Source organism: Nicotiana tomentosiformis, chromosome 2, assembly GCF_000390325.3.
Source record: "Nicotiana tomentosiformis chromosome 2, ASM39032v3, whole genome shotgun sequence".
NCBI lineage: Eukaryota > Viridiplantae > Streptophyta > Magnoliopsida > Solanales > Solanaceae > Nicotiana > Nicotiana tomentosiformis.
This window is the reverse complement of record NC_090813.1, coordinates 69,106,577-69,178,665: the sequence shown is the minus strand read 5'-3', so window position 1 is coordinate 69,178,665 and position 72,089 is coordinate 69,106,577. Positions and strand designations below refer to the sequence as shown.

Below are 72,089 nucleotides of genomic sequence, written 5' to 3'. Positions count from 1 at the left end.
CTACATACTATTGAATAGCGAGGATGGTCAATGCAGTTTTACCCAACAAGGTCAGGATCGAATCCACAGGGAGTTAATTCATTTGGAATTAGGTTTATATCTAAGTCTAGATGCGTGTTTTGTTCCTAATTGCACTTCCAAACATGAAGGTGTTGATTCTACTTCTTTTTTTATTTCTATTGTATGCTAAGATTAAAGTTAAGTACAATATTTTTAATGTTGGTTTTCAAGTGTTTAAAAGTACTAGGGTAGTGAATTTCGCCTAGGTGGACATCTAACGGGTAGTAAAAATCTAGGGCAAACTTGATTAATTTGGGATCGTAATATAGCTATCACACCCAAGTCCTCACTCTATACATCTCGATAGTTTGAGTGATTTTGCCCAAGTTGGCTTTCTCAAGTCCAAATGGGTAGTCATGCAAGTCATGTGATATTAGCTCAAGTCGGGTATTACTATCTCGAGGTTTAACCCTTTAATTGGGGCTATCAATTTCTTGAGTTCACCCCAATTCCTTGTTAGCCTAGTTTTCCCAGACTTAATCTCTCTTTCTCAAGAAGAGACCAAATTATAAAGGCATGAATCAGTGTTTGTAACCACTAATTCTATAATTCTAGCAAAAATTAGGCTAAATATCACTAACCCTTAAATATTCAAGCCCTAAAATTCAAGACCAATTAAATACCCACACTAGGGTTGAGTCACAACCCTAGCTATGGGTCTAGCTACTCATAATAATAGCAGAAATCAATGATAAAGAGAAGATATAATCCATAATACTAAATTAAAAGATGAAAATCTAATGTTTTAAGCTAAATCTTATACAAAATTGCCCAAAAAGGAAAACCTAGCCATCTCACGTACTCATCAAAAACATAACATAACCTAAAATTGACAACAAGATCTATTTATACTAAGCTAAAATTTCTGGACAAAAATACCCCTGCGGAAGTTACGCGGCCGCGTAATTCTGACCGCGGCCGTGTAATTCTGATCGCGGTCTGCGCTTCTTCACATCTGGACCTGGGTTGAACCTTGTTTCGTGGACCGCGTAATTTCCACCGCGTCCGCGTGAGAGACTTCTGTGGCCGCGTAACTTTGACACTGGCCGCCCTTCTCATTTTTGCTTAAATTATGCACTCTCTGAACCTTAGCAACCGCGGTCCGCGGAATTCCCATCACGGCCGTGATGGTACTTTCGCGGCCGCATCTTCTTGTCGCGGTCCGCGTTCATCTTTGTGCCCAAAATATCATCTCTCTGATTCTTCATATCGCGGACCGCAAAATAATGGCCGCGTCCGTGTTGATACTTTCACGGCCGCACATTTTTGTTACGGTTTGTGTTCCACACCTCTTGGCCCAGTCTTGGTTTTATTTCAAGTTTTGACTCCTTTATGAGTTGATTATGGCTCCTTTGGCTCATTTTGAACAATCCCTGCAAGCAAGCATATTAAGTTAGTTTCCGGGAACACCTTCACACATTTTTGGCCCAAAACACAAGTAAAAGAGAGAAATTAATAGGCTAAAATCCCTACTTATCAACTCCCCCAAACTTAAGCTTTTGCTTGTCCTCAAGCAAATAAGGTAATTCCCACCTCCACAAGAAAAAAATGATATTTCAGCTGGCCTAAGGTGACTTCATCAAGCATCAATTGGGACTAACAATTACCCTCAACACAAATGAATTATCAACAACGTCATGTTATGCCCATTTGAGTTCCATAGTTCTAATGTGACTCTAGAGCATCAAGAGTTGACTCAATTCATCAAGGAAGCTTGCTCTCTTACGTAGGTCATTGTGTATCCCAAACTCCTCCTCCTCTACTCTCCATTAGCAAATCTCGCTTTTTAGAATGTAACCCTCAAAACAAGGATTGTGAAGAAGTGCGCTCATCACTCTCAAAAGAATGCCACAAGTCCGGCTCTAAGTACCATAAGCTTGACCCTTATGTAAATCACCACTAATGTAAGCTCACTCAACTTGAAATCATATAGGGCTATAGCAGGGATGTAATGAAGGCTTTTGGATTAAGGTAGGACATAATGAACTATGATGGTTTCATCTTTCCTTAAGCACTCCATTTTCTCATTTCGGCTCATACTTTCTTGACTCTTTGAGTCATTTTTCTTCTTCCTTAGGGGAACTAGAGAGACAAACCGTCACTCTTTCTTACTCATGACAATCTTTTTTCTCCTTTTCTCGTCATTCCTTGCCTTTTATCATTATGTTCTTTGAATCCTTTTAACCTTCTCTTTCTTTTTGACGTATTTCTTTTTGGATTTTCTTCCTTTTCTTTGCCTTTCCTTTTCAACAATTATATTTCTTCTTTGAACTTTTTATCACTTTCAAATTACTCATCTCTCCCCCAAACTTATGCTTTTGCCAATTGTTCATCATGAATGCTAAGGAAAGATTGGGTGCCAAGAGAAGGTCATTATAAAACGGATAAAGGCTTGTAATATGGCTATTGAATGAAAAATGCTTAGGCTCAAAGGAGTTGACTAGGGAGATCATATTTGTAGGCTACCGAAGCTTTTAAAGTTCAACTTGGACCAAGGAGAGCCTACAATCATTTCTCAAGTCGAGCTACACTTAGAATTTCGCCTAGACAAATATTTAGGACAAGTTCTAGACTTATTGGTACGGGACTTGGACTTGCAATTCAATTTCTCACCTCTCAAGCCGCTGGATTATTAAAAAGACTAGAGTTGAGGGCTCACAACAACCCTAGCTAAGATTGAAAATAACAAATGGCTCAAGAAAATCACTCGATGATTGTTTTAGCCAACACAAGAGTCTAAAGGTCACAACTAGAGCCAATCTTTGCCAATCAACTTGTCTCTAACCATGAGGTAGAAGGTAAATATATTAGTACCAAGTGAAGCCTTCTTGAGACACTTTTATTCATTACTACTACTATATACACCAAAACAAAAATAAAACGGATTCGATCCTTTAAGAAGGTTGTCACGCCATCCATCGATCGGAAGAGCCACCCGGTTTACACAACATCCACCTTTAGAAAGAACCGTGGAATTAAGAAAACCAATGGCTTATTGATCACGCAGAATGTAAAAAGAAGCTAAAAACTCAAAAATAAGCTACTAAAGGAAATAAAAGGCTAAGCTATTAAGGAAAAATACGAAAGAAGTTATGAAGTAAACTACGAAAAGTAAAATGAATATGTACAATAATGGAGTGAAATGAATATATACAAAATGGAGATGAATATATACATTGAATGGTAAAGTTATATACATACCAAAAGTAAAAAATAATGAAAGTGAAAAATAGTATCATAATTATTACATACCAATGTCATCAAATCATAACCAAATCAAAATGGACCACCCCCCAAATAAAATATAGCATTGTCCTTAATGCTAATATCAAAATAAGATCAGGGAAGGGTTAGAGAGTAAAGAAAACTCCTGATGTGGTCTCTGTCTGCATGGGGTCAGGCACATGAGTGGGGTCCTCGGACTGCATAGGATCATCAGCTCCCTTCGGGTCCTCTAACTGGATCTCCAAATCCTCTATCTGAGGGACCACAAATCCTCTAACTGGAGCTATGTCTGCCTCATGCTCTGCTATATGTGTTGTTGGGGAAGTCTCCTCTATAAGCAAGCCAAGTGGGATATCTCCAGTAGAAGTAAACTTCTCTACCTCCTTCTTCAGCTTCTCCACTAACTCCTTTGAGGCCTGAGTCTTTCTCATCTTCTTTACCTGCTTGCCCAGATCCTTGATCACCTTGCCATGAGTATCCAAAGTCTCCAGGATCTTCTTTTGGTTGTCCAGGAGCTTCTTCTGGTTGTCCAGAATCTCCTCAATGAATCCTCCACTGATGGAGCTACCTGAAGCTGTGTTGGGGCTGACTGTGTTGCTAATGCACTGGATAAGACAAACAGCTTTGATGTAGCTGCGCGAAATTTTGGGCATGGTCAGCGAACTTCCAACACTTAGTTAAATATTTCCCTGTCAAAATCCTGCACTGCACAACCAGTTCCTAGATACACTTCACAACCAGTTAATCTAAAACAATGCCTAATCTAAGAAGAAAATCGAAAGAAAGAAAAACATATGGGTTGCCTTCCAAGAAGTGCCTGATTTAACGTCGCGGCACGACGCATGTTACCATCATCATTTGAAATGGATCAAGGCCACTATGTGGCTATCATCAATCTTGCCAAGGTAATGCTTCACTCGGTGCCCATTGACTCTAAAGATTTCACCATTTTTGTTTTTCAAATCGAAAGCACCAAACGGAGTTACATGCACCACTTCAAAATGGCCACTCCACTTTGACTTGAGATTTCCCGGAAACATCCGTAACCGAGAGTTGAATAGAAGAACCAAGTCATCCTCCTTGAATTCTTTGTTCAAGATATATTTGTCATGTAAGTACTTCATCTTGTCCTTATACAAGGACGAGCTGGAATAAGCATGGAACTAGAACTCATCGAGTTCATTTAGTTGCTCTACCCGGAGATTGGCAGCTACATCCCATTCAAGGTTCAACTTCTTCAGCGCCCACATGGCCTTGTGCTCTAATTCAACTGGAAGATGGAATGCTTTCCCAAATACCAACCAGTCCGGAGACATACCAATTGGAGTCTTGTAAGATGTACGATAGGCCCATAAAGCATCGTCAAGTTTCCTTGACCAATCAGTCTGGTTTACATTGACAGTCTTGGATAATATGCTCTTGATATCCCTGTTGGAAACCTCAACTTGTCCACTAGCCTATGGGTGATAAGGAGTTGATACCTTATGATTGACACCATACTTAGAAAGTAAAGTGTCGAAGGCTTTGTTGCAAAAATGAGAACCCCCATCACTAATGATAGCCCTTGGGGTGCTGAACCTTGTGAAGATATTTTTCTTTAAGAAAGCCACCATACTCTGTGCCTCATTGTTGGGCAAAGACACAACTTCAAACCATTTGGAAACATATTCAACATCAACCAGAATATAAGTGTTTCCACATGAACTCACAAATGGCTCCATAAAGTCGATGCCCCACACATCAAAAATATCAATCTCAAGAATAGTGGTGAGGGGCATTTCATTCTTCTTGGAAATTCCACCAGCTCTTTGGCACTCATCACAATGCCTAACAAGCTCGCTAGCGTCTTTGTACAAGGTAGGCCAATAGAATCCACAGTTTAGACCTTTGTAGTAGTTCTCGCCCCACCATGGTGACCACCATAGGGCGAGGAATGGCAAGCTTCAAGAATACTCAATTGCTCTTCTTCCGGAACACATCTCCGGATAACACCATCATTGCAAATTTTGAAAAGATATGGCTCGTCCCAATAATAATCCAAGCAGTCCTATTTGAGCTTCTTCCTTTGGTTTGAAGAGAGCTCATTCGGGACAATGCCGGTCACTAGTAAGTTAGCCACATTAGCGAACCAAGGTATCCCAGTCACAGACACAGAGAGGAGTTGTTCATCCGGAAATGAATCATTAATATCGAGGCCATCATGTGGCCGTCCCTCCTCTTCCAAGTGGGACAAATGGTCCGCCACTTGATTTTCACTCCCTTTTCGGTCTATGATTTCAAGGCCAAACTCTTGTAGAAGAAGAACCCATCTCGTCAACCTAGCCTTAGAGTCTTTTTTACTCATCAAATAACGAAGTGCCACGTGATCAATGTGCACAATCACTTTGGTACCCATTGAGGTACGGGCGAAATTTTCCATGGTGAAGACAATGGCTAATAGCTCTTTCTCGGTCACCATATAGTTGACTTGGGCATCGTTCATTGTTTTTCTTGCATAATAGACCGGATAATTAATTCTTTTCCCCAATACCACTCCTACCGCAACGCCGTTAGCATCGCACATGAGCTCAAATGGTAAGCTCCAATTGGGTGCGGTAATGATAGGAGTGGTAGTCAACCTATACTTGAGTAACTCAAAAGCTTTCATATAATTATCATTGAACACAAACTTGGCATCTTTTTCCAACAACTTGCACAAGGGGTTCACCACTTTTGAGAAATCCTTGATGAACCTTCGGTAAAACCCTGCGTGACCAAGAAAGCTCCTCACTCCCTTGACGTAAGTCAGAGGAGGGAGTTTTGATATCACTTCAATTTTTGCTTTGTCCACTTCAATACCGTTCTTGGAGATCTTATGGCAAAGGACAATACCCTCATCGACCATAAAGTGGCACTTCTCCCAATTAAGCACTAAGTTGGTCTCCTCACATCGGGCCAACACTTTATCAAGATTATCCAAACATTCTTCAAAGAAATCCCCCACAACACTGAAATCATCCATGAATACCTCAAGGGAGTCCTCCCCCATATCCGTAAATATTTCCATCATACACCGCTGAAAGGTAACCGGTGCATTACACAAATCAAACGGCATCCGTGAGAATGCAAATGTGCCACACGGACAAGTGAAGGTGGTTTTCTCTTGGTCTTCGTGTGCAATGAGAATCTAGTTGTACCTGGAGTACCCACCCAAAAAGCAATAATAAGCACGCCCGACAAGTCTATCCAACATTTGGCCAAGAAATGGCAATAGAAAATGGTCTTTGCGGGTCACTTTGTTCAGCTTTCTATAATCCATGCATACCTTCCAACTGGTGACAGTTTTTGTAGGGATCAATTAATTTCTATCATTTGTGATCATAGTCATGCCCCCTTCTTTGGGACACATTGTACCGGCAAAGTCCATGAACTATCAGATATGGGGTACACAACCCCTGCATCTAGCCACTTGATGAGTTCTTTCTTGACTACCTCTTGCATGGTCTCGTTCAATCTCCTTTGATGTTCCAAGGAGGGTTTGGCATCTTCCTCCAATATGATTTTGTACATACAGAAGGCGGGGCTTATACCCCGAATATCCGCCAATGTCCATTCTATTGCCTTCTTTATTGTTTCAAGCACCGCAAGGGTAGAATCTACCTGCATGTTAGTTAAGCACGAAAAAAGAATAACAGGTAATGTGGAACAGGGGCCTAAGAAATCATACCTGAGGTGTGAAGGCAAGGGCTTCAACTCCAATGTTGGTGGCTCCTTGATTGAGGGCTTTGTTGGCGGAGTCTTCCGGTTCTCAAGGTCCAAGGAAAGTTTACGGGGTCCATATGTGAAGGATCCCATTCCTTGCAAAGCATTTGCATATTCTATCAAGTCAGCCTTCTCATCATCCTCATGATTTAACAACACAGCTTCCAGAGGGTCTTCCACATTGATCATAACACTTGTGTCATCAACAATCACCTCTATCACAATATCCACAAAAGAGCATACTCCGTTGCTATTAGGTTGCCTCATTGACTTGCACACGTAGAACACAACTTTTTCATCACCCACCCGGAAGGTGAGCTCCCCAGCTTCCACATCAACCAATGCCTTCCTTGTTGCTAGGAAAGGTCTCCCCAATATTATTGGCACCTCATAGTCAATTTCGCAGTCGAGAATCACAAAATCTGCGGGAACAATGAACTTGTCGACCCGAACTACAACATCATGAATAATCCCCAGCGGCCACTTCATTGTCCGGTTCGTCATTTGCAACCTCATGGAAGTAGGTTTTGGTTGCCCAATCCCCAATATCTTGAACACAGAATATGGCATCAAATTAACGCTCGCTCCCAAATCGCACAAGGCTTTGGCAAACTTGGCACTACCGATAGTGCATGGAATTATAAAGGCACCGGGATCTTCTAGCTTTGTATCCATGGAATGCACAATGGCACTCACTTGATGTATCATTTTGATCTTCTCACAGTTCACTACCGATAGTGCATGGAATTATAACCTCTTCTTTGTTACCAAGTCCTTCATGAACTTGGCATATCCCGACATTTGTTCTAGAGCTTCAACCAAAGGTACATTTATGGACAAACTTTTCATCATATCAATGAATTTCTTGAATTGGTTCTCGTTGTTTTGCTTTGCGAGTCTTTGAGGATATGGTGGAGGAGGCCTTGGCAAAGGTGCCTTGGATTTGTGCACTACCATTTCCGGTATGTCTATCACGGGTTCACATCATTTTGTGTCTCCTCCACGGTGTCATCAATGTCTATCCTTACTTCATCATTCACATTCTCATCATTGGCTTGGATTTCATCATCTTCTTGCACAACCAAATCATCATTCACAAAATGATCTTCTTGCACAACCAAAATGATCTTCTCACAGTTCATTGACCTCTTCTTTGTTACCAAGTCCTTCATGAACTTGGCATATCCCGGCATTTGTTCTAGAGCTTCAACCAAAGGTACATTTATGGACAAACTTTTCATCATATCAATGAATTTCTTGAATTGGTTCTCGTTGTTTTGCTTTGCGAGTCTTTGAGGATATGGTGGAGGAGGCCTTGGCAAAGGTGCCTTGGATTTGTACACTACCATTTCCGGTATGTCTATCACGGGTTCACATCATTTTGTGTCTCCTCCACAGTGTCATCAATGTCTATACTTACTTCATCATTCACATTCTCATCATTGGCTTGGATTTCATCATCTTCTTGCACAACCAAATCATCATTCACAATCTTTCTTGGATTGGAGGTATATGCATCTCCACCTCTACCGCTTCTTGTGGTCACCACCATAACATAGCCTGTATTGTTCCCATCCTTTGGGTTTACTACTGTATCACTTGGTAGTTCCCCCTTAGGGTGAGTATTCAATGCTTGAGAAATTTGACCCATTTGTATTTCCAAGTTGCGGATAGAAGTATTGTGGGAGGCTATTTGGGCGTTAGAGTCGAAGTTTCTTTCCATTATTTGCTTGAACATACTTTCTATCTGTCTCATCTCACTGTTGGAAGAACTTTGCCCTTGTGACGGATATGGAGGCGGGTTGTTGATACATCGGGGGACTTTGAGGGCCCGACCCCCGGTTCCCTTGATTATGGTAGTTCCAACCCCCTTGGTTTCTATTGCCTCCCCAATTACTATTATTGTTGCCACCCCAATTGCCTTGGTTATTTCTTTGATTCCCCCAATTTTGATTGTTGTTCCCCCAATTGTTCGGATTGTTATTGTTGCCATTATTCCAATTCCTTTGGCCTTGGTTGCCCCAATTTTGATTGGTTCCCTGTGATCTCCACCGTTGTTGATTTGGAACATTGCTCCGTTGACTTTGGTTATTGTTCACATATTGAACCTCTTCACTTTGATCATCATAAGAGTTATCTTGGTTGTACCCACTACCACTTTGCTCAAATTGATCCTGATTGTGTTGAACTTGTTGACCTCTTTGTCTCATCTTGTTAGCCATTACATTCACTCCTTCCATGGCATTTACTTGCCTTTTCCCCGGAACCTGCTGAAGTTGTGCCTTGGCTAACTGATTCATGGTAGTTGTCAGCTCTGTTATGGCTTGTCCGTGATCATGGAGTTCCTTGTGAAGGTGGATAACATTAGGGTCACTCTGAGGAACATTGGACTGACTTTGCCAAGCTGAAGAGGTGTCCGCCATCTCATCTAATATTTCACACACTTCTAAATATGGCGTGTTCATGAAGTTATCCCCTGCGAGCTGATTCACCATACACTGGTTGGTTGTGTTGATACCCCTATAAAAGGTTTGCTGGATCACTGCTTCAGTCATATCATTGTTGGGGTACTCTTTGACCATTGTCCGGTACCGTTCCCAAATCTCATGTAATAGTTCAATTGGCTCTTATTTAAAAGAAAGGATTTTGTCTCTCAATGTTTCCATATCTCCCGGAGAAAAGAACTTCGCTATGAACTTCTCGGCAAACTCATCCCAAGTGGAGATGGAATGGTTGGGTAGCCTCTCAAGCCAATCTAAAGCCTTCCCTGTAAGTGAGAAAGGGAAAAGCCTTAACCTCAAAGTGTTTTCAGATACATTCATCTGCTTGCTCAAACAACATATGTCTACAAAACCTTTGAGATACTTATATGCGTTCTGATGTGGAGCTTCGGTGAAAAAACCCTTTTGTTCCAATAGAGTAAGTATGACATTGGTTATTTGAAAATTGTCCGCCCGAATTCGGGGTGGGACAATTGCACTAGCGTAGCCTTCATTGGGCAACCTCAGTGTGTTGCCCTTGGAGGAGGTGGGGGAGGGTTTGGAACGTTGTCATGAGGCGGGCGGCCTCTTCTTTGTACTTGAGGTTCAAGATGAACCTCATCCACTTCATTTTCATCTACCTCCTCCCCCTGAGGAATATGTCTGAGGACCTCGTTAAGAGCCATTTGGTACCCAAAAGCAATTGACACACAAAAATTAGAAAAACGGAAGGAAAGAAAAACAAAACACACAAATAGTTAGATATATAGCTAAGACCATCTAACTTCCCGGCAACGGCGCCAAAAATTGATCGGGTCCAAGCCTACATACTATTGAATAGCGAGGATGGTCAATGCAGTTTTACCCAACAAGGTCAGGATCGAATCCACAGGGAGTTAATTCATTTGGAATTAGATTTATATCTAAGTCTAGAGGCGTGTTTTGTTCCTAATTGCACTTCCAAACATGAAGGTGTTGATTCTACTTCTTTTTTTATTTCTATTGTATGCTAAGATTAAAGTTAAGTACAATATTTTTAATGTTGGTTTTCAAGTGTTTAAAAGGACTAGGGTAGTGAATTTCGCCTAGGTGGACATCTAACGGGTAGTAAGAATCTAGGGCAAACTTGATTAATATGGGATCGTAATATAGCTATCATACCCAAGTACTCACTCTATACATCTCGATAGTTTGAGTGATTTTGCCCAAGTTGGCTTTCTCAAGTCCAAATGGGTATTCATGCAAGTCATGTGATATTAGCTCAAGTCGGGTATTACTATCTCTAGGTTTAACCCTTTAATTAGGGCTATCAATTTCTTGAGTTCACCCCAATTCCTTGTTAGCCTAGTTTTCCCAGACTTAATCTCTCTTTCTCAAGAAGAGACCAAATTATAAAGGCATGAATCAGTGTTTGCAACCAATAATTCTTGCAAGAACTAGGCTAAATATCACTAACTCATAAACATTCAAGCCCTAAAATTCAAGACCAATTAAATACACACACTAGGGTTGAGTCACAACCCTAGCTATGGGTCTAGCTACTCATAATAATAGCAAAAATCAAAGATAAAGAGAAGATATAATCCATAATACTAAATTAAAAGATGAAAATCTAATGTTATAAGCTAAATCTTATACAAAATTTCCCAAAAAGGAAAATCTAGCCATCTCACGTACTCAGCAAAAACATAACATAACCTAAAATAGACAACAAGATCTATTTATACTAAGCTGAAATTCCGGACAAAAATACCCCTGCGGAAGTTTCGCGGTCACGTAATCCTGACCGCGGCTGCACACTTGCTTTCGCGACCGCGTAATTCTGATCGTGGTCCGCGTTTCTTCACATCTGGACCTGTGTTGAACCTTGTTTTGCGTACCGCATAATTTCCACCGTGTGAGAGACTTTTGTGGCCGCGTAACTTTGACGCGGGCCGCCCTTCTCATTTTTTCTTAAATTATGCACTCTCTGAACCTTAGAAAATGCGGTCCGCAGAATTCCCATCGCGGTCGTGCTGGTAGTTTCGCGGCCGCATCTTCTTGTCACGGTTCGCGTTCATGTTTGTGCCCAAAAAACCATCTCTCCGATTCTTCATATCGCGGACCGCGAAATAATGGCCGCGTTCATGTTGATACTTTCGTGGCTGCACTTTTTTGTCGCGGTCGGCGGTCCACACCTCTTGGCCCAGTCTTGTTTTTTGTTCAAGTTTTGACTCCTTTATGAGTTGATTATGGCTCCTTTGGATCATTTTGAACAATCCCTACAAGCAAGCATATTAAGTTAGTTTCCGGGAATACCTTCACGAATTTTTGGCCCAAAACACAAGTAAAAGAGAGCAATTAATAGGCTAAAATCCCTACTTATCATTGCCTCGGTTGATGTGCAGACTGTGGTACGGTACCCCAATAAGGTAAATGGTAACTTCTCATGTCATTGCTTATGGTTGTCTACCATCTTCCTTAGTGTTTTCTTGATATTCTTGTTTGCGGCCTCCACGGCTCCATTTATTTGAGGCTTGTATGCTGTAGAATTCTTGTGCTTGATTTTGAAGGTCTCACACATAGCTTTCATTAGGTCACTATTGAGATTGGTGGCGTTGTCGGTGATGATGGACTCTAGAACCCCGAATCGGAAAACAATACGATCTCTAACAAAATCTGCAATGACTTTCTTGGTTACAACATTGTAGGATGCAGCTTCGACCTATTTTATGAAGTATTCTATGGTCACTAAAATGAACATGTGCCCGTTTGAAGCGGCGGGCTCGATTGGTCCAATGATGTCCATTCCCCAAGCGGCAAAAGGCCAAGGTGCACTCGTTGCATTGAGTTCATTTGGTGGCACCCATATCATATCTGCGTGTATTTGGCACTAATGACATTTCTGGACATACCTGATGCAGTCTGTTTCCATAGTCATCCAAAAATAACCCGCCCTCAGTATCTTCTTGGCTAAAACGAAACCATTCATGTATGGTCCGCAAGTTCCAGAGCGTATCTCTTCGAGCAGTTTGGAAGCTTCTTTGGCGTCAACACACCGTAATAACACTAGGTCTGGAGTCCTTCAGTACAAAATTCCTCCACTTTGGAAGAAATGGTTGGACAATCTTCGGAGCGTTTGTTTTTTAGTATGATTTGCATGCTCCGAGTACTCTTTTTTTGCCAAGTACTCCTTGATATCATGGAACCATGGATTCCCGTCTGCTTCTTCTTCAACATGAGCATAGTAAGCTGGCTGATTATGAATCCTTACCAGAATGGGGTCGATGAAATTCTTGTCTGGATGCTGTATCTTGGAGGACAAAGTGGCCAATGCGTCTGCAAACTCATTATGGATTCTCGGGACATATCTAAACTCTATCTTCGTAAACCTCTTCATCATCTGTTGCACATGATATAGATATGGTAATATCTTGGTATTCTTTGTAGCCTGATCTCCCTGCACCTGATGTACCAGAAGATCTGAATCACCAATTACCAATAATTCCTGGATATTCATGTCAACGGCCAAATTGAACCCCAATATGCAAGCCTCATATTCTGTCATATTATTGGTGCACAGAAATCTGAGTTTCGTGGATACCGGATAATGTTGACCTATTTATGACACCAAAACGGCTCCAATACCCACTCCTTTGAAGTTTGCGGCTCCATCGAAAAACATTCTCCATCTGTCGTAGGATTCGGCGATATCTTCTCCTACGAATGATACTTCTTCATCAGGAAAATATGTTTTTAGTGATTCGTATTCTCCTCCTACAGGATTTTCCGCAAGATGATCCGTTAATGCTTGTCCCTTAACCACCTTCTGAGTCACATAGACGATGTCGAATTCACTCAACAATGTCTTCCATTTTGCTAGCTTCCCTTTAGGCATGGGTTTCTGGAAGATGTACTTCAGAGGATCCATCCTTGATATGAGATATGTGGTATAGGCACAGAAGTAGTGCCTCAGTTTCTAGGCTATCCCGGTCAAAGCACAGTAGGTGCGTTCCAGCAAAGAATACCGTGCTTCGTAGGGTGTGAACTTTTTTACTCATATAGTATATGGCATGTTCTTTCCTTCCCGTCTCATCGTGTTGTCCCAAGACACAACTGAAAGCCCCATCTAATACAAAGAGATAGAGTAGCAGTGGTCTACCAGGTTCTGGCGGGACGAGGACTGGCGGTGTGGACAAATATTCTTTGATTCTGTCAAAAGCTTTCTGGCAGTTTTCAGTCCAACTAGTTGCGGCATCCTTCTTTAACATTTTGAAAATCGGCTCACAGATCACGGTTGATTGTGCTATGAAGCGGCTGATGTAATTAAGACGTACCAAGAAGCTCATCACGTCTTTCTTGTTCTTTGGAGGTGGCAAATCCTAGATAGCCTTAACCTTTGATGGGTCTAGCTCAATTCCTCGGCGGCTAACGATGAGTCCTAACAACTTTCCCATGGGGACCCCGAAGGAACATTTTGCGGGATTCAATTTCAAATTATACCTCCGAAGCCGATCAAAGAATTTCCTCAAGTCTGCTATGTGATCTGTACTCTTCTTGGATTTGATGATGATGTCATCCACATATACCTCTATCTCCTTGTGTATCATATCGTGGAAAATAGTTGTCATGGCCCTCATATAAGTGGCCCTAGCATTCTTCAGACCAAACGGTATCATTTTATAGCAGTACACCCCCACAGTGTAATAAAAGTTGTCTTTTCGGCATCCTCTTTATCCATCCAGATCTGATGATATCCCGCGAAGCAATCCACAAAGGATTGGAGTTCATGCTTGGCGCAGTTGTCGATCAGTATGTGTATGTTGGATAACAGGAAATCACCTTTGGGACTTGCTCTGTTTAGGTCCTGATAATCGACGCATACTCTGACTTTCCCATCCTTCTTCGGAACTGGCACAATGTTAGCCAACCAAGTTGGATATTCAACCACTCTGAGAACCTTAGCTTTGATCTGCTTGGTGACTTCTTCTTTGATTTTTAGACTCATATCTGGCTTGTGGGTAGTTTATGAGCCACTATGGACGTGCTCATACCAGTTATATCATCATAAGACCTTGCAAAAATGTCTTCATATTCTTTCAGGAAACGGGTGTATTCTTCTTTCTCTGATGGTGACAGGTGAATTCTTATGCAAGTGTCTTTGACTATTTCGGAATCTTCCAAGTTGACTATCTCAGTTTCGTCCAGGTTGGACTTAGGCTTGTTCTCAAAATCCTCAACTTCTCTAGCAATTTCCTCAGGTATTATATCCTCTTCTTCTATTTATTTCGAGTCACTATCCTTATGTTGTGTTGTCTCATTACATGTCACAGTTGTTGCTTCATCACGATAAGAAATAGTAATGTTGTAGAGAGAAAAATGTAGAGAATAGTAATAATAATAAAATAGCAAACCATTAATAATTATCAAGATGTCAAACAAAAGCGATTTTTAATGATTCAAACAAATGTTTCAAAACAAAATACTAAAAAATGTTTTAAAAATGCTCATAAGAATTGTTTTCAAAATAAATGACACTAGCAGCAAGGCTACCTCGGAACTCGACAGGCCCTTGATGGTGTGGCAATCCAGTTCCTGAGAACAGCTCCATTCACCACTATATGGATGACAAGGCTTTCTTCCTCCTCCTCCTCAACTATTACACTGCAGTCCATGTCTTCATCTTCCAAGAATAGATTCCTTAAACCAGCTAGCACTTCATCTTCTTCGGATCCCCACATCATATAAGCCTGATGGAAGGATTGGCTCAAATGTGGTATCGGTTTCTCCAGAGGGTAATAAGGACCACGCCATAGTGGCGACCAATTCTGATACTCATGCCAAGTGTATTGATATCCCAGTCCAAAGGTCGTGCCGTGACATTTTAGCTGTATTGGTTTGGCGATACCCTGGAGATTCTTACCGAGCCCTTTACCAGGTTCATATCCTACCCATGCCAATATGCTCTCTATTTTGCTACTCCACCATTTATCCTTCTCGATCGCGTTAACATGCTCAATACGATGATAAGTCTCTCCATGACCCAACTTCCTTATATTCTCCACAACCGGAACAGTCTGATTGGTGTAAATAGGGTTACTCCCGTCTCTATGAATGATCACTTCTTGATGGTTCCATTCAAAATTCGCAGCTTGATGCAGATTAGAGGCTACGGCCCCAGCAACGTGTATCCAAGGTTCCTAACAGCAGATTGTATGAGGTGGATATGTCGAGCACTTGGAATTCAGCATCAAACCAAGTTGGGCCCATTTGCAAACAGAGGTTGGTTTCTCCGATCGTGGCCCTTTGAGATCCATCGAATGCTTTCACGTTCATAGTTCCTGTTCGTATTTCATGCAAACCTTTACTCAATCTCTTCAAAGTAGTCAATGGACAGATGTTGAAACTTGAACCCCCATCTATCAAGACCCTGGCAATGAATTTGTCTTCACACTGCACTGTGATATGCAGCACCCTGTTGTGACTCTACCCTTTTGGCGGCAATTCATCTTCATGGAAAGTGATCTTATGGCTTTCCAATACTTGTCCTACCATATTGTCCATCTCCCCACTGGTAATGTTGTTGGCTACATAAGCTTCGTTCAACACTTTCATCAACGCATTCCTATGCGCCTCAAAATTCTGTAGTAGTGATAGAATGGATATCTGAATAGGGGTTTTGTTCAGATGATCAACCACAGAATACTCTCTTGCTTGCACCTTTCTCCAAAGATCATCCGGGCCAGTTTCAATGAAAGACTATTTGGAAGCGGATTCCTTACTTGTTCCCCCCAAATGCTCGGGCGTGTAGACCCTACCAGTTCTGGTCATACCTTGTGTTGCACCAGTTTTTTCTATTTTCCCATTTCCTTTCCTTCTCGCTTCTGCAGCGTAGTCCCAGGGTATAGCATTGGAATTGAAGGACGGCGTAGGTGCTACCGTCACGGTGAATGGTGTGGTCACTTCTACTTTGAATGAAGCTGGCGTGGCTGAGGGCGTTGTTACTTCAACCTCGAATGGAGTTAGTGCGGCTACCTCAACTTCAATCGGTGACTGTATCTGTACCACAATAGGCGTGAGAGTGACTGGAGGCATTTTGGGATCATCCTTTTCTCAAATGAGCCCAATTGACCCCTCTGGGTCCCATTCTTCACCAGTTTCTATCACATTTACCCCCTCGCCCCTATGATCTGGGAGGAGATTATTGCGGACGTTAGGTGCAGCCTTCTTTGCCTGTATAACTTTGGTATCAAGCAGCTTCTGGATCTTATCCTTCAGAGTGCGGCATTCATCAATAATGTGACCCTTCATGCCCAAATAGTAGGCACATGTCTTATTCGGATTGACCCATTGAGAGGAATTTTCCATGGCGACAGCGGGAATGGGAGTGACATAACCGTTAGCTTTCAATCTCTTATACAACTGGTCAATAGGTTCGGCAATATGAGTGTATTGTCTGGGCGGCCTACAGATGAAATTTGGCTTGGGTGTTTGGTAGTTTTGGCGGGCTGGTGGTGAGTGGTAATATGCGGACTGAGTGTGGTAAGTGTGGTAGGCGATAGCGGGTTGTTGATATATAGGAGGTGAAGGCTGATATGTGGGTGGAGGTGTTTGGTATGTGAGAGGAGACATCGGACCTTGGGCTACCATCACAGTCCCTACTTCCTTCTTGTTAGATATACCCCGACTGCAAGTCTTTCTTCGTAGCCTCGAGTGCCTCAAAATTTGTTACCATCCCGCTTTTGATTCCCTCTTCTATTCTTTCTCCCAATTTGATGATGTCGTAGAATTTATGATTTTCAATAACCATCAACCTCTCATAATATTGTGGATCCTAGGCCCGGACAAAGAATTTTTTCATTTCTTCTTCTTCCAATGCTGGCCTTACTTTTGCAGCCTCTGATCTCCACCGAGTAGCATACTCGCGGAAAGATTTTGTCGGCTTCTTCTTAAGATTCTGGATATAGAAGACATCTGGTGTATTCTCTATGTTGAATCTGAACCGATCCATAAAATTTGACGCCATGCTTACCCAATTAATCCACTTCTTTTGATTTTGATTGATGTACCAGGATAGGGCGTCGCCAATGAGGCTTCTCATGAACAGCTTCATGCGGATTCTTTCATCTTTACCAACCCCTACGAGCTTGTCGCAATACGTCTTTAGATGTACCTTTGGATCACATGTTCCGTCGAACATTTCAAACTTAGGAGGTTTGTAACCCTCTGGCCGTTCTACGTCCAGTTGAATACATAAATCCTCATAATTCAAACCTTTGATGCCTTTACCACCTTCAACACCTTGGACTCGACTCGACGGATTCTGGTGTATACGGGTTTTGTTGTGAAGTGTGGGGTAAGGTTTCCATGTATATGGGGTTACTTTGGTGGACTCTAGGGATCTGGGTGTGGTGGTGATCATTGGCTGATTTTTGGGGATCAAGAGTAGGTTGTGGTGCATTTTGAGGAGTGTGGTAGGTGGTAATTTGTGGATATTGAGTCGGATGATGATGATGATGTGGAGGAGTTAGTACTGGTAGAGGATTAGTATTTTGGGGAGGCGTGGCGTATTGATGAGGTGCGGGAGGATTTTGTGTGTGCTAGTTTTGTGTGTTTTGAGGAGGTGTTGGGTTTTGGGCATTTTGTTGGTTGATGTCGGGAACATTCATGGTAAGGGAAAGGTTTGCCAAGTTATGGACCTGCTCAACTTCCCCTTGTAACTCCAGTATATTTTTCTCTAACCGTAAAACCAAGTCATTCTGTGCCAGAGTACTTCGACCATGTGAAGTTTCGACATTCTCGGCGTGCACAGCGTTGTCTTTCCTGATACCACTCATATCGTCCATCTTAGCTTTTCCTTTGTTCTTGGGATCACTTGGAGGATGAGGAGGTGGAGGGCCTCTAGATCTGGTGTGATATGCTGATGATGCCAGTATACACGAACCAACCTTAGGGGATGGGAATAAACAAAGAAAAAAAGATGCAAGTCAATTAATTCAAAAGTTTGGCATTTATATCGTTTGAGTAAAACTCAATAATATGTGGTTAATTCAATAAGGTATTTGAATTTTTAGGACTTTGTGAGGTACATTTTCTTCCTTTGCTTCAAATATCATATTAACCTCCATCATTACACTAGACTTAATTCTTCCTTTGATTTTTAGTTTATAATTATGACAAATTACTTAGTAATTTTTATTAATTTAAGAAATAATAACATTCTAATAGGAGTTTACGCGCGTAATATTTAAGTTTTCGCCTAATATTTAAGAGTTTAAGTCAATTAGTGCATTAAATCCTTTCTTATTTGAAATATTTTAAAAAATTACTATTAAATAATATATGTTATAAATATTCTTTTATTTGAATTATGTAACATATAATTTTCACAAAACAAGAAAATCAAAGCAGCAAAGTCCATAAAGAATAAGTAAGAACTAGCTGTTACTAAAGTCGTTAATATTAATCCGCACTTCCTCGATATTCAAGGATATTTAGTTTCTTAGACTCTATGCTTTTTTGCTTTGTAAATATATACGATATTTAAATCTCCTTTTAAATATTACTATCATTAACACTAACATTTCAAATTTATGTGATATTACTTAATACCCCAACAAAAATACAAAAGAGGATCTGCATATTTTTGAAAGAGGAAAAAATACACTTTTTTGGAACATTGATATATGAAGGAAAACTTGAGGGGAATTTTAATACTAGCAAGAGAAAAAGGTGTTATAGGAAAATAAGTTTGGTCAAAGGCCTTAAACTTGAATATGGATATTATAGTTTGGTTGAGAGATAGTTGACAAGATCAAAACTAAAATTAAAGTACTCTTGTGAACGATGATAATAGTTCATTAATCACAATTAATAAAAAGATATCTTTGAAAATGTAACGATCCGACCAGTCGTTTTGAGTTCTAGCGCGTCGCTCAGCAGTTTGAGGCCATAAGCAACTTCACTTCAGGTATTATGACTTGTATGCGTAGTCGGAATTGAGATTCAGGGAGTTTAAAGTTGATTTGGAAAGAGAATTCTCATTTTGGAAGCTTAAAGTTGAAAGAATCTCACTAAGGATTAATTTTGAGTAAATGACCTCATAATCGGGATTTAAAGATTTCAGTAGATTCGTATGATGATTTCGGACTTGGGCGTATGTTCGGATCGGGTTTTGGATGACCCGAGAGCGTTTCAGCACCTATTGTGGAAGTTAGCACTTTGGAAGAATTTCATGAATTTGGGATGGAGGTGAATTTTATGTTATCGATATCCGTTTGGGATTTCAGTTTGGGAATAGCTCCGTATAGTAATTCTGGTATTTGAAACGCGTCCGGAAGTGGATTCGGAGGTCCGTAGGTCATTTTGGAGTCATTTGGCTAAAGCTAGAAATTTGAAGGGTTTTGAGAAGTTTGACCGGGAGTGGACTTTTTGATATCGGGGTCGGATTCCGATTCCGGAAGTTTGAGTAGGCCCGTAATATCAAATATGACTTGTGTGCAAAATTTGAGGTCAATCGGACGTGATTTGATAGGTTTCGGCTTCGAATGTAAAAGTTTGAAGTTCTAGAGTTCATAAAGCTTGAATTGAGTTGTGATTCGTGATTTTGATATTGTTTGATATGATTTGAAGGTTCGACTAAGTTCGTAATGTGTTTTGGAACTGGTTGGTGTAATTGGAAGGGGTCCCGGGGACCCCGGGTGGATTCCAAGTGGTTAACAGATCGAATTTGAAATTTGAAGAAGAGTTGAGGCAACTGATATCTGGTGTACCCGCACCTGCGAGGTTTTGGCCGCAGGTGAGGAGGGCGCAAAAGAGACATTTGGAGTTGCAGATGCGGAGCAGGCCGTCCAGGTGAAGGACCACAGGTGCTGAGCTTTGGGCCGCATCTGCGCAAGTGCAGAAGCGAAAAATGCCTTGCAGGACCAGAAGAAGGCGTATAAGCGGAAGGTGTCTCGCACCTGCGAAGCCACAGGTGTGGCTACTTGACCGAAGGTGTGAACGTCGGGGTTGGGCAGTGTGTTCTTTAAAAACGAGAGCTTGGCTCATTTTCACCCCATTTTCTCCATGAGAGCCGGTCTTAGAGCGATTTTGGAGCTCATTCTTCGTCATCAATGCCAAGGTAAGTGATTCCCATTTATTATAAGTAAAATACATGGTTTGTATAAGGATTTAAACATGAAATTAGTATAAATTATGGGGGTTTTGGTATAAGACCTAGAATTTGGTATTTTGGATTTTTGATCACAAAATTGGGCATGGAATTGAGAATAATCTATATATTTGAGTTCGCGAGGTTATGGGTAAAGTTTATCTTTGAAAATTTTCGGAATCCGGGCACGTGGGCCTGAGGGTATTTTTATCGACTTTTCGGTCGGGGTTAGAAATTGTTATAAATTGGATTATATTGAATATTTGAGTATATATTAATGGGTTTGCATAATTGTTGGTTAGTTTTGGGGCGTTGAGCATCGATTCGAGTTGTTTGAAGGGCTCGGAAGCCGTTTATGGAATTTCGGAGTGAGGTAAGTCTCCTTTCTAACCTTGTAAGAGGGAATTTACCCCATAGGTGAAATAAATCAATGTGTGATCCTCTTTGTGGGAGCTACGTACGCACGAGATTGTGAGAGTCCGTGCGTAACTACTATTATGCTTAAGTTCGGGTAATCTAGGACCCAAAAGCATGCTTTACTTGTAATATTTGCAATCTTGTTATCAATTTAAAATGCTTAAATCATATCGAACTTTGTAAATAAATTTCTAAAATGCTAGACATCGTTTTCTTGACTTTTAAAAGAGAAATTGCCTTTTTTCTTGGATAATTGCCCCTTGATGAATTCTTGATTGATAGTTTGAATGTGTTATCTTTTGTGGAATGGGCCGAACGTCTCGGTAGATTAAATAGATGCATCTATGGTTCGCGCCATTCGACCCTCTGGCAGTGCACAGTTTAAATATTATGTTGGATCTGGTCGTACGACCTCGGCATGATTTGCGCATGCTTGTATTGTTTGCCTTGAAATTTATAAATAATGATATTGCCTCCCTGGTCTGAGATAAATTGATAAATGATGAAATAGGAATTTGGAAATCCCCTATTAACAAAAGAATTATTTACCTGCTTCATGTTACTGAGTTTACAATTACCTTATAAAATTCATAATTTATCATATCATCGGTATATTATTGTTGGCTATAGTAAGTGTCTGAGTCGACCCCTCGTCACTACTTCTTCGAGGTTAGGTAAATACTTACTGGGTACACGTTGAATTACGTACTCATACTACACTTGCTGCACATTTTTGTGCATGTGCATATATGTCTAGCAGCCTTTCGGGTGCCGAGGTGTGGTAAATGCGGAGACTTAGGTGAGCTGCATTTTCATCTACGATCCGCAGCCGACAGAGTCCCCTTCAGAGTTACTTATGTATTTTCCTGTCTAATTTGTATTCTGGACATATATTATATTTTACTTTATCTTCCTAGCTGATACTCATGCACTTGTGACACCGAGTTCTGGGATGATTAAGGGATATTTAGTATTGAAAATGGAAAACATTATTATTATTATTATTATTCCTAAAGTTCGTTTGTTACTAGTTAAATCGAAGCAAATTTATGTTTTCAGAAACACTAAAATGAGGATTTAATTAATTATTTAGTGTTGGCTTGCCTGACAGTGGTGTCCGGCGCCATGACGACTTTTATTGAATTTTTGGGTCGTGATAGAAAAGCTCAATAAAATTATTAGTCGATGTAATAATTACAATTATCTTATAGTTGTTATAAACATTTAGATTTAAGCTTATAGTGAACTTTAAATTCAGATACAGTTATATCTACTTAAATTTTTTGTAAATTAGTGACGAAATATATCTGTTGATACTCAAATTGATTATGACATTCTTGTGAGACGTGAAGGACGAAGTAATGGGTTGATCAAATTGGAGTCTCTGTGTATGTTGTTTGGATTTACGTTTGTTTCATCAATATTTTATTTTAGAATATTATTTTATCAATGGTTTCATTATATGTAATAGGATTTCTATATGACAAGATTTATCCTATGTTGATCTAGCTAAATAATATCAATATTATTTATTTTCAAGAGCTTATACCTTTTCTTTAACTTGTATTTTATAACTTAAAATACTTCTTATTTGATTTTTTAATTGTATACTTATTTATGTAGATACATCCGTAAAAGCATATCTTAAAATTAGTAAGAATTAAAATAAATGAAAAGAGGAAAAACTATTTAGTGCCCCAAAGTCATTCTTTCTTAACCCTAAACGTTATTTTTCCATTCAGAATCCTTGCCCTTTTTGGTTTCACAAATCTTAAAAACTTTCTACCTTCTTTAAAGCACTTATTTACCATAACTCATAAGAGTGGAAAGTTCTCTATATTAATATAAATACTATTAATTCTCATAAATTGCTAGTTTTAAATAATTGGAAGCACTGACGGTTTATTTTAAGCAAGGAAAGCGGCAAGTCCATCCTCCATAAGCAATAACCGTGGGAAATATTGAAATTTCTTCTGATTAGGTTTTTCTTCGTTTGTAGTTCTGGCCCTCTTTTTTCTACTGCTTGTTATCCTTCAATAAATGAACGAACATATATATATAAGGGGTCCTTTGTAGGAATTCTTCATTGGTTCTTTCTGTCCTCTACCAGTTTCTGGAATTAACTTTGTTTGAAAGAGCATTTGAAATTCTTGGAGTAGATTGGAAGTATAGCCAAATCTGAAGATACTCGTAGACTTGGATGATTGCTTTTGGAGGTATATTCTAAACGATTCCTGTTAATTTATTTATTACTTTCCAATGGATAAATCATGGATTGAAAAGCCACGGAACACAAACGAATACTTGCTTGGTTTGGATAAATTTCTTGATTCTGCGTTTAAGAATGCGGTTGTGGAAGATACAATCAGATGTCCATGTCCTAAATGTGGTTTTGGCAAGTGGCAAACTAGAGAAATAGTGCATGATCATTTGATTTGCAAGCCATTCCCTCAAAATTATGTTATTTGGAATCTTCATGGTGAGAAACAGGTAGTAGAGCCTTCTGGAGATAGAGATGTTATGCAAGAGATGTTTCATCCAGAAAATTCAATAGAAACAATGATTAACGATGCATTTGGGCAATATAGGCACCAAGCGGCTGATGTAGGGATATCTCAACCATTGTGTTCAAATGAAATATCAAATGAGGGGCATAGGGAGGATTCTGGTGACTTTCATGATTTTCTCAAAGATGGAAGTAAAACACTGTATGAAGGGAGCAAGTACACAAAGTTAGAGTTTTTAATAAAATTGTATCATATAAAGGTCTATTGTGGATTAAGTGATAAGGCAATGACTATGATACTAGATTTGTTGAGAGATACATTTGAAGATGCAAATTTACCTCCTTCCTTTTATGAGGCCAAAAAAACCATTAGCAAACTTGGCCTTGACTACATCAAGATACCTGCATGTCCAAATAATTGTATGTTATACTGGGAAGGTGACTCAGAATTGGAAGCATGTAAGCATTGTGGTACATCTAAATGGAATCCTAACAAGAAAAACAAAAAGCAATCTGCAAAGGTTTTACGTTATTTTCCATTAAAATCAAGGTTACAAAGATTATTTATGTGTTGTAAGACTGCTGAGCATATGAGATGGCATGCTTCAAGCAGTAACGAAGATGGGTTGATGAGGCATCCAAGGGATGGTGAGGCATGGAAGACATTTGATCGGACTCATTTTGGATTTGCTTCGGATCCTCAAAATGTTCGCTTAGGCCTTGCTACTGATGGTTTCAGTCCTTTTGGAACAATGAGTACTACCTCTAGTATTTGGCCAGTCTTCTTAATTCCATACAATCTTCATCCTTGGATGTGTATGAAACACACCTCCTTCATCTTATCAATGATTATTCCAGGCAAGCAAATGCCTGGAAATAATATAGATGTGTACTTACAGCCCCTCGTGAAGGAATTATGTGAGTTATGGAATGATGGTATTGAAACGTTTGACTCATCATTGAAAGAAAATTTTAGAATGCATGCAGCTCTTATGTGGACAATCAGTGACTTTCCTGGATTAGGTATCCTATCTAGCTGGAACACACATACTGGTTTTGCCTGCCCAACTTGTAACTTTGACACAGAACCTTGTCGTTTTCGTCATAGTAAAAAGTGGTGTTTTATGGGTCATCGACGTTTTCTGAGAAGAAATCATAGGTTTAGATTGAATCGAGTACGCTTTAATGGAAGTACAGAGGAGCGGAATCCACCATTAAAATTATTAGGGTTGGACATTTTGAGACAAATTGAAGAAAGGAGAGTAGCAGAGTTGAATGTTAGCGGGAAAAGATCTAGAAGAGCAACTAAACAATGGAACAAGAGAAGTATATTTTTTGAACTTCCTTATTGGAAATCTAACTTGTTACATCATAATTTAGACTTTATGCATATCGAAAAGAATATATGTGACAATATCATATATACACTGCTGCATGATAAATCAAAATCAAAAGATTATATTAATGCCCGAAAGGATCTAAGAGAAATAGGCATAAGGCGTGATCTTTGGCCGGATGATAGTGAAAAATATCATCTTGCTATTTTTTCACTTGTGACTGATAACAAAAAGAAGCTGGACACCAAAAAGTTGTTCCTTACAACTTTGAAGAATATTAAAGTACCAGATGCCTACTCAAGTAACATTTCCAGATGTGTTGATTTGGTACAAAAAAAGATTTTTGGATTGAAAAGTCATGATTGCCATATTATTTTAGAGCAATTGCTACCATTGGCGATCCGCAATGTGTTGCCAGACCATGTAGTTGCAGTTTTGGTGGACTTTTGCTCATTTTTTCGTGCCCTTTCTAGCAAAACCTTGAATCTTTTGGAGCTTGATAAGCTCCAAGAGCGCATTGAAAGCATACTTTGCCACATAGAGATACTATTTCCTCCATCATTCTTTACAGTAATGGTTCATTTGTCTGTCCATCTAGCAAAAGAGGCAAAACTGGGAGGTCCAGTGCATCACCGAAACATGTATCCTATTGAGAGCTAAAACATTAACACTTCTAATTTGAATATACTTGTATTCTGGTCATTTTAAATAGTTTGTACACTTATTTCCTATTATTTTTGTAGGGAATTAGGCCATTTTAAGTCATTTGTACGAAATAAAGCACAACCAGAGGGTTCTATAGCTGAGGGTTACTTAGCTGAAGAGTCTCTTACCTTTTGTTCTCGGTATATTGAGGATATTGAGACAAGATTCAATAGGCCTAGGCGTGTTCGTAATGACCCAAATGTCACTGAGCCTTCTCGAAGGTCCCTCAATTAGGTAAACCTGTATCAGCTTCGGTTACATTCCCTTTAACTCATATACAGAAACTACAAGCTCATCGATATGTGCTTCTGAACTATGCAATTGTCACGCCATTTGTGGAGTGAGTAACTCATACGGACTTTATATTATTTATCATTGTAATGTTTGAAGTAGGCTAGTCATGTTCTTTAACGTTAATGTAATTATTACATATAGCGAATTTAGACAGTACATAAGGAGGAGTTCAAGAAGAAGACCATCGCCTACTGAGATAGAGAGGAGAGTTAATAAAGAGTTTGTTGATTGGTTCCAAAAGCGGGTGAGTAAGTAATCATTAGTTATTATTTTCATTTTATTTGAATGACACTAAGACAATTTTATTTTGATTTAGATTTTGAATCCAGACACAATAGATACAATGTCTATTGATCTAAAGTTTCTTGCACGAGGTCCATCGGCACATGCAAGAAGTTTTACTGCATATAACATCAATGGGTCCAAATTTTGAACTTTGGCTCGAGAAGAAGGTCTACAAACACAGAATATTGGAGTTTTCTTAACCTCTAAAACATCATGTATTGCAAGTAGTGTAGATGGAAATTTAAGGCAAGCAGAGTTACCATATTATGGGAAGTTAGAAGATATTATTGAGATTAATTATAATGGTCGGTTCAAGGTGGTTCTTTTCAAATGTAGATGGGCTGATACTGCTCGAGATAGAGGGTATAAAAAGGATCGTTGGAACTTAAATTGTGTTAATTTTGATAGATTGATTCATACAGGTGAATGTGAAGAACATGAGCCTTATATCGAAGCATCTCAAGCACAACTAGTGTACTATGTGGATGATGTTGTCAATAAAGGGTGGAGTGTTGCTGTGCATCTAAAGCCAAGAGATCTGTATGATATGGGAGAATAAGTAGTGGAAGATGAAGTATATGAGAATGAACCATACCAAGAGCAAGAACTCGAACAGTTCTTTAGTGATGGTGATGAGTATGTACAACTAGCTACGGACCATATAATAGATGATGTAGTAGAGAAAAATGTTGCTACTAACTTAGCATCAGATACATGCATGTTTGAATAGAAAATTTATTTAATATGTTGATTTATATGAAGGTAATAGTACTGCATAACTAAGTAATATTTATTTCATTTATTTGGTGTATAGGTATGTTTAGAAATGGTATCCATATTTGGTTTGAAGGCATATTTAGAAATGATATTCATATTTGCTTCACCCTTTTTAATTTGATTCACCTCTTTTTAATCTGTGGTGATTATGATATGGAACCTCCTGCCACTGCAATGTTACCTGGCACTACGGCTGCTGCAGGTACTTGTTTCATCATTAAGGTTACAGCTGATATTATGTTGATAACTGCCACATTTTTCTTTGACATAGTATGGAAGTCCATATCAAAATGCATGGTTACGTTTTGGTAAGCTTTTTGGTTCTTTAACTTCCACCTATAATGGTATTGAGTCATGGAGTAGATTGGTTTTTTTGTTTTTATTTATTGTTTACTTGGTGAAGTAATTCCGAAACTGAGGGTTTTTGGTTTCTTGTTGTGTTTTGTGTTTGTTTGTTTGTTTTGTATGTCTTGTCTTATGTTCTAAGAAGGCAATATTGGGCTACTTGCCCCACTGTGCTGACAATGGGTGTGAGCAGACTTCTGTAGCTTTTATGTACAAGGAAGAACCAAAACAGGTCGTGTTCATCTTCATCCAGGAATTGCCTGTTTGGTAGTTACAAATATTTTCTGAATACACTGTAAAATTTCTACTCCTTATATTTTTTTACTTATATTTCTTAATACAGAATTCATTTATTCTTTCAAAATCATTTTAATAGGGAAATGTAAATACTCACTCTCGTATCGTTTAAAGTATACGTCATGATGCCATTTTCAACTGTATCTTGGTTGCCTCTGCAGGTCAAGTTCCTGGGACCAACCTACCAATTCCTGGAATGTTTCCTAACATGCTTCCTTTAGCATCGGGCCAGGTACTGTCAGCACTCCCTTTTCAGTTGTGTGGATTCAATGCTTTTATCAAGATTCTCATTTATTTGTTCCTTGTTGGTTATGGTAGTTTGGAGTTCTTCCTGTTATGCCGATCCAGGCAATGACACATAAGGTTGGTAATGTGTTAGTAATTTCCTTTTCAAGCTCACGGTGCGTATGAGCTCCTCCTTTTTAACCTAAAGTGTTTCCTAACTTGTTCTGTTATCAGGCTACTAGGCATGTTCGGCGAGTTTATGTTGGTGGACTTCCGGCTAATGCAAATGAACAGGTATTAGATCACCCTCTACCAATCTCAAGAAGTAGTTGGTCTTTTTGACATTTTCATATAATGTTTATTTGTTGAAACAAACTAGATGAACACTTTCTCCTGTATTCATTGCATAGTAGTTTTAACTGTGCGAAGGCAAACCTTGGAGCAACAATCAAGTTGTCTCCGTGTGGCCTATAAGTTCGAGTCGTGGAATCATCCATTGATGCTTGCATCAGGTTGGCTGCCTACATCACACCTCCTTAGGGCGCGACCCTTCCCTGGACCCTGCATAAATACGGGATACTTTGTGCACCAGGTTGCCCTTTGAGTTTAACCGTGTCTGAGTGATTCATCTTTTTTCGCCTTCAAATATGAGAGATATTATGCGGTTGGAATCACTTTGGTCCAAATTTGGAATTTCTTGTGACTTGACTTGGGTTGTTTAAAAGTTGGCTACTCAAATTTTGGAAGTTGCTTAGTTCCTTTTCATATTTTGATATCTTTCAGATTCACTTCAATATTTTTAATGTGGTTTAGTACTTCTTATATTTTGTGGATGTAAAATTTGTTACGCCGTCATTTCGGTCAATATAACTTAGTTTCATCTGATTTACTGTCGACATAGTATGAAATCAGTAGTAGTACCTTTCTTACTGTCACCACCGTGAAAATCTTTCTTAGTCATTCACTTATTTACTATTACTCTCTATATAAATATGGTATGTGGTGATTTTCTGAATGGTGCTCAAAGTACTATTCACGTCTATGTTTAAAGAATTAATATTTTGAAATTTAATAATTTATAGTAAAGTGTCACAGAACCAACCTCATTCCATGTACCATTATTTGATATTTCTTTTTGAAGATATCCCTTGAAGTCACTATCTGTTGAGAGAGAAAATCTGCATGTAGTTTTTTCTTTTTTACCTCATGGTTAAAGCTGATTTTCTATGACCTATCTCTGACATTGCTCTCATACATACCTCTTGTTTCTTTTGACACACTGATTCTCATACAGTCTGTTGCGACCTTCTTTAGTCATGTTATGTCTGCAATTGGAGGAAACATAGCTGGTCCAGGTTAGTTTAAAATTTGTCCTCCTTTGTCATATAAGTACAACTAAATTTACCTTTCAGATGCTTAGAGTATTGTTGAAAATTTTCAGGGGATGTTGTTGTCAATGTCTATAAACTATGAAAAGAAGTTTGTTTTTGTTGAAATGAGAACATTAAAGGAAGCTAGTAATGCCATGGCATTGGATGGCATCATATTTGAGGTACCTAAAATGTGTAATTGCTGATCAGCTAGTTATGATTTAAAGAAGATAAATTTTTTACCTCTTGTGTAGGTGGTTTATCCATTTGGGAGGAAGCAAGGTGTAGAAAATTATAGTTTTAGGGCTATCCCTTGAGTCTTGTTTAGTCCAATAAAATTTTGGAAGCAACATCTTTCATCCCCTTCCCGCATAAGAGCTGATATCTTCAAACCTGTTTCTTTCTCTTTTGTTCGTTTGTTAGTCATTTATTTATCATTATTGGAGCTTATCAGATGTTACTGGATAATTCTTTATCCAACATCAAGTATATGTTGTTACGTTCAACTGACTGCTCTGTGCGCCTCTGTGCACGCATTTTTTGTCCAGGACGCACCCTGTAAGGTCAGAAGACCGAGTGATTACAATCCTTCTCTGGCTGCTACTCTTGGTCCTAGCCAACCAAACCCAAACCTCAACATGTAATGTTCGGTTCCATTGTGTGGTTCTGGTTTTGAGATAAACAATAGTCATCCAGGATAAATGTGTGTTCTATTGAATTCATTTCTTCAGTTGACTAAATGTGGGGTTTATGTATATCTTGTGGAAATGATTTACATGCTTCTACATTCCAATTTACTGCAGGCCGAAGAACATGATATGGAGGTGAAACTGGAGGAATTCTAAGCTGAGGTAGACAATGCTAATGTTGTATTTCAAAGGTCATAGGATATTGTGTTTAAGAAATATTTGATTATATTAACGCTTGACTCCTTCATATGAGTACAGTTCCTTTTTCTTTTAGAAATTAATATCTTGATCCAACTAAAGTTTTGAAGCTGTAATATGGCAGGTTGAAGAACGAAGAAGACTTGATATTCTATCCTAGGGGAAGAGGACAAAACATGTCAAAAACAAGTATAAACGTTTAGGGAGGATGAATTGAAACCCATGGATGCAGAGCAACTGAGAAAGTATGGTCACAAAATGGTGAATTTCATTGTTGATTATTACAAGAACAATGAGAACAATCAAGTTCAGGTTTTCACAACATTTATTAATTATTTCCTAGTAAAAGATTATTTCCTAGTAAAAGGTTTAGCCCTAGCATGATAGTGTTATTTTGGCAGAATTTATGGAGACTTAGCGAGCAAATAGTACTCCATTCTATTCAGAATGAAATTAATAAAGCTCAATCTTGTAATGATACATACAGTTTTACTATCTTAGTTGGTTGATGACCATATCAGATATCATTGTTCATGATAAATTTTTTGTTTAATTCCGTAAGAATTTGAATTTATAATGTTTGTCACTATAGTTATTTTTTATGAAATTTGATTTGTTGTGGCGGAAATAAACTGCCACTATTTTTTTTTAATATTAATATCATATTGCAGCGGTTATACACCCCCCATAATTGTTTTTTTAAAAAATATTTAAATCATATCGTGGGGGTTTAAAAACGGCCACAATTTTTTTTTGAACCATTATAATCATATTGAGGGGGTTTATAAACCACCGCAGTATTTTTTTTTTGACACGTTGAAATCATATTGCGGGGGGTTCTAAACTACCACCAATTATCTTCAAGAACTCCCACAAATTCAAAATTTATTTTGTGGCGGTTGTCGTGGAGGTTTTAAAAACTCGCCACAAAATGCTCGTGGCAAAGATAAATGTGGCACTTCTAGAAACCGCCACAATTCTTTTTGAGGGGGTCAAAAACCGTCACAATTTGACCAACCCTCCCCCCCCCCCCCCCCCCAAAATAAGTGTTTTCTTGTAGTGAGCTTTGAACCCGTAATTATTGAACTAACTAGTAAACTTAATCGCGCTTTGTGCAGGTTTAAGAAACATCAATAAATTTTTTTAAAAGAATTTATCGAGTTAATAACAAATGTAGATATTATCCCTCTTTTTATGAGAAAGCAAATTGCCAATAAATAAAATATATTTGGTTTAATTCATAAATTTAGTTTATTTGTAGTAAATAATCTATGTGACATACAGTTAACTGTATATTATCAATGAATATTACTTAAGTTTTATCTAATTAAGAAAGTCCAAGACTAAGAAAAATAAAACCTAAAATTAAAATAAAAGTTGCATAGATTCTTAAAACTACACAATTAAAATAAATTAAATTATTATTAATTGTATATTGAGAAGCTAAATTTTTATGAGAAAAAATATATACCTTTTGACAAAAGATCATTAGGAAGACCTCCTCCTCTTACTTTGCAACATAAATGTTAAAACTTTTATTCCGTTAATTTATTGTATTATTTTGGTAGTTAAAGCATGCTTTTATGGGATACATTTAATTGAATAACTGCAATATTAAATTAGAGATAACGTATCAGTGTACACTTGTGACACCAGCATTTAAGTGTATGGGCATCTAGTAGATTATACAAAACCTGAAATGCTGTCCGAAATAAAAATAGACAGAATTAAAATATAAAGAGAGACACTAGTAGCTGCAGAACGGATCAGAGAAACAGCTCACCACTATGTCCCTGGATAACGTGGGTATAAGACGATAGGGCCCCCACTAGTACTTGCCTCAGTTCCTGCACAAAAGTGCAGCAAGTGTAGTATGAGTACGTAAACAACGTGTACCCAGTAAGTATCAAACCTAATCTCGAAGTGGTAGAGACGAGATGGCCGACTTTGATATTCACTATGGGGCAATAATAATAATTGAAATATAACTAGGATATATAAATCAACATGATTTACAGAATTTACAATAATTTATTTAATCAACGGAAATAATCAAAATTCTTCAAATGCAACAATTCTCAGTATATTAATTAAATTCCTTAAATTCAAAAAATTTCTAATTTATCAATTAAATATCATTTTTAGGAATAACAATTAATTATTTAACAAGCAAGAATAATAACTCATTAAATTCCAAAGATTTTTCAATTTATCAATTAGCTTCGCAAGCTGAAATAAGCTATTAAAGTATCGTGTAATTATTATTATTATTATTAAACACGATTTCTGCCGAGTACGTACGGCACGATCCAGAGTGTCGTGTACACTACCGAGGGACGTGCGGCGCGATCCATAGATGCATCTATCCTGCCGAGGCGTTCGGCCCGCTTTACAAGAAAGGAGGACATTTTCTTATGTACCTCCGAAAGGAGAGTATATTTATTATGAGATAAATTCGGGAGGAAGAATAATTTTTTTTAATAATTAATTAATTTAAACAGAATATATATATATATATATATATATATATATATATATATATATATATATATATATATATATATATCAAATAATATTATTTAAACAAGGAATACAATTTACACAAGTAATTCATACTTTGAGTCCTAAACTACCTGGACTTTAGCATTAATAGTAGCTACGCACGAACTCTCGTCACCTCGTGCGTACGTAGCCCCCGCAATTATCAATAATTATTTAATTTAATTCCTATGGGGTAATTTTCCCCTCACAAGATTAGACAAGAGACTTACCTCGCCTCAAAATCCACTTTTCGATTATCGCATCATGTAAAATTCTCGATTCAATGCCGAAAAATCCGAAACTATCCAAAAGTTATATAAAATGATTAATATATATTCAATAATTCGAAATTCATCTATTAAATAAATTACCCTATCCAAAATGGTAAAATTCCTAAAATTCACTCCGGGCCCACGTGCCCGAATTCTGAAAATTTTCGGATGGAAACGTTACCCATAATCTCAAGAACTCAAATATATAATTTCTACCCAATTTCATAACTATTTTCATGGTTAAAATCTCATTTTTATAAAAAATCTAGGTTTTTCACCTAAACCTTTAATTTTTAAGATTTACTAGGTATAATCTACTTATAATCTATGTATTTAACTCAACAGGTGTAGAATTAACTTACATCCAAATTGCTAGTTGAAATCTCCTCTCAAAAAGCTCTGAAATCGCCCAAACATAAAAGAAAAATGGGCAAAAATGGTGAATTCCCGTTCTTTCTGCCAAACAGGTCTTTCGCACCTGCGGAAATTGGAATGCACCTGCGGCTCCGCACTTGCGGAAAAATCCTCGGAGTTTCACTTGCCCGGTCAATTCTCGCATTTGCGCATAAAGCTTCGCACCTGCGCGTTCGCACCGCGTCTGCGGTGGATTTGCCCTTCCCATTTCCGCTTCTGCGCTCAAAATCTCGCATATGCGAGTGCCGCGCCTGCGAGCTTCTGTCGCATCTGCGAATGTTGCACCTGCGACTGGCCAAGCGTAGGTGCGATTCTGACAGTAGCTGGGAGCTTCAGTTTTGGCTCCCAACTTCCAATTTGGTCCGAGCCTCGTCCGATTGACACTCGAGGTCCCCGGGACCTCGCCCAAACAGACCAACAGGTTTGAAATCATAAAACGAACTTGCTCGAACTCTCGGAACGTGTAAAACAATATCAAATCTAAGAATCACACCCCAAACCAAATTGAATCAAATTTAAGAACTTCAAGTTCTTCAATTTACTTCCAATACGCCGAAACGTACTTAAATTACCCGGAATGACACGAAATATTTTGCGTGCAAGTCTTAAATCATTATACGGAACTATTCCCAAACTTGGAATTCCAAACGGATTTCAATTTCTCAAAAACCTACTCTAAACCAAATTTAAAGAACTTTAAACCTTCAAATAGTTGATTTTCACTATTAAGCGCCAAAACGCTCCTGGGTTATCCAAAATCTGATTCGAACATATGTCCAAGTCCGAAATCATCATACGAACCTATTGGAACCGTCAAATTCCGATTCCGGGGTCATTTTCTCAAAATGTTGACCGAAGTCAAACTTGGCCTTTTAAGGCTAACTTAAGGAACCAAGTGTTCCAATTTCAACCCACACACTTCCAAATTCCGAACCAACCATCCCCGCAACTTATGAATATGAAAGGCTTATGAGTTATTGAGATTATTAAAAATATAGGTTATGAAAATAAAAATGTGTGAGTTATGAAGATAGAATTTTTAATATAAAATAAATGGAAAAAATGATGAAAAACCCAAAAAAAGAAGAAAAAAGATAAATGGATTTCTTGGCTTAAGAGAGGTGCCACCTCACTTTTCTCTATATATATATATACTGACAAAGAAACGCAGGCAGCACCATATACATATACCAACAAATAAGGAAAATAAAAATGTGTTACCACTAAACCTCAGTAGACTCTAATGGCCGTTTGATCAAGTTGGAAACTGATGAAAAATTGGAGCATCTAAAATTCCCTATCAAAAGCAGTAATTAATGTCAACATGAAAAACAAAATTGTAGAAACACGTGAAGGGGAACAAAAACCTCAAAAGTCCAGCAACAAAGTTGAATAACAAATTAAGGAACACATTAAGAACTAATAGATATAATGAGCAGTCAGTAAGGAAAGTAATACCATATGTACGTCTCCTAATTTGCCAATATTTCACGGTTTGCTCAAAAGAACTTCAGGTCAGTATGAGAGACATGTTGAGTCAAAGGAATCCCTTTTGGATCTCCTTTCAAAGAGAAACGGAAGGACAAAATTTATATACAGAAGCCACAAAAAAAATAATTAAACTACATAATCACATGCAAGAATATTTTACCTGTAGTTCCTAATGATAGTAGCTTGGAAACAGAGTGCTTGAATTAATACATTGAAAAATAGTAATAAAAATAATATGGGTTGATTAACTCAATATCTCAGCAATAATCATCAATTTATAAAGGAAAAGATATCAGCAATTGGGCATTCACTTTAGAAGGAGGAAAAAAGGAGAAGAGATGGAGGCGTTTTATCCCAGCAGTACGACAACCATGATAAGGGAGAGAGTGTTTCGGTTACTACTAAGAGAAGTAAATAAGCGACTGTTAGGTGAGAAAAAATAGGAGGAGCGACTGTTGAGTTTTTTTTATTCAAAGCACGTAAATGTGAAAAATAGAAGACAAAAAAGAAGAGAACTGAAAATTGTCAAAAATAGGAGAAAATAGATAAATACAAATGCCTTTATATATATATATAGAGAGAGAGAAGTGTGCTACTTATAGAGAAGTAACCTCTGCTAATGAGATACTAATATAATATATAAAGTGACTCTTGATCAAGAAGCTATCTTTACTTCCTCTTGGGAAGATTTCAAAGACTTGAAGATATTGGGGACTACATTTATCAGCTTAAATGGCTTTCTTCCTGCTTCAACTCTGAGCCTCTAATCTCCACAAAATGTAATGCCTATAACTGTGGGAAGTTTGTTGTCAAATTGACATCAATATTTCCATCAAGTTATGAGATCATTTGAAACCTTCTTTTATATTTATAATCCAAGTGTTGTTGCTGGTAAATTAGAATTGGGAAGTTAGAGGGTCATCGAAAAATTAATTAAATCTTTCAAGAAACCAGCTTTCATTACATTTTGGTTAGCTGATAACAGACTAAAAGGTCGAATCCCGAGATCATTTGGTTAGCTTGATCGATAAGGAATAGAAGAACAATCTTTTTGCTGAAATTCCAAAAGGAATTGAAGGCCATTTGTGACATGTGAGAGCGACTAAATAGGAATTGAAAACTTTTAGAAAGGAGGTGTAACATAAAGCAAGCATAAGAATTCTAAGTCTCGGTAACACACATAGGCATAGGCGGCGAATCTAGGATTTGCAATTTTATAATTTCCAAACTTACTTGTCTCGTTAAAGTTAGGGATTATTTTATCATTCACTGAGTCAGTGGACTGACACTTCTTTATGTTTCCAAAACTGTTGAGAATCAATCTATTACTCAGGGAAGGATACTGTACAACATTGGATAAATGGCACCAGGTAATTATGATCTCAACTTTTATCCAAAGTGTTTCTGAAGCCATGTTTTACCATTTTTATATGAAATTATGTTTTTTTATTAGTTTAGAAGATGATAAGTACCTCTATTTCCTGAACAGAGTCTACTGCTATGATTGTCGTGCTGATCGAAACACAAATTTTCATTGGGGAGACGACTAAAGCAATGGGTAAATGACTGAAATTCAACAATGTCGCTTGTGGAGACAAGTCTAAAGTAACGGGGAATACTATGTTGCTTAAAAGAAGCAGTGAATTCTGTTGATTCCTTAATGTAGGAATGCATTGTACATAAGACTCACCACAACAACAGAACAGTGGGGTAGAAGAAGGCTCAGAAAAACTAAGAGTGTATTACAAGCTGTTAGATACTGTCAGAAAGTATTTCAAATATTAGATTGTATGTCGGATAGATAGTCAAATATTGTAAGTAGAAGGCGTAATCTCAGGGATGCATTGTTGACTTATGTGTCTAGCTTTTGTGTATGTATTCTCGATCTAATCTATCATTTTAAGTAGGCCAAATACATAGACAACCCATTAAACTTGGCCCAATTTTTCATTTTGGCACTCTAACTCAATCTTGTTCCATTTTGGCCCTCCAACCTCATTTCTTATATTTCACTTTAACATAAAAGCTGACTATATTCAGAGTGTGAGTTGCCTCACCCTGTAGGCGCGTGAGGGAGATTTTTTTGGGCAAATTTCCTTCTCCAACCCATTGAACTTGGCTCCATTTTTCATTTTGGCACTGTATCTCAACCTTGTTCCATTTGGCCCTCCAACTCTATTTTTTATGTTTCATTTTAACACAAAAGCTGACTAGTCACATAGTGTGAATTGTCTCACATGATAGGCGCGTGAGGCAGATTGTTTATGGCAAAATTCCTTCTCCAACAGTAATAAAATAACTGTTGGCCCCATTTTTAATCTTCCAACTTCCTTCCCCTATATTTCATCTTCATTATTTCCTTCTCCATTTACTGTTTATATGAAAACCGACCAATTTAGTTGGTTTCTTAAAAAATAAATTTTGCGGGACACTAAAAGAGTTTCCTGCATTTTTGCGCAAAACAAAACGACCGAAGTTAGTCGGTTTCGTAAAAAAAAAATTAAAAATAAAATATTTTGAAATAAATTTTATATTTTGTGAAGCATGTGTGCATGCATATCCTGAAATACCCACAAATTTCATAAACTTCCGAACCGCTAAATTTTTGAAACTGCGAACTTTCGAACCCGTAATGGAACAAGGTTGAGATAGAGTGCCAAAATGCAAAATAAGAAATAGAGTTGGATGGGCCAAAATGGAACAAGGTTGAGATAGAGTGCCAAAATAAAAAATGGAGCCAAGTTCAATGGGTTGTCTATATATTTGGCCAAGCAAGTATGTATACGCGCTGCATTTTTACGCCGGATAAAAGTTTTTGTGTTAAAATAAAACATAAGAAATGGGGTTGGAGGGTCAAAATGGAACAAGATTGAGTTAGAGTGCCAAAATAAAAAAAATTGGGCCAAGTTTAATAGGCTGTCTATGTATTTGGCCTTTTAAGTATGAAGTGAAATATACTTACATCATTCACATGGTATCAGAGCCTCTACGATCTCGGTAGAGACTCATACTTTTTCTGGCAGTCACTACTCCGGGTCAGATCTTGTTATCCTCTAACCCCCGACTTCATTAGTAGTATTTTTTCCCAGCCAGATCTTGTTTCCACAAGAAAACACTTGAGTTCAGAAAGAATAGGCACCAATCCTGCCATTTTTGGAATACGTAAGAAATTTCTCTACTTTTGCTTCTTCTTCTTGTTGTTGAAGTTGTAATGAAATAGGAAGAAGAGTTGTTGAGTCTTGTATTTTTAGAGAGGAACAGAGTAATTGGGTTTCTGATAAGCTTTTCCTTAAATCTATTTCAAGTCCCACTTTTATTGCCTTTCTTTTACACCTAGTGAGTTATTTTGTCCCACCTCTTTATTGCTTTTTCAAAGAGTTCACTATTGATCTCTGTTTTTCCTCGACATCAAGCCATTATTTTGGCTTATGCTGGACTCTAGTGGAAGTTATTTGACACAATTTTTTTTTTTTTTTTTCTTACATATTTGACCTTTCCGGAATTAGAATCTCAAAATGTCGGAGCAAGATAGTTCTTCACAGACAGGTGACATCAAACCATTCTTTTTTTCAATTTCGAATTCTCCCACTATTACAACTATTAGATTATAGGACAATAATAATTACATATCATGGTCTTCCTCAGTTGAAATGTGGTTTATGGGTCAAGGATATGAAGAACATTTAATAAAAAATGCTAGTGATATTACTGCTACTTAGAGGACTAAGTGGAATAGAATTGATGCACAATTGTATAATCTTTTATGGAATTCTTTGGATCCTAAATTACTCAACCTATTTCAATCTTGTAAAACTTGTTATAAAGTTTGGACTAAAGCTAAGACTTTGTATACGAATGATATATAACGTATATGCAAAGTTGCATCAGATTTAGTCCAAGTACAACAGAATAATCAAGATATGGCAAGTTATATAGGACAAATAGATAACTTAAAAGATCAATTTGACTCTATCATGCCACTATATGCAAGTGTTACCATGCAAGAGCAACAAAGGGATAAGTTCTTTATGGTTTTGGCACTGAAAGGACTTCGATCTGATCTTAGTCCTGTAAGGGATCGTGGCAAGTTCTACAGTTCCTTCCTTAGTTGAAATGTCTGCCCAATTATTGCATGTTAGTTCAGAAACACATGATACTACTAAACCTGAGACATCTGTGTTAGCTGTGCAAAATGAAAACTCACAGGAACAAAATATCTCATAAAATGGGAAAGGTAAAAGCTCTAGACCCTACTGCAACTATTGCAACAAGCCAGGTCATACTCGACAAACATGTTGGAAACTGCATGATCAACCATCACGCACTGACAATCGCAGTACAACCCACACGGTTCAGGCTCGTGGAGATATAGATAGCCAACAAGCTGATTCTATTACTTTGTCTGGAGTGGATTATAGTGATTACTTGCAGTATCAAACGGCCAAACAACAATCACTTTCATCCGGCACCTCACAAATTGGTAATTTCTTTGCTTGTCTGACCAGGTCTTCACCCAGTTGCTCATGGATATTGGAATCTGGTGCATCTGATCATATTTCTAGTAATCAGAATCTTTTCTCAAACCTTGTTTATTCCTCAAACCTCCCTGCAGTTACCCTTGCTAATGGTTCACGAACTGTAGTAAAAGGAATAGGAGAAGTGCAACTTCTTCCCTCTATTTCTTTAAACTCAGTCTTATTTGCTCCCGAATGCCCATTCAATTTAATTTCCTTTAGCAAATTAACCAAAAACCTCAATTGCTTTATCAAATTTATGGCTAACTCTGTTGTTGTATAGGACCAGAGTACGAGAAAGATGATTAGAGCAGGATATGAGTCACAGAGACTATATCACATGTCCAAATCACAACCGCCAGTTTCCTTCACTTCCGCTGCCTCAGTTGATCTTCTCCACAGCCGTTTAGGCCACTCGAGTCTTGCAAAGCTTCAGAAAATAATTTCTAGTCTTTCCACGTTGTCTCCTTTTGAATGTGAGTCTTGTCAACTTGGAAAACACTCGCACTTCATTTCCCAAAAGAGTCAATAATAGGGCTTCGTCTATGTTTAACATTGTTCACTCAGATGTCCTAGTCGTGTTGTTTCAAGTTTAGGATTTCAATATTTTATTACCTTTATTGATGACTTTTCTTGCTGTACATGGGTATTTTTAATGAAAATTTGTTCTGAATTATTCTCTATCTTTCAAAAATTTTGCATTGAGATAAATAATCAATTTGGTGTTTCAATAAAGGTATTACGTAGTGACAATGCCAAGGAGTATTTATCATCTTCATTTTCCAAATTCGTGTCATCTCAAGGGATTACTCATTAGAATTCTTGTGTATATACTCCTAAACAGAATGGCATCGCCGAACGTAAAAATTGGCATCTTATTGAAACTACTCGTACCTTTTTTATACACCATCATGTTCCTCTTCGCTTTTTGGTAGATGTTGTTCTCACTGCTTGTTATCTGATCAATAGAATGCCCTCTACCGTATTGCAATATCAAAGTCCTCACTTAATTCTCTTTCCTGGTCAAAATCTCTATCATTTACCTTTGAGAGTGTTTGGATGTACATGTTTTGTTCATGATCACAGTCTTGGTAATGACAAACTCCAACCAAAATCTATTAAGTGTGTCTTTCTTGGATACTCTCGTTACCAGAAAGGTTACAAGTGCTATTATCTGAAAGCATATAAATATTTTATAGCTGCGGATGTAACCTTTTTTGAAACATCTCCCTATTTTCCACTAGACACTACAAACAAGAATTTGGTTCCTCAAGTTTTGCCAGTGCCTATATTTCCCGTGCCACAGGTTAGTCTTCTAGACACCCCTCAAATCTATGGCTTTGACTACGATGATACCTGTGATGACCCAAAATGTCATCTTTAAATTTAATAATTAATTCTGTATTCTAATACCTCGAAAAGTACTATTTATCATTTCCCGACTTGCGTGCGCAGTCCGTAAAATTTTCTGGAAAGTTTTTATATGAAAATAGATTAAAATATGAATTAGAGCTTTAAACTCAATTGAGTTGACTTTGGTCAACATTTTATATGCACTATGTGTATTGTCATGTCGACATGAAAAAGTTGTCGGCCTGAAAAAGTTGATGACCTGAAAAAGTTGTCGTACTGAAAAAGCTGGACCCACTTGTACCCGAAAGAATTATTATCACGCGAAACATAGCGCCTCACCAATATGCGTTATATAACCTAAAATCACTCTTAGCTGCCTATAAAAACCTCGCGCATTTTAGTTATTATTTGCGTCGTAACGAAATGAATAGAAAAACTTTTCATTAATTTTACATTTTCAAGCATTACGACATGTTTGGACGCAATTACGTACCAAGATGTTACTGTTGCAAACATGCGATTTTGAAGCCATGTTGGTTAAATTACAATCTGGGGCGCAAGCATTGGATGTGTAAACAAGTTATAAGTTATTATTCTTGGAAGAAATATTTGTTAATACTTTTTATATAACATGTTAATTAATAGTCTTGTGTTATTCTCTCATTGGTAGGATGAAAAGAAATGTGGTTTTGATTAATGGTATAATGAACCCATTAATCAGGAATACTACAAATCATGTTTGCTACACATTTAGAATCTGACCAGTGAATATGAACTCCAGATCGTGAAACTACAAGAACAATTTGCGGCATTGCGGGGGAAACTAAAATAGGCAGAAGAAGATATGATATAAGACTATTCCTTATCTCTACTTTTATTTACAAGTATTCCTCACTCTAGCTCTCCTTGTTGGATGTCTGTCTTTGATTTGTTCATCTGTATAGTCCTTCTATCCATGTCCTTTCTATGCTATTTTGTCTTCCTTTCCAGCTTGCCTGAAATCTTAATCTGCTTTCTTGCTTTATCTGTGCACATATTGTGTGAGGACATGGGACTCGCTGCTTCCATAGCGCTTGATTTCTTTCTTTCCATATATTGTATATCAGTGCTACCAATACAACTGCAACAAATGCACGGCACATTCTTCCTTTTATCTTCCTGGCCATTCTCTTCCACAACCCAATATATTTTTTGTTCCTGACTTCTATTCCCATCCAGTCTAGCATGTTGTTGAGGCATGATTGTGACAGATGCCACTCAAACAATAAATGTTGCACTGTTTCAGTATCTTGATCACATATTACACATTTATCATCTGGCTGACTCCCATTGTGAAAATTCTCTCCTTTGTTAAAAGTATGTTCTGCATTGCCAACCAGCAAATAAAACTGTTTTTAGGTACATTATGCTTACTCCATACTCATCTGCTACTTGGCCATCTCCTTTGTACTCCTCTCTTCCATTCATAGCCACTACTAATTGAGTACTTCCCAGTTTGTGTTAGCCAGCCATTCTCTATGTATCCTGCCTTGAATTTGTCCCTTATATTAGATATCTTTCTCCAGTACCAACTACAGTCATTTGGTGGCTTATATTGCCACCATGATTGTCTTTTTATATAAATATAGTTAACCCACTTTACCCACATATTGTCTGCTTTCTGGGATTTTGAATAAAAATCTAGAAATTAGAATTCTTGGATTTTGATCACGAATTGGGCATCAAAATTGAGAATAAATTATATATATATACTGGAGTTCGTAGTTCTATGGGTAATGATTATCTTCGAAAATTTTTGGAATCCGGGCACGTGGGCCCGAGGGTGATTTTTTATCGACTTTTAACGGGATTGGAATTTGTTATAGATTGGATTATAAGGAGTATTAGAGTATATATTCATGGATTTGCACATTTACTGACTAGTTTTGGAGCGTTGAGCATAGGTTCGAGTTATTGGAAAGGCTTGGGAGCCGGCGAAGGAACTTCAGAGCAAGGTAAGTTTTCTTCCTAACCTTGTAAGAGGAAATTTACCCCATAGGTGAACTGAATCAATATGTGCTTCTATTTGTGGGGGCTACGTACACACGAGGTGACGAGAGTCTGTGCGTAACAACTATTATACTTAAGTCTGGGTAGTTTAGGACCCCAAAAGCATGCCATACTTGTGATAATTGTAACCTCATTGTTAATTTAAATTGCTTAAATTATATCGAACTTGGTAAATAAATTTCTAAAAAAAAAAAAGAAAAAAAAAGATTAACCTTTTTTCTTGACCGTTAAAAGAAGAGTGACATTTTCCTTGGGTAATTTCTCCTTAATGAATTCTTAATTGATTGTTTGATTGTGTTTACTTTTGTGGAACGGGTCGAATACCTAGTTAGATTAAATAGATGCATAAATGGTTCGCATTGTTCGACCCTCCAGCAGTGCACAGTTTAAATATTATACTGGATCGGGTTGTACGACCTCGACATGATTTGTGCATGATTGAACTTGATTACTTTGGAATTTACGATAAATGATATTGCCTCCTCGGTCTGAGATATATTGTTAAATAATGGAAAATAAATTTGGAAATTTCTTATGAACAAAAGAATTGTTTACTTATTTCACGACATTGAGCTTACAGTGGTTCAACGTAATCCATGCTTATTTTTATCATTGACATTTTATTTATAGCCCATAGTAAGTGTCGTAGCCGACCCCTCGTCACTACTTCTTCGAGGTTAGGTGGGATACTCACTGAGTACGCGTTGATTTACGTACTCATACACACTTGCTGCACATTTTTGTGCAGGTGCATACATGCCTAATGGCCTTGTGGGCGCAGAGGCGCAGTTATTGCAGGGACTTAGACGAGCTGCATTCTACATTACGAGTCCGCAACCAACAAAGTCTCCTTCAAAGTATTTATATTTTTCTGTCCAATTTGTATTTCAGACAGATGTTATATTTTATTTTACATTCTTAGTTATGGCCCATGCACTTGTGACACCGGGTTTTGGGGCGATTATGGGTTGCACGGTATTGGAATTGCTAAAAATACTATTATTTATTTTGTAAATTTCATCTTTTATCATTTAATTAAAGGAAATATGATTTCAAAACTATTAAAATGAGAACCAAATTAAGTATTTATTTTTGGCTTGCCTGACAGCGGTGTCTGACGCCATCATAACCTTTAATGGGTTTTGGGTCGTGACAACATGGTATCAGAGCACTAGATTCCCTTAGGTCTCACGAGTCATGAGCGAGTCTAGTAGAGTCTTTCGGATCGATACGGAGACGTCTGTACTTATCTTCGAGAGGCTACAAGGCTGTTACGAGAACTTCCCTTCTTGAATCCTCATCGTGCGATTCGATCCCTCTAAGTCTTATGCCTTTATTTCTTTCTTATTCAATCTTATGCGACGTGAAACACTTGCTATCAATTTGGAACTGAGGAATTATAATGGAACTACAGATGTGGTGCAAGATGTTTCTCCCTGCGTAATATCTTGGGCTATTGCCGTCACCTTGTGGAAAGTCATTCTGTCGTTTCAGCTCAGTATCAGTACCTCCTAAGGTTTTGGAGAGTTAGCATTGATTGTCATGACGATTCACGCATTGCTATCGCCCAATGTTGGTGAAATGGTAGGATGCTTATCTAGGCATCGAAGCAGTGAATGACATGGAAGGAGGTTTACTCAGTGCATGATTCAGAGATTCAATATCTTATTTCCGGCAAAGGAAAGGAAATCGGACTGCGAATTTTCAAGTTTAGGTTGATGGAGTAATGAGATTTGGTATTTTTGAGCGTGGTGGAATTTTCATCTGTGATGTGGTGTCATTGTCCTGGTTGAATACGTTAAGTTCGTTGGTGTTATGATTTTCTTCAATTCGCCTATGGGGCAGAGTAGCGTGAAATAGTGCCATAGAAACGGCTATCAGAGATCGCGGTGTGCGGTGGTTTAGGATTTGAATCAATGTTCTTGGTGTGGATGGCTCGGGAAAGATGATCTTTAAAGAGGTTTAAAGTTGTTAGCGATCTAATGGTTCAAACGCTACAGAGGTAGATAATGATTTAAGGCAACAAGTAGGCGGCGAAGTATGAGGAAGGACATGTGGGAGGTGTCTTGCTGTGGTTAAATATTTAGAAGTCGAGTAGTTTCTTAAAGAAGAGAGTTTGACCAAAGTAGGAGAGTGGTAGAGTAACATATGGGTTCTCTAGTAGGATGACTACACGCTTGAGGAAAGTTTAGAGTGATTTGGGATTCATGGTGGGCAGTGGCTAGGTCTACGGAATTTATTTGGAATATTGGCTATTGTACCGGGGAGATTGGATACGACAGGAAAGAGTTGATTGATGTAAAGAAGGGTACAACATGACCTCGGATTGGAATTGTACTGTCGCACCTTTTAGATGATGTCCATGAGGAGTGAACGAACTTGTACAGATGGCAAATTAGCACGGACTCAGGAGGGGTTGCTAATTTGGTAGTAATTGTACCCGGTGCAGTGATGTTGGAAGATGTCGGCATGGAATTTCCACAGGTGGGTTATCTCTTACAAGTAGGTTAGCGGTCACATGGTGTTGACGAAGCTTCTACGAAGAATTCTGCTAGCTATGCAGTGAGAGGTCAGATATGTAAATGTGGCTGGTAATTCAGAGTGTTCATGAAAGGTTGACAGAAGGATTCCAAGGAATTTGGCGGGTTGATTGTGCAAGACCAGGTCAACGATGAAGAAAAGAATCTTGGTGGGTTCCAGAGTTATGTAATATGTGGCTCCAAGCTAAGTGGGAAAGTCCCACCGCCTATAGTTGGATTGCATGGTCGTCCATTGGTGAGATTTCTGGTTATCGGCATATTTGTGGGTTATTATAACTAAGGGAAGAGAATATCAGTGGTAATATGAGCAAGGGACTTGAGGAATGTGTGTTATATTTGAGCCTTATCGATTCATGTTCAGTTTTGGGAAGATTCAGGGTTTCTGCTTATGGTGGGAGTAATGTACCAGAGAAAAGAATTCAGTCGGGTGCTTCTCAAATAGGGTGTTCACGTGCTAGCAAAGCACTAGAGTTTGGCTTATATTCGGGCCAAGTCAGAGTGGATGACTCTCAACAGTGGTCCTGGTAGGTTCAAGAATTTGAGTACAGTGCCTAAGGACTTGGAATATCTTATGTTATCATTGGGTATGTGGTGCAGTATTGGAGGATGGGAGAAAATGACTTTGGATTCATGGAGGAATTATCAGAAGGTGGTGTATTAGTTGAAGATGTGAATATGCGCACAAGGAGGGTGTGAGATGGTTTATGGGATTTGGGACAGCGTGGTCTAGTGAGATAAGGTCACACGGAATGAGTACGGATTTAGATTCGTGATGTACTGAAAGGAGTTATTATTATTTCTAAGGCAAGTTAAGAATAGATTGGGAGAAGACGGGCTGGCTAGCAATGGTCGAATTGGTATGATGGTGGCAATGATCAGTTCCTTCAGCGCGTTAAGTTATGGATGTGATTTGTGGCAGTACGTGCGAGGCTTAAAGACCGTCGTAATTGACTTTATCTGGAGGTATTCAAGTGTTATGGCATGTTATGTGTGGATGGATCTCGGAAGGATCATGGTGGTTTAGACCACTGCATGAGGATCATATTTTCTGCGGTTATGAGGATTTAGTCGTGTGCTGCTATGGTTCTCCTGAAATGAGTTAAGTGAAAGGTTCCCATATGATAAAGTGTTTAATCTATTAGGGGGTCAGGAGTTATGATAAAATTCTTGTACTCTTGCGTATTGGCATGATTAGGTGCAGTGAGCAGCATAGGAATTAGAAGTTGAGAATCAAGGTTGTGTTTCGGTGTTGACAAGGATGTCACGAGCTCGGATGAGCAGGAAAAGAATTTAGATATTTAGAGTAGGCTGGTATTGTCTTCAGCGTCACCTAAGATCGGTATCTTGTGTAAGAGGCTTTTTGTATTGATTTGTGGATCCTTGATTCGCTTTACAGCATTAGTGCGGCCGGTGGTATGAATGTACAGACTTGTTACCTGGTGTGAAAGGTCATGGGAGTGTATCCCATGGGAAGATTGTATAAATGTGACGTGTAGTCACTTTATTGATTGAAGAATTGAAACCAAGTATGAAGATTGTGGTAATATCGCTAATTTGGGAATTTGTGCCTGGAGGACACTCGGTTCATTTGGTGGTGGACTATGAAAGTTTGTTCCGATTATGATGGTTGTTCTTGTATGTTATGGGAAAAGGGGTTATTATGGACCCTTGAAAGGTTATTAGCCTAGTACGATGCGATCAGAATCGGCTTGAGGTCCATGAAAGGATTTAAATATGAATATGGGCTCTGTATCAGGCCGAATGTGTTCATTTCAGCATAGCGCTCCTTATGGAGTAGTATTCGGACGTTGGATGTCGTTTCGTCATCGGCTATTTCATGTAATACTATATTGTGTCGTGTGAGTTGTGAAACATCTTGATAAATTTCACATGTGCTGAGGTTTCGCGTAGCGATGATGTTATGTGAGCAGGATGGCTCTCGAGATTCAGATCATATATCGCACCTTAGTTGTGATTGACTTTTGTAGCGTGTGGCACTATCTGTCTCCCCAGGGATGGTATTATGCACTTAGCGTGATTGTGGCCGATATTATGGTATTTTGTAATAATGAGAATTCTAGCTTGGTAAGTATCTCCTTATATAGATTTTATGTGTGGATCGGGTGGCACGGTGCCACAGGTATGTTGTTTGGATCGGGTTGTGCGCCGCAACAGTATGATATTGAGTACAGTTTCCCATAGCTATTATTATGTGTTTTGCTTCTCGTTTCCTGAGGAAGGTTCATAACATCTTTTCGGTTGTTTAAATTAGTTACATGGGTTGAGTAGTTCTTTTCAGAGTTCATTTCCTTATGTATCACATTCGAGTTGGTAGCGTTTTGGCACATTGTAGCATCATATGAGACTTTTGGCAGGGTTTGAGGTGGCTTATTGCCTGAGCAGCTTGTACTGCGTGAGACGAGATTATTGGACCTGAGATCAGTGCGATCAAATTTATATGAAGCATATTAAAGAGTAAATATTGTTAATCAGTCCAGAATGAGGTAATGGTTCTTGTCGGGAGGAGGGACTCCATAAATTGTGACTCGGCAGTTGGTATAAATTTCTACACATCTCTTCCGTCGTGACAACATTTCCAGAGTTGGAACAAGGCTTATATGTGTCATGAGGTGTGTTGTGAGCATCAGATTCGTGGGATTTCAGCTATTGTTGTCAGAGGATGTTATTACGGTCATGTGAATAATGCGGTGCAAGGTGTGAATTCAGTGAGAGTATACAATCGTGTATTGGTACATCGTGTAGTGATGGATATGGTGTTCGTATGTTGGAAACAAACCTGGTAGAGAATTTCAAATGTTGGAATTTAGCCCAAAGGCTTATTTGACTAGATAAAAGGGAGGGTTTTCAGGTTTGCTCGAGTGAATGTGCTCAACTGGGTTGTGGTAGCACGAGTAGGTGCACGAAGTGTCAAACGGTGATTTCAGACAACTCCAGAACAATTCTTAGCACGTTCGAGGACGAACATATGTTTAAGTGGGAGAGAATATAACGACCCGACCGGCCTTTTTGAGATTTAGCGCGTCGTTCAGCGGGTTTGAGGCCCTAAGAAGCTTCACTTCAGGTATTATGACTTGTACGTGTGGTCGGAATTGAATTTCGGGAAAATCCGGAGTTGGTTTAGAAAGAAAATTCTCATTTCGGAAGCTTTAAGTTGGAAGAATTGACTAAAGTGTAAATTTTTAGTAGACGACCTTGGAATCGGGATTTAAATGTTCCAACAGTTTCGCATGATGATTATGGACTTGGGTGTATATCCGGAACGGGTTTTGGATGACCCGGGAGCGTTTCGACGCCTATTGTGGAAGTTAGCCTTTTGGAATAATTCCATCAATTTGGGTTGAAGTGCATTTCAATATTATCGGTGTCTATTTGGGATTCTGAGTCTGTGAATAACTCCGTATGGTGATTATGGTATTGGGAGCACGTCCGGAAGTGGATTTGGAAGTCCGTAGGTCATTTTGGGGTCTTTTGGAAAAATTTAGAAATTTGAAGGTTTTCGAGAAGTTTGATCGGAGGTGGACTTTTTGATATCAGGGTCGAATTCCGATTCTGGAAATTGGAGTAGGTCCGTAATGTCAAATATGACTTATGTGCAAAATTTGAGGTCAATCAGACGTGATTTGATAGGTTTCGGCATCGAATGTTGAAGTTCTAAAGTTCATTAAGCTTGAGTTGGGTTGTGATTCGTGATTTCGATGTTATTTGATGTGATTTAAAGGCTCGACTAAGTTCGTAATGTGTTTTGGAACTGGTTTGTATAATTGGACGGGGTCCCGAGGGCTTCGGGTAGATTCCGGATGGTTAACAAATTGAATTTGGCTTTATGGAGGTGCTGAGGCTGTTGTCTTCTGGTGTAACCGCACCTGCGAGGTAAGGTCTGCAGGTGCGGAGCCACAGAAGCGGCCACGAGGGTCGCAGAAGCGGCTTAGGCTGGAGATGGCTGGGACCGCAGATGCGGCCGAGTTCCGCAGAAGCGGGACTGCACTTGCGCACGTGGAACCGCAGAAGCGAAGGCGCAAAAGCGGATGGGGGCCGCAGATGTGGAGCTGAGGGGTCTGGAGGAGGACCGCAGAAGCGATAGAGTGGCCGCACCTGCGGAGCCGCAGAAGCGACTATTGCACCGCAGGTGCGAGGATCGCTGGGCAGTGAGGTTTTATAAAAAAAAGGTTTTTGGCTCATTTTCATTTCATTTCGTCTATGAGAGCCGATTTTGGAGCATTTTTGGAGTGCCATATTCAACAACTATAAGGGGGTAAGTGATTTCTTCACATTTTGAGTTAAATACATGATTTTTACATGGATTCAAGCATGAAAATTTGTAGAAATTTGGAATTTTGAATAAAAACCTAGATATTGGTATTCTTGGATTTTGATCATGAATTGGCCATGAAATTGAGAATAAATTATATATATTGAAGTTCGTAGTGCTATGGGTAATGATTATCTTCGAAAATATTCGGAATCCGGGCACGAGGGATCGAGGGTGATTTTTTATCGACTTTTAACGGAATTGGAATTTGTTATAAATTGGATTATAACGAGTATTAGAGTATATATTTATGGATTTGCACATTTATTGACTAGTTTAGGAGCGTTGAGCATCGGTTCGAGTTATTGGAAAGGCTTGGGAGCCAATGAAGGAACTTCGGAGCAAGGTAAGTCTCCTTCCTAACCTTGTAAGAGGAAATTTACCCTATAGGTGAACTGAATCAATATGTGCTTCTATTTTTGTTGGCTACGTATATACGAGGTGACGAGAGTCCGTGCGTAGCAACTATTATGCTTAAGTCCGGATAGTTTAGGACCCCAAAATCATGCCATACTTGTGATAATTGTAACCTTATTGTCAATTTAAATTGCTTAAATTATATCGAACTTGGTAAATAAATTTCAAAAAAAAAAGAAAAAAAAAAGATTAACCTTGTTTTCTTGACCGTTAAAAGAAAAGTGACATTTTCCTTGGGTAATTGCTCCTTAATGAATTCTTAATTGATTGTTTGATTGTGTTTACTTTTGTGGAACGGGTCAAACGCCTCAGCAGAATAAATAGATGCATCTATGGTTCGCAACATTCGACCCTCCGGCAGTGCACAATTTCAATATTATGTTGGATTGGGTCGTACGACCTCGACATGATTTGCGCATGATTGAACTTGATTGCTTTGCAATTTACGATAAATGATATTTCCTCCTCGGCCTGAGATAAATTGGTAAATAATAGAAAATAAATTTGGAAATTTATTATGAACAAAAGAATTGTTTACTTATTTCACGACATTGAGCTTACAGTCGTTCTACGTAATCCATGCTTATTTTTATCATTGACATTTTATTTATAGCCCATAGTAAGTGTCGGAGCCGACCCCTCGTCACTACTTCTTCGAGGTTAGGCGGGATAATTATTGGGTACGCGTTGATTTATGTACTCATACTACACTTGCTGCACATTTTTGTGCAGGTGCATACATGCCTAGCGGCCTTGTGGGCGCAGAGGCGCGGTTATTGCAGGGACTTAGGTGAGCTGCATTCCACGTTACGAGTCCGCAGCCAGCAAAGTCTCCTTTAGAGTATTTATATTTTCCTGTTCCATTTGTATTTCGGACATATATTGTATTTTATTTTACATTCTTAGTTGAGGCTCATACACTTGTGACACCGGGTTTTGGGGCGATTATGGGTTGCACGATATTGGAATTGCTAAAAATATTATTATTTATTTTGTAAATTTCATCTTTTACCATTTAATTGAAGGAAATATGATTTCAATAATATTAAAATAAGAACCAAATTAAGTATTTATTTTTGGCTTGCCTTACAGCGGTGTCCGGTGCCATCACGACCTTTAATGGGTTTTGGGTCATGACAGCTGCAACAGATCACCAAGAGTGTAAATTCAGGAGGCGCAAGGAATCTATCAGACAGGAAGACGAGGGAGCCTATCATTGGTTGATGCGATATGAGATTGACAAGTGGACTTTGCATGCGAATGGTGGCACAAGATGGGGAATTCTGACTACCAAACTGTTAGAGTCTTTCAACGGGTTATTGAAGTCTGCACGTGGTTTACCTTTCACTGCCATGGTACGGATGTCATTCAAGCAGATGGCGTAGAGGTTTGTTGAAAGGGCTAGAGGTGCATCGTCATTGATGGAAAGGGGTGTTGAATTTACGCCAATACCAATGAAAAGATTTAAGAAATACAGGCGGCGAACATATTGGCATTCATATTTATAGTATTGCAATGAGCGAAATATTTTGAAGTTCGCACCGCTATCCATCAAAATCGGGGGAATAATACACATACCGTAAATAAATCCAGAAGGTTATGCTCTTGTGGGAAATGAATCATCTACCATATGCCGTGCTCACATGCCATCAAGTGCTTTCAACATACAGGTTTAGGTGCAACCAACTACGTTGATAAAGAATATGGTTTTGCTGCATACTTAAACACATATAGTGGGAAGTTACAGCCAGTGGGTGCTGAGCATTATTGGCCGCCGGAACCATTTAAAATGGTGTGTAACAAGGACTATGTACGTCAATGATAAGTGGAAAAAAGAATGCATATACGGAACCAAATGGATGTTGGTGATACCATTTATGCGCGCAAATGTGGCATATGCTCGCAAACAGGACACGACCGTCGTAAATGTCCTTCAGCTGATTTGGGTGGCGGTGGTAATCCAACTCCTGGTGAAAGTTCATCTAATGTGTCCAACTATCAAGGATACACGTAGTGTTTTATTTCCGTAATGTGGTTGTAATAAGTGTATGTACTTGTTTATCTTACAGAATGTATGAAATAAAATTATATTTTCATTGCTGTTAAATCTTATTGATATTTAACATCAATACTTCAGTACAACAATCTAACGTAAACCCATTTAAAAAAAATAATTATTTTGTCGACCTGAAAAGCTGCTCGCCTGCAAAAGCTATCTTATGAAAAAGCTGTATTGTACCCGAAAGAATCTTTAACACGCAAAGTATAGCGCGGTAAAATACTACGTTATGTGTGTTGTCTTGTCGACCTGAAAAGTTGCTCGCCTGCAAAAGCTAACTTCTGGAAAAGCTGTATTGTACCTAAAAGAATATTTAACACGCGAAGCATAGCGCAATGAAACACTACGTTATGTGTGTTATCTTGTCGACCTAAAAAGTTGCTCGCCTGCAAAAGCTATCTTCTGGAAAAGCTGTTTTGTATCAGAAAGAATCTTTAACACGCGAAGTATAGCGCGGTAAAATATTACATTATGTATGTTGTCTTGCCTATAAATAACTAGTGCATTTTAGTTATTATCTGCGCTTAACCAAAACAAATAGCAAAATTTTCCATAAATTTTTCATTTTTCTTGCATTAACAAATGTCTGGATGCAATGACCAACCAAGGTGCTATTGTGGCAAACGTGCGATTTTGAAGGCATGTTGGTCAGATAGTAATGTTGGGTGCAGATACTGGATATGTCAATAATTGTTTGGACGCAATGACGAAAATCAATGTATGTTTGAGGAATGGTATGATGAACCCATTAACCAGGAATACTACAAATCATGTTTGTAGTATGTTTGGAATATGAACGGTGAATACCAATGCCAGATCTATGAAATGCAACGAGAAATTGCGGCAGTGCAGGAGAAACTAAAAGAGGCGGAAGAAGGAAAAAATAGGTTGGAAGAGAAATTTAAGTGGTTGGAGCAGAGAATAATAGGCGGTAGTGACTAAACAAACACATGTATGTGTTGAGTGTAGTATTTTATCTTTATGTTTTCCGTGTCATGTATTTTCATTAGTTGTACTGAATTTAAATTATATTAAGTTGCTATGTTTGTGTTTGTGTTGTATTATTAAAATAACGAAGAACCGGAGAAATAAAAACATAATGCTCATATAATATAAACAATAAAAATATTTGCTATTATTTACTGAATATCATATGTACATAAAATAAAATAAAAAATCAATGTGTCCCACATCCTGTATGCTTTAAAGCAGTCGTTGGCATGAGGCGCATCCCATCCCGCCCGGCTACACTATCAGGATCATCCTCATCACGTCGCCTCTTTATCGGAGAATGCGTTGCAGTATGATCGTCAGTAGGGCTGGCAGGCTCGAGAGAAGGGGCAGTAGATACAGCAATAACCTACAGTATAATAAGATATTTTAGTATATGAAATATGTATTAGTAATGTACGTGTTAAGTCACATAAATTTAAATTTTCTTACCATTGTCTCGTCAGGCTCTTGAATATAATCATTCGTCGCAGCCATGTCATTATCGCACAAGGTGGCCTCCGTGACGGGCGAGGATAAAGCCTTAAAAAAATATTTAGATATTTATGACTAATCAATGAGATAAAAAAAATATAAATAATAGTAATACAAACAAACCTGCGTCTGTGAAAGATCCTATGCATCCCTCGATAATGAGCCATAACTCAGTCGACGCCCACTATCCACATCTCGTGTCGGACGATCATCAGCAACGGCCGATGGGTCAGGAAAATACTGGTCCCAATCCTCTCGCGTAATGGTCGTGCCCGCGATCAACAATGGACCTGACAGGGTCACTTGTTAAGTCCCCGGAGTAAGCTGAAGGCTGAATGGCGGCATATCACTATGAGCATGGTCTGGCTTATGGAGTTCACTCGGCTGATCAACTCCAACATCCTCAATAGGTGCCTCAACGGCCCCTTGCTGGGGACCACCTCCTCGTCGACCCCCATGACCTCGTGGAACACCCCTACCTATCTGGGCACGCCTGCCACATCGACCACGTTCCGGCTCCACTGGTGGCCCACGATGGTGCTACTCTGGCACCACATACTCAGCCTCGTATTCTAAGGGCTCATCATCTCGGGAACGCCTCAATGTATGGGAAGCCAAATCGGTAACCAGTCAGCCATACTCGTGCAAAGCGGGTGATCCCTCACCGATATTCTACTGCATCTGTAGTACCAACTGGTGGAACATATGTAGGCCAATAGCCTTCACAACATGTAAAATATAAATTACGGAACGCTAGGTTAACCTTATAAGTAAGTATACCAAATAACATACCAGTGTCTCGTGCCTCTCGGTGTATGGAATGTACCGAGCGCCAAGGCGATAAATGGGATTCCCGACAAAAAGTCTGGGTAACGCTGCGGTACCAACCCATATACTCATGATGACCATCCGACCGGTCAGGTGGAGGGGGGATCAGGTCATATCGCTGGTCCCAAGTATCAATCTGCGCCTCTAGCCATGCCACATATGTCTGGTCTACCCTCGAACGATCATCCCGATGGTAATGTGTCATGCCAAGCGGGCGGTGGCGGTACAAGCTACGGGCGACCAAACTGGTGAAGTACTCGCTCGGTAGCATGATGCTCGACAATATCGAGACGCATCAACGGGGCGGAAGAGCTCCACATAATTCGGCCTGTAGAGCAATAATCGGGCAAACCAGCTATTAGCTCGTCGCCGTATGGCCTCCAAATGAACTATTAAGTAAAAACAGGAAACGTGAGTATACGCAACACATATAAAGCTAGGCCAAGTAAACTTAGGTATACATTTACCTATGCGCCCTCCAGCAAATCTAACAAATCCCTGTAATAAGGGAGATTATGTCGAGCCTCGTACTCCCGTCCATATCCTCGCTTATCAACCCACCTCCTAGCTAAAGGGAGAAACAGAGGTGGTGCATCCGGAGCTAAATGTGGTAGATGTGGCTGCAACTCCAGGAACCGCTCCCAGGCCCAAACCTAATATACAATGTGGACGTAAAATTTAAGGTATATTTTTACTAGGTATGTTATAATGAAGTGAGTATTCGACTATGTTTTCACCTGCAGCAGCGGCAAAAATCCTGCAACGTCTCGTTGGGTGCCTATGCTCGCTCGTCATATTTGCCTGTACAAGTAATCGAGAACAGCAACACCCCAGCTGTAATGATGTAAATCATATAGCCGCTCAAGATGATGAAGAAATTTCAAGCTGACTAGGTTTCCCGAAGTGTTAGGGAACAAAACCCCTCCAAACATAAGCAGCAGTAGCAACCTCGTGTACCAATGAATATGAAGCTCCGGTGTATCATCTGTGATGTCAGCGTGCATCGCCTCCAAATGTTGCCGGACAGGCGCCAACTGCAGACGACTAGCCCGAATCAATGCAGTCTCATCCGATGGCTGAAAATCGGTGAGCCGCTGCAGCATCTCCAGGTACTGCAAACCCGTATACTCTCTGATGTATTTGGCAAAGCAACATGGTGTCAATCAACGGGCAGCCCATACAGGACCTCCACGTCCTGAAGCGTGATAGTGGCCTCGCCAATGGAAAATTAGAATGTGTGCATCTCCAGTCGCCACTGCTCTATCATAGCCATGATCAACGACCAATCCAGCTGCAGCCGGCCGATCTCCATAATCCTATAAAAACACATATACCGGAGGCGTCTGACTATACGGGGATGGAGATGGTGGGCCCTAAGAAAGTCCCATATATCGTCTACTCTCCTGGCGCGGAACGTCTGGGCCAGTTACTGTCCCTCCCATATGTGGAAAAACCTATGCTCGGCATGTAGCAACAGTAGCTTTAGCGAGGAAGGTCCGGCATGTAAAGGCGGAACATCCATGTCGATTACTGTAAATTGAACAATATTAATTACATTATTTTTTTTTCATTGCTTAAATATATTGCAATACCTTCAATATTATAATTTTATATGTTATTGTTACTATATTGTTAATTAGGTTGATACATTGTCAATATTATAATTTTCTATTTTATATGTTACTTTAATATGTTAGTTTTATTATTTTATATTTTTATTTATGACTCACTTATTTTTTACTGTAATAAAATTAAATAATTAATTTTCATAACTATACATGATTTAATTATTAAATATTTATATAACAATACTAAGTTTGACAAATATTGTTGTTTTCTCATATTATTTTCTTATGTTTGTTGACTAGAATTGGAGAGAGTTTGTGTTTGAACTATCAACTTTTTTGACGTATTTTTGGGTATAAGAGATACTTAAATGATTAATTTCAATAACTATAAGGATACTACGCTAAAGGGCACTATATTTTACTACGCTAAAAGGGCACTACATTTTACTACGCTAAAAGGGCACTACATTACAAATAGGAGCAATACATTACACCACAAGATACCACTACTAGGAACTAAAGTAACAATTTATCTATTTTACTAGTCTTTAAGCAAATAATTAATCTAAATCGGATAAAAATAACAAATAAATTTAATCACAAAACAATCACGAAAATACATATACCACGGTAAAAAGTAACTAATTAATATTTTTTTTAACAACTAATAATAATTTCTCTATTTTACTAATTTTTTTAGCACACTAATACTATAGTTCGGATAAAAAATAACAAATTAGTCAAATCGTAAAACAATCACAAAATAACATAGAGCACATTAAAAACAACTAATATGCATTCTTTATACGAGTTTTAACAAAAACTAAGTCGGAATACCTCGATTTAAGTTTTTGGAAAATTGAAGATTTGGTGATTTGGAGCCGAAACAAGTTACTCACTCCGAGATAACGCCTTAGCTAGGACGTGGGATCGAGAATCTATACTTTTTGTGGAATCGGTGGGCTCCACTCGGGCTTTTTTTGATTGAAAATGGGGGGAGGGGACCGCTGTTGGATTTTTAATTTGGGGGTGGGGGAGAGGGGAGGGGCGATTCTGTTATGTGGGAAAGGGGAAAGGGACGACCTTTATATATGTATAACGTCCTATATTAAGACGCTATAGCGTCTTAATAAAGGGCGCTATACATTCCCGCTTTTTTGCGTTCAAATATAGCGCCTTTTAAAAGAGCGACATACTTAACTAGGCAAACGACCGTTAATGTATAACCCCTTTAAAAGGGCGTTATATATAAAAATATCACTAAGTTTTTATTCCACATATTTTGGTTCTTTGAGTCCAAAAGAACCATATTTTGGTTCCGGACTAGCGTGAATTCAACAATCAACGTACACAGTTAGAGCACACAGGCTACGTAAAGGAAAGTCCACTATGGGCTAATACCACTTGCCTAGCTTTATATATTTTGTGGCTGTCCCTACTTGGATTGAGTTTTGACTTCTTTATTTCAACAAATTTTAATAGTAGTATTCTTTTTCTCATAACAAGGGGAATATAATATGTCCGGCGTCGATGGATATATAAATGGCGACATCACACTTTTCACATTTACAATTGAGACCATACTAACAAAGTGATGTGAAATTGCTCATCTCTTATCTAATTGGGATGTGACTCCTTACTTTAAATATTTAAATGTACCACTACATTTTTTGCAATAATCGTAAACAATTTTCTCCCATTCGCTCAAACAAAATGAGGATATCATTACTCGAGAAAACTCAGCTTCTGGCATTTTCATTATTTTTTCACGTTATAGCAACATGCTTAGCCATGAATATCAGCACTGATCAAACTTCTCTTCTAGCGTTGAAAGCCCACATCACTTCAGACCCTTATCGCATTCTTTCAACAAACTGGTCTTCTTCAACCTCTGTTTGTAACTGGATTGGGATCGCTTGTGGCTCTCGTCATCAACGAGTTACTGTACTCAATGTTTCAGATATGGGCTTTTCGGGTACCATCCCGCCACAACTTGGCAACCTTTCTTTTCTTGTTTCACTTGATCTAAGCTACAACAATTTCCAAGGTGAACTTCCACCAGAGCTGTCTCGTTTGCAAAAATTGAGAGCCATTAATCTTAGTTTCAACAACTTAACTGGAGAAATTCCTAAATTTCTAGGTGACTTACAAGACCTTGAAATGTTCGCCGTTGAAAACAATAGTTTCAGTGGGTTCATTCCTTCTTCTATCTCAAACATGAAGAATCTTGGATTCTTGAATCTGAGGTACAACGATCTGGAAGGAAATATTCCTATAGGAATAGCCACTCTTCAGAGTTTGAAATGGTTGAGCGTTGGATTCAATAAGCTCAATGGCTCTAATGTGCTCTCCATATTCAACATCTCGACACTGGAATATTTGGATCTCAGAAATGCTGGTTTAACTGGCGATCTTCCATCTGATTTGTGTCGCCGCCTTCCAAGATTGCAAAGGCTTGGGCTTAACTTCAACATGTTAAGTGGAGAGATACCAAGAAGTATATCAGAGTGCTCGGAACTTCAAGTCCTATTGTTGTTGCAAAATAACTTGATTGGAGCAATTCCAAGAGAACTTGGGAAATTACAGCTGTTGCAAATCTTAGCTCTTGGGTTTAACAAGTTACAAGGTATCTTTTTTTTTTTTTTTTTTACCAATTATCCCTGGAAAGAACTCAACTTGTAGCATTGAGTACAGAGGCAGCTCTAGTTTTATTTTGAGCTAAATTACTTCTAATCCAGCAACGTTACTTAAATCAGTTCATGAATTTTTTTTTTAAATCTTTCTGCTTAACAATTTGACAGGCACAATTCCTGATGAGATTGGTCATCTTTATAACTTGAAGCAATTGGGCATGGAAAAAAATAAATTAACGGGCTCAATTCCTTTTACCATATTCAACATTTCATCACTTCAAGTTTTATCAATGTGGGACAACAAGCTTGAAGGACCTCTACCAAGAGAGGTCGGAAATTTGAATATGCTTAACGTACTTGATCTGGGAGTCAATAACCTGACAGGTATTGAATAATATTTAATCAGACAAGATATTAGAATTCCAGTTCTTCAAATACCTCTACTGATAATAATCTTACTGAATTTTGCAGGTGTACTTCCAGATGAGATCGGTAACCTTCAACAGTTGTTGAAGCTTAAGTTGGATTTCAATACCTTTAGTGGGTCGATCCCTGTTAGTATCTTCAATATTTCAACTCTTGTATCCATTTCACTCACACAGAACCACATTTCAGGTAATCTTCCCTCCACTATAGGGCATGGATTACCCAATCTTGAACGAATTTTTCTAGGTGCAAACAACATTAATGGCTTTTTACCTAGTTCTATCTCAAATTTGTCTAAGCTTACCATTCTTGAACTCAGTGCAAATGAACTCACAGGTTCAGTTCCTGACTCTCTAGGAAACTTAAGACTTATTGAAATTCTCAACTTGCAAGGCAACTCCTTTACTAGTGAATCTTCACCACTGAGCTTTATTACTCCTTTGGCCAATTGTAAACACTTAAGAGAATTGATATTGTCTCTCAATCCCCTAAATGCAATGCTTCCAAAGTCCATCGGCAATCTTTCTTCTCTTCAAATATTTGAGGCAGATGGATGTAACATCAGGGGTCATGTTCCCATTGAAATCGGAAATTTGAGAAATTTATCTTATTTGAAGCTGGAAGACAATGACTTGACTGGCATTGTCCCCAGGACAATAAGTTCTTTGAAAAAACTTCAACAGTTTTCACTTGGAGCAAACAGAATAAGTGGTCCTTTCCCAAATGGTTTGTGTGAGCTATCCAACTTGGGTTTGTTAAACCTTTCACAAAATCAAATGCAGGGAAGTATTCCTAGATGCTTGGGGGATGTGACTTCTCTAAGGGAGGTTTATCTTGATTCCAACAACTTCACCGCTGGCATACCTTCAAGTCTGTGGAACCTCAAAGACATCTTGAAGCTGAACTTGTCTTCTAATATCTTCAATGGCTCTTTACCACTTGAAGTTGGAAACCTCAAGGCTGCAATAATTCTGGATCTTTCCTGGAACCAAATCTCAGGCAACATTCCTAATACATTAGGAAGTCTACAGAAATTGACTCAACTGTCTTTTGCTCATAACAGGATTGAAGGATCTATTCCTGATACACTTGGAGAACTGATAAATTTGGAAGCATTGGATCTTTCATATAATAATATTTCTGGTGTTATTCCAAAGTCATTAGAAGCACTTAAGCAACTAAACTTCTTTAATGTCTCATTCAATAGGTTACACGGGGAAATTCCGAATGGAGGACCTTTTGCTGATCTCCCTTACCAGTCTTTCGTGTCAAACGAAGGATTATGTGGTAACCCTCAAATGCATGTCCAGGCCTGTCATGCAAAATCAAAGAAAAGAATCGTGATATTTATCGTCGTTGTCTCTTCTGTTATTGCTTTAGTAGGCCTTGCTTCAGTAATAGTTTTCGTGTTGATGAGACGTCAAGGTAAAACAATCAAAGCTGATGATGAGTGGTTGCCAGATGTAGCACCACAAAGATTTTCCTATTATGATCTTCAAAGAGCAACTCAGGACTTTAATGGAAATAACTTGCTAGGTAGTGGAAGTTTTGGTTCTGTTTACAAAGGGGCATTAACAGATGGGATGATAGTAGCTGTTAAAGTTTTCAATGTGCAGATGGAAGGTACATTTCAAACCTTTGATAGAGAATGCGAAATTTTGCGGAATCTTCGTCATAGAAATCTCACCAAGATCATTAGCAGCTGTTGTAAGTTGGATTTTAAAGCATTGGTACTTGAGTACATGCCAAATGAGAGCTTAGACAAGTTGCTATATTCTCGAGAGTATTTTTTAAACATAAAGCAAAGACTGAATATCATGGTTGATGTTGCATCTGCTCTGGAATATCTCCATCATGGTTACCCGGTACCTGTTATTCACTGTGATCTGAAGCCTAGTAACGTCTTACTTGATAAAGACATGGTGGGACACCTGACTGACTTTGGCATTGCAAAACTCTTAACAAAAGAAGAATCTATTGCTCATACTACAACCTTTGCCACAATTGGTTACATTGCCCCAGGTGAGTTTTTTATTTAAGGTGTAACAAGGTTTTTGATTAACATATTATAAATTAATTACTGACATTTAATTTTCATTTTCAGAGTATGGACTGGAAGGTCTTATATCGAAGAGGTCTGATGTTTATAGTTATGGTATCATGTTGCTGGAAACTTTTACGAAGAAGAAACCTAATGATGAAATGTTCATGGGAGAGTTGGATTTGCGAAGCTGCGTGCATAGTTCACTTCCTGATAAGCTGGATCAAATCATAGATGCCGACTTACTAACACTAGATGAAGAAAACATAAGTGAAAAGTTGCAATGTGTGGCATCAGTTTTGGAGTTAGCCATGAATTGCACAGCTAAATCTCCTGGTGAAAGGATGAACATGACTGAAGTTGTAGCAGCATTGAAAAAGATCAAAGATCGGCTTTCTTCCCATTATTGAACGACCTAATCAATTGACAACAGGTACTCTCCAAATCCTATGTGCAAAGAGAAAAACAAGTTATGAAGTTCACCGGCATTAACCATCACTAATTGTTTCTCGAATGCTATTGCAAAAGATTGTGCTGCTTTAGGAAGTTAAAGGCATGGAAGCTCATTTACTTCATACTTCGAGAAGTTACTAGTATAATTTTGGAGACTACTGTTACTAAAAGCCGAAGATAGCTAGCTTGTGTACCTTTTTCTTTTTCTTAATGATTAATATTAGCTTTAAGAATTTAAGTTTTATCCTCCACTTTCGTGCATAATCATTACTTGTCTTATATACTACTCCATCACATTTTATACTTGTCTCTCTTGTGTAGCAACTAAGAGAGCCTTTCCATTATCTGGTTTTTCTAAGTATCCTTCCTATTAAATATACAAATGAATCCAATATATCTCCCACGTTACAACATTTTTCAGCCAAAGAAAAGAAGAGCTGCAATATAAGTATGTATATACCTTGAAACTATGCTGTTTTCAGTAGTTATTTTGACTTGAGAGTTCCTTTTTGTAACTAAACTAACCATTGAAAGTCAAGTTTTTAGATGGTTATGGCCTTCAAGAGGAGGGATAACTCGAGTAAAGCAACATAACAATTAATAGCCACTGATAAATGAAGAGTCAACAAGAAAATATCTTAGGCAGAATAGGAGTTGAATCTAAAGAAATCAGAAAAACAGAGGTACTAGTGTAGTGATAAGATCTCATATCGGATAGCTACTGTCTTTTGCTTGTGTGAATAATATAAGTGTATTTTACTTCATACTTAAAATGATAGATTACATCGAGAATATATACACAAAAGCTAGACACATAAGTCAACAATGCATCCCTGAGATCACGCCTTCTACCTACAATATTTGACTATCTATCCGACATACAATCTAATATTTGAAATAGTCTCTGACAATATCTAGCACCCCCCCCCCCCCAAGTTGGAGCGTACATGTTATATGCTCCAAGCTTGGTTCAATCCGAGCTCCTCTAAGGGACTTAGTAAGCACATCTGTCAATTGGTCATTTGAACCGACGAAGCTGGTAGCAATGCATCCGGACTCGATCTTCTGCCGAATAAAATGACAATCCACCTCTATATGTTTTGTTCTTTCATGAAAAACGGGATTAGAAGCAATATGAAGGGCAACCTGATTGTCACATATAAGCTTCATCTATTTGAATTCGACACATTTTAACTCTAGGAGGAGTTGTTTCAACCAAATAAGCTCGCATGTGGCAAGGGTCATAGCTCGATATTCTGCTTCTGCACTAGATCTAGCAACAACGTCTTGCTTTTTACTTTTCCAAGAGATTAGATTCTCTCCAATCATGACACAATACCCAGAAGTAGAACGTCTATTTGATAGAGAACCTACCCAATCTGCATCAGAATATCCAATAATGTTTTTGTGACCTTTGTCTTCATATATCAGTCCTTGTCCCGGAGCTCTTTTTATGTATCTCAGAATATGAATACTGCATCCCAATGATCTTTGCACAGAGCTTGGAGAAACTGACTAACCACACTTACTGCAAATAAAATATCCGGTCGTATGATAGTGAGATAATTTAGTTTACCGACCAGTCTTCGGTAGTCTTCAGTATCTGCTAGGGTCTTCCAATGGCTCCCCGTGTCCAGGAACGAGTTTGACATTTGGATCCATAGGAATGTCAACATGTTTAGAGTTTAACATGCATGTCTATTCAAGTATATCCAAAGCGTATTTTCTCTATGAGATAGCAATGCCTGTCTTAGATTGTGCTACCTCGATTCCCAAAAAAATACTTTAACTTCCCCAAAGTCTTTGGTCTGAAAATATTTGAATAGATATTGTTTTAGCTGAGATATTCCTTCTTGATCATTTCCAGTTATGACAATGTCATCAACATAAACGACCAAATAAATATTTTTTTCTAGACCATTATGTCGATAGAAAATAGAGTGATCTGCTTCACTCCGTGACATCCCAAACTGTTGGACAACAGAGCTAAATCTACCTAACCATGCTCTCGGAGATTGCTTGAGGACATATAGCGAACGATTTAGATGACATACGAAGTCTGACTCCCCCTGAGCAACAAACCCAGGAGGTTTCTCCATATAAACCTCCTCAGCGAGCTCGTCATGCAAAAAAACATTTTTAATATTCAGTTGATGAAGTGACCATTGATGCATTGCTGCTAAGGAGATAAGCAGTCGAACATATGAAATCTTGGCAACTGGAGAGAAGGTATTGTCACGACCCCAAATTTCCTCTGTAGGAGGTCGTGATAGCACCTAGTCTCTAAGACTAGATAAGCCTATCAATGCGGAATAATCATAAATATCTAAAATAAATAAACTACAATTCAAATAATTACAACTCCCAAAACCCGGTAGAAAAGCTTCTAAAAATTTATTCTTAATGTCTCTATGTATCAAGGTCTAAAGAAAAATAAGGAAGCAACATAAAAATGATAGAAGGGGACTCCGGAATCTGCGGACGCTGGCAGATATACCTCGAAGTCTCCGTGCGCAGGTAACTCATTGACGTCTAGACTGGTAAGATGTACCTGGATCTGCACAAAAAGATATGCAGAAGCATAGTATGAGTACACCACAGCGGTACCCAGTAAGTGTCAAGCCTAACCTCGGAAGAGTAGTGACGAGGTCAGGTCAGGCCCTACTGGAGAATAGATAATGACATGGAAAAATGTTTAAACAATTGAATAAGATAAAATAACTATGGAAATGAATCAAATAGTATGTCACATTTAATGACACCAAATAATTGCAAATAATATCTCGTTGAATCAAAACAGAATTTCTTTCAACTTTATGAAAATCACAACAATTAATCGAAGGCAACTATGGCCATAAATCAATATCAACAAGGGCACTACCGAGGTACCGCCTCGTAGTCCCAAATCATAAATAAATTCACAATATCTCATTTTCTTATCTCACCGCGGGAGCCTTCACAATTTATTTTAAAGAAAATATTTTTTCCGAAATAGCATCCCGTGTTTTAGCCATCCTTATCACACCGCATGTCTTCTAGTAGTTCCCCCTACTAGCCACGCGTAGCAAGCCACCCTTATCTCACCGCATGCGTTTCAATACCCAGCTCTTATACTACCGCATGTGTATCAATATCACAATATATCATAATTTGCACCTCAAGTGCCCAAATATTTTAATTTGCCAAAATAAATCAACGATATTTTTTCACAATAAAGAGCTCACGGCTCATGCCAACATAAATCATCAATAATATTTTTTCACAATAAAGAGCCCACGGCTCCATCACAATGAGTACAAAAATCTTACAAAAATATTCAGGAATAAATAATTTAGCAAAATAATATTTCAAAATCTTTAATACGTTGCTTCAATACCAAATTTAAAATGTCAAATACTTCATATTAAAAATATTTAATTTAAAGAAAATCAATTTCAAATAATGCACAGAATAAAAGAAACCAAGTTTCAACCAAACAGGTAAAACAATTAGCAGGAAAAGGTCAAGCAAATTTAAAGTATACAAATCAAATCAATGATGGATAATATAACAAGATTTAATAATATAATTAATATGCAACAGTGATCATAATCCTTCACATTTAGTCTGTGTACCTCGTGTATACGACTTTCATCACATTAGAATTAATACCAATCCTAGGAAAAATTTTCCCCACACAAGGTTAGACAAGTCACTTACCTCGACTTGCTCCAATTTAACCAAGTAGTATGCTTTTTCCTCGATTTTTCGATTCCGGTCGATTCGTATCTAGTCATAATTAATTCGATACAGTCAACAAAAATTATAGAATTAATTCTATAAAAACAATACTATATTTTTCAATAAAATATCCGAAATTAACTCAAAAATGACCCGTGGGGCCCACGTCTCGAAATCCGGCAAAAGTTACGAAATATGAACGCACATTCAACCACGAGTCTAACCATACCAAAATGACTAAATTCCAATAACGATTCGACCCTCAAATCCTCAAATCTATCCAAGATGGTTTTCAAAATTTTCCAACTTAAATCACCAATTAAATGTTAAAAACAGTAGTGGATTCGGGTAATCTAACCAAGATTGAGTTAAGAACACTTACCCTAATGTTTTTCCTTGAAATTATATCAAAAATCGCCTCTGCTCAAGCTCCAAGTTGTTAAAAATGGCGAATAGGACGAAGCCCCCCTGTTTTTATAACTTACAAAGTTGTCCAGGGTGACCTCGATCATGGGGTCCGATCCTGGACCTCGATCATAGGAGTCCGATCATGGGGAGTCCGATCATGGTCCTCGATCATGGACCTCGGTCATTGCCTTCGATCATAGCTTCGATCATGGCCCTCGACCCTGGGGCTCGATCACAGCCATCGATCCTGGCTATCGATCATGGCTTCAATCTTTATGGCCTTCGATCTTGCCTTCGATCCTCGGCTCGATTTCTGGGCTCAATTTCTGGCCTTCGATTTTAGGGCTCGATAGCACAGTAGAAGAGAATTTGCAGCAGCTGTTTTAGTCCCATTTTTGATCCGTTAACCATCCGAAACTCACCCGAGGCCCTCGGGACCTCAACCAAATATACCAACAAGTCCTAAAATATCATACGAACTTATTTGAAATCTCAAATCACATAAAACGACGCTAAAACTACGAATTATGCTCCAATTCAAGCTTAATGAAACTTAAAATTTTCAACTTCTACATTCGATGTCGAAACCTATTAAATCAAGTCCGATTGACCTCAAATTTTGCACACAAGTCATAAATGATATAACGGAGTTGTGAAAATTTTCAGAACTGGATTCCGACCCCGATATCAAAAAAGTCAACTCCCTGGTCAAACTTCCAAACTTTAAATTCCTATTTTAGCCGTTTCAAGCCTAATTTCACTACGGACTTCCAAATAAAATTTCGATCACGCTCCTAAGTTCAAAATCACCATACGGAGCTGTTGGAATCATCAAAATTATATTCCGAGGTCGTTTGCACATAATTCTACATCCGGTCACTATTTGAACTTAAACTTTTAATTTTTTATCAAAATTCCATATCTCGGGCTAGGGATCTCGGAATTTGATTTCGGGCATACGCCCAAGTCCCAATTCACGATACGAACCTATCGGAACTGTCAAAATATTTTCTACAAATTTTCATGCTTGCATTCATATAAAAATCATGTATTTAACTCACAATGTGAAGAAATCACTTACCCCATTATAGTTGATGAAGATGGCACTCCAAAAGTACTCCAAAATCGGCTCCCATGGACGAAATGAAGTGAAAATGAGACAAAAACCCCGTTTTATAAAACCTCACTGCCCAACGATCCTCGCACATGCGGTGCAATAGTCGCTTCTGCGGCTCCGCAGGTGCGGCCACTCTACCGCTTCTGCGGTCCTCTTCCAGACCCTTCATCTCCGCATCTGCGGCCCCCATCCGCTTATACGGCTCCACGTGCACAGGTGCGGTCCCGCTTCTGCGGAACTCGGCCGCATCTGCGGTCCCAGCCATCTCTAGCCTAAGCCGCTTCTGCGACCCTCGTGGTCACTTCTGCGGCCCCCACCTCGCAGGTGTGGTTACACCAGAAGACAACAACCTCAGCACCTCCATAAGGCCAAATTTAATTCGTTAACCATTCGGAATCCACTAGAGGCCCCCGGGACCCCATCCAATTATACAAACCAGTTCCGAAATACATTACGAACATAGTCGAGCCTTTAAATCACATCAAACAATAACGAAATCACGAATCGCAACCCAATTCAAGCTTAATGAACTTTAGAACTTCAAACTTCAACATTCGATGCCGAAACCTATCAAATCACGTCCGATTGACCTCAAATTTTGCACACACGTCATATTTGACATTACGGACCTACTCCAACTTCCAGAATCAGAATACGACCCCGATATCAAAAAGTCCACCTTCGGTCAAACTTCTTGAAAACCTTCAAATTTTTAACTTTCGCCAAAAGACCCCAAAATGACCTACGGACCTCCACATCTACTTCCGGACGCGCTCCCAATACCAGAATCACCATATGGAGCTATTCCCAGACTCGAAATCCCAAACGGACATCGATAACATTGAAATGCACTTCAACCCAAATTGATGAAATTCTTCCAAAAGGCTAACTTCCACAATAGGCGTCAAAACGCTCTCGGGTCATCCAAAATACGATCCGAAAATACGCCCAAGTCTATAATCATCATGCGAACCTATTGGAACCTTCAAATCCCGATTCCAAGGTCGTCTACTTAAAAATCACACTTTAATCAATTCTTACTTAAAGCTTCCGAAATGAGAATTTTCTTTCTAAACCAACTACAGATTTTTCCGAAATTCAATTCCGACCACACGTACAAGTCATAATACCTGAAGTGAAGCTGCTCAGGGCCTCAAACCGCTAAATGACGCACTAAAGCTCAAAACGATTGGTCGGGTCATTACAACAACCATCCACATTAAATTATGCAAATCCTTGTTGGGATATGCCTTTTGGAAATTGGCCTTCAGGTGCATCACACAGTAACGGTGGTAGGCATATGGTTCCTGCCATGCACGCAAATTCTGTACAGAACTTAAAATACCACCATGCCGATCAGATATTAGAAAATACCTGAACATTGTTTGATAACGTGCTCTTTCTAGTGGTTCAAAAATAGTGTCCACGTCTCTTGGCTTTCATTGGAACAAATAGCAAAAGCTAAGGGAAATATATTTCCATTAGCATCTACTGCAATGACGATCAACAACTTAATATCATACTTTCCATAGACATGAGTTCCGTCTATGGATATTACCGGCCGACAATGCAGAAAACCATCAATTGCTGGTTTAAATGCCCAGAACACATATTTGAATATATGTTCTGGTATTCCCGGACTCCGCTCAAGCTTCCATGCAATAATAGTCCCAGGGTTAAAGTGTTGCAATGCAGCCATGTACCTGGGTAGAGATGTAAAGGACTTATCCCAGTTACCATAAACAATTTCAAACGCACGTTTGCGCTCGAGAAATGCCTTTCTTTTGGTAATGGTACACCCATATTCCTGTTGGACGGATGTTATACACTCTTAGATCTTATACCTTATGGACGCTTCAATGTGTGGAATCAAGACAAGAGAAATTAAGTCAACATCCAAGTTAAAATGATTCCCACTGAATGTGTCTATTTTACAATTGTGGGTGCCAATGTATTTACCCACAACCCACATATTTGTTTCCTTCTTCCTCGCACGCAGCATCCAATTACAACCTTAAAACATCTACGGAAGACTACCTTCTTTGCATCTGGAGATGAATCGCGTACCGTGATCTCACGACACTCTTTTACGCCGTACATTAGCACCGCCCTGGTTAGGCGCGCTTTATCGGAAAAAAGCATGCCCTTTGACAGCACCGTTACTCTAGATTCATCCCATATTGCTGTCCGAATTTCGTCAATATCCCTTGTGAGGGCATCCACATCCGGCATACTTGGCAAATGATCAAGGTAGGGAATCTCCTCTGAATAAAACAGCATGTGGGACTCGTACACTCTTGGTCTAACGGGGATGGAGCATGCTCCCTCATCAAATCAGGTCCACTATCCTCTTCCTCCTCCTCATCACCCTCATCAGGGAAGAATGTGTCATCTCCAGACTCATCGGCATTGTTGTCACAATCACTATTTTCTTCCTGACTATCTGCATCTGCCAGATCCCGATTAAATATGTCATATTCGGGCAATTGAGTAAGGACATGACCTTCAGGATGCTCGACACAACCAACAAAATAATGAGTTACTCAAATTGATAAATGCTTTACATATAGCTATATCACATCACTTACAAATGATAATGTGTTGACATCCCATGATGGACATTATCCTGTTGGTGATGACTCCCAAATGGACCACCATGATCCAACACACAAGAACTAGGCATATTCCAACTGGGCGTTGGTTCATAACTTGTAAAATTCATATCTGGCCGGTACCCCCTTGTGGAATATATGAGTATTAATACAAATTCAATACAGCAAAAATAAATATCGTAACACAAAGGAAAATTAAAGTTTACCACTCGTCTTGTAGATTATGTAAACTATGAGAGAAATTATTTCCTCGCTCCTCATTCGCCCGTGGAGAAAAATTTAGATCAGGCCAAACTCTTTCAGCCGGAACCTGTTCAGCTAAAACTGCTCCAAAATAACCACCCGATGACTGAGGGATATCCCTCATTATTGCGAACGTCTTCAACTTTGACGTACATTTCTAACATTTTTATCACAAGAAATTCTCGGTATTCATCCGGAGTCCTCAAAAAATCTCTTAGAGTTTCATCGTCCTCGATGTTAAACTCAGCATAACAAGTAACCCCTTGCGGAGTGACAGAATACAGATATCTTCCGGTTACTTTAAGGTTCACCGAACATTTTCTCACACTCATTTTTTTTACATAACAACGATACCAATGTATCGTACTCCATTGTAAGTGGCAACTTAACATGACACTGTGGAGATAAATTATAGGTTACTGCGTTATTCGCTACCATAACCTCATCCCCCCTACCAATATAATGAAACCCTTATTCTTCGCTCTTCAGACATTATGACAAAATGCAAAACAACTTAACGAAGAAATATTTCAGAAGACTTGAGAATATTTATGAATGGATTTTTAAAAATTTCTTAATCTCTTTAAATAAGGCAAAAACCAATCCAGGAGTATAATTTCTTTTAGGTATAGCGCTTTAAATAAGGGCGCTATACTCAGTTGAATTGTTGTTATGTCAGTTAAGCGCAAAAGAATTATTAGTTGGCCCACATAATATATATAACGTCTTTCAAAAAGGCTTTATATATATAGCGCCTTTTAAAAGGGCGTTATACTTAACTGGGCAAACGGCCGTTAAGGTATAGCTCTCTTTAAAAGGTCGTTATATATAAAATTGTCACTAAGATTTTTTCCCATACATTTTGATTCTTTGAGTCCAAAAGAATCACTTTTTGGTTCCGACTCGAATTCACACCCACACCCATTATAATGATGGTCCCATCCATTCTATTCAAAAGAAAATATCATATACAATTTATTTATCCCTAAATGTTGATCAGCCTTCATCTTCTAAGATTTAGCTCCCGTTTGGCCATAAAATTTGGAAGGTGTTTTTTAAAATGTTGTTTTCAAATATCTGTTTGTTTATAGATTTTAACTACTTTTTGGAAGATTTTGAAAACAAAATCTTCAAATCTCAAAAACAGCTCTAGGGTAGTTTTTGAAGTTTTTACTCACAAAACTTCAAATTCTTTTCAAATAAAATGCATGTCCAAACACAATTTCAACTTCAAATTTTATTTGTCATCTTATCTTCAAAAACTCATATTTTTCAAGTTTCAACCAAATCTATATCTAAATAAGATTAAGTAAATTATTTTGGCTAATATATTTTTTAACATTTTGATACCAGTGTAGTTTTAACTTAAAATACCTTTACGTAGTTTTTGAATAGTTAAATTTAAATTTTAAAAGTTGATCATCAAGTTTGATTAGATGAGAGAATGGATCAAATTAGCACTTCGAACAAATTGAGATGGATGAAATACTGTCACTGGATGACTAAAACTTCTGCCCAGTTTTTAGTGTTCGACCAATTAAGTGCTCTTTGAATATTCCTTCCAGACAAACTTTTATTTTTTTAAAACTAAGTTATGAAAGTATTCTCAAATAATTACTCATATAAACTTCAGACTAATAGCGGGACATTTAGATTAAATATAAATGTTTATTTCATAGTGTTTGATAGAAATGTTTGTTTATCATTGTTTACTAATTTAATTAACATGCCATTATATACTTAACCATTACTACATTGCTTTTTAGAAATAAAACTACTAATCTTTCAAAAGCACTGAATTTCAAGCAGTGTCACAGTGGTGATCCTTCAAATCTGATGCCTCATACGAGAAATGTCAAACTTTTGCCATCTCAAAGTAAAGTCTTACTATCTAACTATATTTGCTAGTGGAAACCTCTCACTAAGTTAGAATCAACTTTTAGTACAGTGGCCAACCCATGCATATTTCCCTCAGATTAGTGGGAAATCTCTTTCTAACTTAGCTTCATTCTTTGAACCTTGAATCCGTCCATATTGACTTGTTTTGTGGATATTAAAAGATACTCCACTAGATTTTATAATTTATATAATCCACCCAACTTTTCACTTGAGTTTTGAGATGACGATTCTTCTCTATAGCAAAAATACAGAGTTGCTAAAAGCGTTCCATTTGCCTTTGGTGGTGTCATCCAATTTTGAAATTTTGGTACAGCCAAGTAGCCAATCACGCTTAAAGTCTTCCACTAACTTCTTCATCTTTTCTTTTTTTACCCCTTTAATCATTCGGCATCCCGAGTCAACTGATTTGACTAATTGAAATTCACAACCATAAGCAAGTCCACTAAATGAGGTAAAGTGCTTTGCAACGAAAGATAATCTACTTTTAGAACCTGACCCAAACGTAAAGGTATTCTAACCATCTCACTACACTATCTTCCACTAATTTTTACATTCTAGCATCTCAAGACTTTCCACCCCATCAAACCCCCCCTC

The 72,089-nt window shown here is 38.4% G+C and overlaps 4 protein-coding genes across 14 annotated transcripts; 2 read left to right on the top strand and 2 right to left on the bottom strand.

Annotated features, from left to right (window-relative positions):
- Positions 1 to 4,448: 4,448 nt before the first annotated feature.
- LOC138904994 (uncharacterized) lies at positions 4,449 to 5,063 on the bottom strand. The gene is made up of 2 exons (XM_070193495.1): positions 4,896 to 5,063; positions 4,449 to 4,742 (listed from the first exon to the last, which is right to left on the bottom strand). Exons 1-2 carry the CDS (start codon positions 5,061 to 5,063, stop codon positions 4,449 to 4,451), a joined length of 462 nt encoding a protein of 153 aa, XP_070049596.1.
- Positions 5,064 to 8,783: 3,720 nt separating this feature from the next.
- On the bottom strand, positions 8,784 to 9,608 carry LOC138904993 (uncharacterized). Its single transcript, XM_070193494.1, has one exon. The coding sequence runs from the start codon at positions 9,606 to 9,608 to the stop codon at positions 8,784 to 8,786; it is 825 nt and encodes a 274-aa protein (XP_070049595.1).
- A 13,319-nt stretch (positions 9,609 to 22,927) lies between these two features.
- On the top strand, positions 22,928 to 30,602 carry LOC104098333 (splicing factor U2af large subunit B-like). 11 transcript variants are annotated; one of them, XM_070195515.1, is made up of 11 exons: positions 22,928 to 24,886; positions 25,641 to 26,140; positions 26,213 to 27,535; positions 27,762 to 27,832; positions 27,919 to 27,963; positions 28,060 to 28,119; positions 29,120 to 29,180; positions 29,267 to 29,377; positions 29,744 to 29,835; positions 29,999 to 30,046; positions 30,207 to 30,602. In XM_070195515.1, the coding sequence occupies exons 1-2, from the start codon at positions 23,314 to 23,316 to the stop codon at positions 25,646 to 25,648; spliced, it is 1,581 nt and encodes a 526-aa protein (XP_070051616.1). In that variant the 5' UTR covers positions 22,928 to 23,313; the 3' UTR covers positions 25,649 to 26,140; positions 26,213 to 27,535; positions 27,762 to 27,832; positions 27,919 to 27,963; positions 28,060 to 28,119; positions 29,120 to 29,180; positions 29,267 to 29,377; positions 29,744 to 29,835; positions 29,999 to 30,046; positions 30,207 to 30,602. The 11 variants fall into 11 exon arrangements, with proteins under 11 accessions (XP_070051616.1, XP_070051611.1, XP_070051609.1 ...); XM_070195510.1 differs by having other exon boundaries at positions 22,928 to 25,942; positions 26,038 to 26,140; XM_070195508.1 differs by having other exon boundaries at positions 22,928 to 26,140.
- A 26,928-nt stretch (positions 30,603 to 57,530) lies between these two features.
- On the top strand, positions 57,531 to 61,779 carry LOC104100599 (probable LRR receptor-like serine/threonine-protein kinase At3g47570). Its single transcript, XM_009607866.4, has 4 exons — positions 57,531 to 58,569; positions 58,745 to 58,960; positions 59,048 to 61,024; positions 61,107 to 61,779. The coding sequence occupies exons 1-4, from the start codon at positions 57,597 to 57,599 to the stop codon at positions 61,451 to 61,453; spliced, it is 3,513 nt and encodes a 1,170-aa protein (XP_009606161.1). The 5' UTR covers positions 57,531 to 57,596; the 3' UTR covers positions 61,454 to 61,779.
- Positions 61,780 to 72,089: the final 10,310 nt, after the last annotated feature.

Excerpts from the sequence above, each read along its gene's own strand:
- LOC138904993 (XM_070193494.1), bottom strand. The coding sequence starts at position 9,608 with ATGGTCAAAGAGTACCCCAACAATGATATGACTGAAGCAGTGATCCAG.
- LOC104100599 (XM_009607866.4), top strand. The coding sequence starts at position 57,597 with ATGTACCACTACATTTTTTGCAATAATCGTAAACAATTTTCTCCCATT. Across the intron at positions 58,570-58,744 it reads TGGGTTTAACAAGTTACAAG|GCACAATTCCTGATGAGATT; the intron begins GTATCTTTTTTT and ends ACAATTTGACAG. Across the intron at positions 58,961-59,047 it reads GGGAGTCAATAACCTGACAG|GTGTACTTCCAGATGAGATC; the intron begins GTATTGAATAAT and ends TGAATTTTGCAG.
- LOC104098333 (XM_070195510.1), top strand. The coding sequence starts at position 23,314 with ATGGATAAATCATGGATTGAAAAGCCACGGAACACAAACGAATACTTG.
- LOC138904994 (XM_070193495.1), bottom strand. The coding sequence starts at position 5,063 with ATGCCCCTCACCACTATTCTTGAGATTGATATTTTTGATGTGTGGGGC. Across the intron at positions 4,743-4,895 it reads ACAATGAGGCACAGAGTATG|GCTAGTGGACAAGTTGAGGT; the intron begins GTGGCTTTCTTA and ends TATCACCCATAG.